Below are 70340 nucleotides of genomic sequence, written 5' to 3' on the forward strand. Positions count from 1 at the left end.
AGGGAGAGAGAGAGAGGGAACAGAGCCAGAGAGAGAGAGAGAGAGGGAACAGAGCCAGAGAGAGAGAGAGAGAGGGAGGGAACAGAGCCAGAGAGAGAGAGAGAGAGGAGGGAACGGAGCCAGGGAGAGACGGAGAGAGAGAGGGAACAGAGCCAGAGAGAGAGGGAACAGAGCCAGAGAGAGAGAGAGAGAGAGAGAACGGAGCCAGAGAGAGAGAGAGGGAACAGAGCCAGAGAGAGAGAGAGAGAGGGAGGGAACAGAGCCAGAGAGAGAGAGAGAGAGGGAACAGAGCCAGGGAGAGAGAGAGAGGGAGGGAACAGAGCCAGAGAGAGAGAGAGAGAGAGAGGGGGGGGGAACAGAGCCAGAGAGAGAAAGAGAGAGAGGGAGGGAACAGAGCCAGAGAGAGAGCCAGAGAGAGAGGGAACAGAGCCAGAGAGAGAGGGAACGGAGCCAGAGAGAGAGTGAGAGGGAACAGAGCCAGAGAGTGAGTGAGAGGGAACAGAGCCAGAGAGTGAGTGAGAGGGAACAGAGCCAGAGAGAGAGAGAGAGAACGGAGCCAGAGAGAGAAAGAGAGAGAGAGAGAGGGAACAGAGCCAGAGAGAGAGAGAGAGAACGGAGCCAGAGAGAGAGAGAGAGAGAACGGAGCCAGAGAGAGAGAGAGAGAACGGAGCCAGAGAGAGAGAGAGAGAACGGAGCCAGAGAGAGAGAGAGAGAGGGAACAGAGCCAGAGAGAGAGAGAGAGAGGGAACAGAGCCAGAGAGAGATGAGAGAGAGAGAGGGAACAGAGCCAGAGAGAAATAAAGGGAGGGAACAGAGCCAGAGAGGAGAGAGAGAGAGAGGGAACAGAGCCAGAGAGAGAGAGAGAGAGAGAGAGAGAGGGAACAGAGCCAGAGAGAGAGAGAGAGAGGGAACAGAGCCAGAGAGAGAGAAAGGGAGGGAACAGAGCCAGAGAGAGAGAGAGAGAGAGAGAGAGCAGGAACGGAGCCAGAGAGAGAGAGAGAGGGGGAGGGAACGGAGCCAGGGAGAGAGAGAGAGGGGGAGGGAACGGAGCCAGGGAGAGAGAGAGGGAGGGAACGGAGCCACGCAGAGAGAGAGAGAGAGAGGGGGAGGGAACGGAGCCAGAGAGAGAGAGAGGGAGGGAATAGAGCCAGAGAGAGAGGGAGGGAACAGAACCAGAGAGAGAGAGAGAGAGGGAGGGAACAGAGCCAGAGAGAGAGAGGGAGGGAACAGAGAGAGAGAGAGGGAGGGAACAGAGCCAGAGAGAGAGAGAGGGAACGGAGCCAGAGAGAGAGAGAGAGAGGGAACAGAGCCAGAGAGAGAGAGAGAGAGAGGGAACAGAGCCAGAGAGAGAGAGAGAGAGAGAACGGAGCCAGAGAGAGAGAGGGAGAGAGAGAGGGAACAGAGCCAGAGAGAGAGAGAGAGAGAGAGGGAACAGAGCCAGAGAGAGAGAGACAACGGAGCCAGAGAGAGAGAGAGAGAGAGAGAGAGGGAACAGAGCCAGAGAGAGAGAGGGAGGGAACAGAGCCAGAGAGAGAGAGAGAGAGGGAACAGAGCCAGAGAGAGGGAGGGAGGGAGGGAACGGAGGCAGGGAGAGAGAGAGAGAGGGAAGGAACAGAGCCAGAGAGAGAGAGAGAGAGGGAACGGAGCCAGAGAGAGAGAGAGAGAGGGAGGGAACGGAGCCAGAGAGAGAGAGAGGGAGGGAACAGAGTCAGAGAGAGAGAGAGAGAACGGAGCCAGAGAGAGAGAGAGAGGGAGGGAACAGAGCCAGAGAGAGAGAGAACGGAGCCAGAGAGAGAGAGAGAGGGAGGGAACAGAGCCAGAGAGAGAGGGGAACAGAGCCAGAGAGAGAGAGAACGGAGCCAGAGAGAGAGAGAGAGAGGGAACAGAGCCAGAGAGAGAGAGAGAGAGAGAGAGGGAGGGAACAGAGCCAGAGAGAGAGAGAGAGAGAGGGAGGGAACGGAGCCAGGGAGAGAGGGAGAGAGAGAGGGAACAGAGCCAGAGAGAGAGAGAGAGAGGGAACAGAGCCAGAGAGAGAGAGAGAGGGAACAGAGCCAGAGAGAGAGAGAGAGGGAACAGAGCCAGAGAGAGAGAGAGAGAGAGAGGGAGGGAACAGAGCCAGAGAGAGAGAGAGAGAGGGAACAGAGCCAGGGAGAGAGAGAGAGGGAGGGAACAGAGCCAGAGAGAGAGAGAGAGAGGGGGGGAACAGAGCCAGAGAGAGAGAGAGAGAGAGAGGGGGGGAACAGAGCCAGAGAGAGAGAGAGAGAGGGAGGGAACAGAGCCAGAGAGAGAGGGAACGGAGCCAGAGAGAGAGTGAGAGGGAACAGAGCCAGAGAGTGAGTGAGAGGGAACAGAGCCAGAGAGTGAGTGAGAGGGAACAGAGCCAGAGAGAGAGAGAGAGAGAACGGAGCCAGAGAGAGAAAGAGAGAGAGAGAGAGGGAACAGAGCCAGAGAGAGAGAGAGAGAGAACGGAGCCAGAGAGAGAGAGAGAGAGAACGGAGCCAGAGAGAGAGAGAGAGAACGGAGCCAGAGAGAGAGAGAGAGGGAACAGAGCCAGAGAGAGAGAGAGAGAGGGAACAGAGCCAGAGAGAGAGAGAGAGAGAGAGAGAGGGAACAGAGCCAGAGAGAGAGATAGGGAGGGAACAGAGCCAGAGAGAAATAAAGGGAGGGAACAGAGCCAGAGAGGAGAGAGACAGAGAGGGAACGGAGCCAGAGAGAGAGAGAGAGAGGGAACAGAGCCAGAGAGAGAGAAAGGGAGGGAATAGAGCCAGAGAGAGAGGGAGGGAACAGAACCAGAGAGAGAGAGAGAGGGAGGGAACAGAGCCAGAGAGAGAGAGGGAGGGAACAGAGAGAGAGAGAGGGAGGGAACAGAGCCAGAGAGAGAGAGAGAGAGGGAACGGAGCCAGAGAGAGAGAGAGAGAGAGAGAGAGGGAGAGAGAGAGGGAACAGAGCCAGAGAGAGAGAGAGGGAGGGAACAGAGCCAGAGAGAGAGAGAGGGAACAGAGCCAGAGAGAGGGAGGGAGGGAGGGAACGGAGGCAGGGAGAGAGAGAGAGAGGGAAGGAACAGAGCCAGAGAGAGAGAGAGAGAGAGAGGGAACAGAGCCAGAGAGAGAGAGAGAGAGGGAACGGAGCCAGAGAGAAGAGAGAGGGAGGGAACGGAGCCAGAGAGAGAGAGAGGGAGGGAACAGAGTCAGAGAGAGAGAGAGAGAGAGAACGGAGCCAGAGAGAGAGAGAGGGAGGGAACAGATCCAGAGAGAGAGAGAACGGAGCCAGAGAGAGAGAGAGGGAGGGAACAGAGCCAGAGAGAGAGAGAACGGAGCCAGAGAGAGAGGGAGAGAGAGAGGGAACAGAGCCAGAGAGAGAGAGAGAGAGGGGGGGGGAACAGAGCCAGAGAGAGAGAGAGGGAGGGAACAGAGCCAGAGAGAGAGAGAGAGGGAGGGAGAGAGAGAGGGAACAGAGCCAGGAGAGAGAGAGAGAGAGAGGGAACAGAGCCAGAGAGAGAGAGAGAGAGAGAGAACGGAGCCAGAGAGAGATAGAGAGAGAGAGAGAGGGAGAGAGAGAGGGAACAGAGCCAGAGAGAGAGAGAGAGAGAGAACAGAGCCAGAGAGAGAGAGATAGAGAGAACGGAGCCAGAGAGAGAGAGAGAGGGAGAGAGAGAGGGAACAGAGCCAGAGAGAGAGAGAGAGAGGGAGGGAACAGAGCCAGAGAGAGAGAGAGGGAGGGAACAGAGCCAGAGAGAGAGAGAGAGAGAGAGAACGGAGCCAGAGAGAGAGAGAGAGGGAGAGAGAGACAGAACAGAGCCAGAGAGAGAGAGAGAGAGGGGGAACAGAGCCAGAGAGAGAGAGAGAGAAGGAGGGAACAGAGCCAGAGAGAGAGGGAGGGAACGGAGCCAGGGATAGAGGGAGAGAGAGAGGGAACAGAGCCAGGGAGAGAGAGAGAGAGGAACAGAGCCAGAGAGAGAGAGAGAGAGAGAGAGAGGGAGGGAACAGAGCCAGAGAGAGAGAGAGAGAGGGAGGGAACGGAGCCAGGGAGAGAGGGAGAGAGAGAGGGAACAGAGCCAGAGAGAGAGAGAGAGAGAGAACGGAGCCAGAGAGAACGGAGCCAGAGAGAGAGAGAGGGAGAGAGAGAGGAAACAGAGCCAGAGAGAGAGAGAGAGAGGGAACAGAGCCAGAGAGAGAGAGAGAGAGAGAGAGAACGGAGCCAGAGAGAGAGAGAGAGGGAGAGAGAGAGGGAACAGAGCCAGAGAGAGAGAGGAAACAGAGCCAGAGAGAGAGAACGGAGCCAGAGAGAGAGAGAGAGGGAGAGAGAGAGAGAACAGAGCCAGAGAGAGAGAGAGAAGGGAGGGAACAGAGCCAGAGAGGGAGAGAGGGGGAACAGAGCCAGAGAGAGAGAGAGGGAGGGGGGAACAGAGCCAGAGAGAGAGAGAGAGGGGGAACAGAGCCAGAGAGAGAGAGAGAGAGGGAGGGAACAGAGCCAGAGAGAGAGAGAGAGAGAGGGAGGGAACAGAGCCAGAGGGTGAGAGAGGGAGAGAGAGAGGGAACAGAGCCAGAGAGAGAGAGAGAGAGAGAGAGGGAGGGAACGGAGCCAGGGAGAGAGAGAGAGAAGGAGGGAACAGAGCCAGAGAGGGAGAGGAGAGAGGGAACAGAGCCAGAGAGAGAGAGAGGCAGGGAACAGAGCCAGAGAGAGAGAAAGGGAGGGAACAGAGCCAGAGCCAGAGAGAGAGAGGGAACAGAGCCAGAGAGAGAGGGAACCGAGCCAGAGAGAGAGAGGGAGGGAACAGAGCCAGAGAGAGAGAGAGAGGGAGGGAAAGAGAGAGGGATCAGAGCCAGAGAGAGAGAGAGAGGGAGGGAACGGAGCCAGAGAGAGAGAGAGAGAGAGAGAGGGAACAGAGCCAGAGAGAGAGAGAGAGAGGAAACAGAGCCAGAGAGAGAGAGAGAGAGAGAGAGAACGGAGCCAGAGAGAGGGAGAGAGAGAGGGAACAGAGCCAGAGAGGGAGAGAGAGAGGGAACAGAGCCAGAGAGAGAGAGAGAGGGAGAGAACGGAGCCGGAGAGAGAGAGAGGGAGAGAGAGAGAGAACGGAGCCGGAGAGAGAGAGAGGGAGAGAGAGAGGGAACAGAGCCAGAGAGAGAGAGAGAGAGAGAGGAAACAGAGCCAGAGAGAGAGAGAGAGGGAGGGAACAGAGCCAGAGCCAGAGAGAGAGAGGGGGAACAGAGCCAGAGAGAGAGAGAGGGAGGGAACAGAGCCAGAGAGAGAGAGAGAGGGAGGGAACGGAGCCAGAGAGAGAGAGAGAGAGAGAGGGAACAGAGCCAGAGAGAAGAGAGAGAGAGAGAACGGAGCCAGAGAGAGAGAGAGAGGGAGAGAGAGAGGGAACAGAGCCAGAGAGAGAGAGAGGGAGGAAACAGAGCCAGAGCGAGAGAGAGAGAGAGAACGGAGCCAGAGAGAGGGAGAGAGAGAGGGAACAGAGCCAGAGAGGGAGAGAGAGAGGGAACAGAGCCAGAGAGAGAGAGAGACAGGGAGGGAACAGAGCCAGAGAGAGAGAGAGAGAGGGAACAGAGCCAGAGAGAGAGAGAGAGAGAGAGGGAACAGAGCCAGAGAGAGAGAGAGAGAGAGAGAACGGAGCCAGAGAGAGAGAGAGGGAGAGAGAGAGGGAACAGAGCCAGAGAGAGAGAGAGAGGAAACAGAGCCAGAGAGAGAGAGAGAGAGAGAGAGGGAGGGAACAGAGCCAGATAGAGAGAGAGGGAGAGAGAGAGAGGGGAACAGAGCCAGAGAGGGAGGGAGGGAGGGAACAGAGCCAGGGAGAGAGAGAGAGGGAAGGAACAGAGCCAGAGAGAGAGAGAGAGAGAGAGAGAACGGAGCCAAAGAGAGAGAGAGAGAGAGAGAGGGAGAGAGAGAGGGAACAGAGCCAGAGAGAGAGAGAGAGAGGAAACAGAGCCAGAGAGAGAGAGAGAGAGAGGGAACAGAGCCAGAGAGAGAGAGAGAGAGAGAGAACGGAGCCAGAGAGAGAGAGAGAGAGAGGGAGAGAGAGAGGGAACAGAGCCAGAGAGAGAGAGAGAGAGAACAGAGCCAGAGAGAGAGAGATAGAGAGAACGGAGCCAGAGAGAGAGAGAGAGGGAGAGAGAGAGGGAACAGAGCCAGAGAGAGAGAGAGAGAGGGAGGGAACAGAGCCAGAGAGAGAGAGAGGGAGGGAACAGAGCCAGAGAGAGAGAGAGAGAGAGAGAGAACGGAGCCAGAGAGAGAGAGAGAGGGAGAGAGAGACAGAACAGAGCCAGAGAGAGAGAGAGAGAGGGGGAACAGAGCCAGAGAGAGAGAGAGAGAAGGAGGGAACAGAGCCAGAGAGAGAGGGAGGGAACGGAGCCAGGGAGAGAGGGAGAGAGAGAGGGAACAGAGCCAGGGAGAGAGAGAGAGAGGGAACAGAGCCAGAGAGAGAGAGAGAGAGAGAGGGAGGGAACAGAGCCAGGAGAGAGAGAGAGAGAGAGGGAGGGAACGGAGCCAGGGAGAGAGGGAGAGAGAGAGGGAACAGAGCCAGAGAGAGAGAGAGAGAGAGAACGGAGCCAGAGAGAACGGAGCCAGAGAGAGAGAGAGGGAGAGAGAGAGGGAACAGAGCCAGAGAGAGAGAGAGAGAGGGAACAGAGCCAGAGAGAGAGAGAGAGAGAGAGAGAACGGAGCCAGAGAGAGAGAGAGAGGGAGAGAGAGAGGGAACAGAGCCAGAGAGAGAGAGGAAACAGAGCCAGAGAGAGAGAACGGAGCCAGAGAGAGAGAGAGAGGGAGAGAGAGAGAGAACAGAGCCAGAGAGAGAGAGAGAGGGAGGGAACAGAGCCAGAGAGAGAGAGGGAGAGAGGGGGAACAGAGCCAGAGAGAGAGAGAGGGAGGGGGAACAGAGCCAGAGAGAGAGAGAGAGGGGGAACAGAGCCAGAGAGAGAGAGAGAGAGGGAGGGAACAGAGCCAGAGAGAGAGAGAGAGAGGGAGGGAACAGAGCCAGAGGGTGAGAGAGGGAGAGAGAGAGGGAACAGAGCCAGAGAGAGAGAGAGGGAGGGAACGGAGCCAGGGAGAGAGAGAGAGAAGGAGGGAACAGAGCCAGAGAGAGAGAGAGAGAGAGAGGGAACAGAGCCAGAGAGAGAGAGAGGCAGGGAACAGAGCCAGAGAGAGAGAAAGGGAGGGAACAGAGCCAGAGCCAGAGAGAGAGAGGGAACAGAGCCAGAGAGAGAGGGAACCAAGCCAGAGAGAGAGAGGGAGGGAACAGAGCCAGAGAGAGAGAGAGAGGGAGGGAAAGAGAGAGGGATCAGAGCCAGAGAGAGAGAGAGAGGGAGGGAACGGAGCCAGAGAGAGAGAGAGAGAGAGAGAGAGGGAACAGAGCCAGAGAGAGAGAGAGAGAGGAAACAGAGCCAGAGAGAGAGAGAGAGAGAGAGAGAACGGAGCCAGAGAGAGGGAGAGAGAGAGGGAACAGAGCCAGAGAGGGAGAGAGAGAGGGAACAGAGCCAGAGAGAGAGAGAGAGGGAGAGAACGTAGCCGGAGAGAGAGAGAGGGAGAGGAGAGAGAGAACGGAGCCGGAGAGAGAGAGAGGGAACAGAGCCAGAGAGAGAGAGAGAGAGAGAGAGGAAACAGAGCCAGAGAGAGAGAGAGAGGGAGGGAACAGAGCCAGAGCCAGAGAGAGAGAGGGGGAACAGAGCCAGAGAGAGAGTGGGGGAGGGAACGGAGCGAGAGAGAGAGAGAGAGAGAGAGGGAGGGAACAGAGCCAGAGAGAGAGAGAGAGAGGGAGGGAACAGAGCCAGAGAGAGCGAGAGAGAGAATGGAGCCAGAGAGAGAGGGGGAACAGAGCCAGAGAGAGAGAGAGAGGGAACTGAGCCAGAGAGAGAGACAGAGTGGGAGGGAACAGAGCCAGAGAGAGACAGGGGGAGGGAACGCAGCCAGAGAGAGAGAGGGAGGGAGGGAACAGAGCCAGAGAGAGAGAGAGGGAGGGAACAGAGTCAGAGAGAGAGAGAGGGAGGGAACGGAGCCAGAGAGAGAGAGAGAGGGAGGGAACGGAGCCAGAGAGAGAGGGGGAGGGAGGGAACAGAGCCAGAGAGAGAGATGGAGGGAGGGAACAGAGCCGGAGAGAGGGAGAGAGAGAGAGGGAGGGAACAGAGCCAGAGAGAGAGAGGGAGGGAACAGAGCCAGAGAGAGAGAGGGAGGCAACGGAGCCAGAGAGAGAGGGAGGGAACAGAGCCAGAGAGAGAGAGGGAACAGAGCCAGAGAGAGAGAGAGAGAGAACGGAGCCAGAGAGAGAGAGAGAGAGAGGACGGAGCCAGAGAGAGAGAGCGAGAGAGAGAGGTGGGGGGTGAATAGAGAGAGGGGGGGGGCAATCGGAGCCAGGAAGAAAGAGACCATAAGACCCAGGAGCAGAAGTAAGCCATTAGGCCCATCAAGTCTTGTCTGCCGTTCAATGAGATCATGGCTGCTCTGATAGTCCTCAACTCCACGTTCCTGCCTTTCCCCATAACCCTTGATTCCCTTACTGATTAAAAACCTGTCTGTCTCAGCCTGAATATACTTAATGATCCAGCCTCTACAGCCCTCTGCGGTAAAGAATTCCACAGATTCACTACCTTCAGAGAAGAAATTCCTCCTCATCTCTGTCTTAAATGGGTGACCCCTTACTCTGAGATTATGCCCTCTGGTCCTAGACTCTCCCACAAGGGGAAACAACCTCCCAGCATCTACCCTGTCAAGACCCATAAGAATCTTATATGTTTCAATAAGGTCTCCTCTCATTCTTCTAAACTCCAATGAGTACAGGCCCTACCTACTCAACCTCTCCTCATAAGAAAATCCCTCCATACCCAGGATCAACCTAGTGAACCTTCCTTGGACTGCCTCCAATGTCAGTATATCTTTCCTTAGATAAGGGGACCAAAACTGTTCACAGTATTCTAGGTGTGGTCTAACTAGTGCCTTGTACAGTTTTAGCAAGACTTCCCTATTTTTATACTACATTCCCTTTGAAATAAAGGCCAACATTCCATTTTCCTTCCCTATTACCTGCTGAAGTTGTGTGTTAGCTTTTTGTGTTTCATGCACAAGGACTCCCAAATCCCTCTGTGCTGCAGCTTTCTGCAGTCTTTCTCCATTTAAATAATATTCAGCTCCTCTATTCTTCCTGCCAAAGTACACAACCTCACATTTTCCCACATTATCTTCCATCTGCCAAGTTTTTGCCCACTCACTTAACCTGTCTATATCCCTCTGTAGACTCTCTGTGTCATCCTCACCACTTGCCTTCCCACCTATTTTTGTGTCATCCGCAAACTTGGCGATAGTACATTCACTTCCCTCATCCAAGTCATTGATATATATTGTAAATAATTGTGGCCCCAGCACTGATCCCTGTGGCACTCCACTAGTTACAGGTTGCCATCCTGAAGTTGCCACCCTTATCCCAGCTCTGTCTTCTATTAGCCAATCCTCTATCCAAGCTAATATACTACCTCCAACACCACGGGCTCTTATCTTATTAAGTAGCCTTATGTGTGGCACCCTATCGAACGCCTTTTGGAAATCCAAATATATTACATCTACTGGTTCCCCTTTACCTATCCTTCTTGTTACCTCCTCAAAGAATTCTAATAAATTTGTCAGGCATGATTTCCCCTTCATGTAGCCATGCTGACTCTGCCTGATTATATTACGTATTTCTAAATGCTCTGCTATTACATCCTTTATAATAGACTCTAACATTTTCCCAGTGACAGATGTTAAGCTAACTGGCCTATAGTTACCTGTTCTTTGTCTCCCTCCCTTTTTGAGTAAGGGTGTTATATTGGGAACAGAGCCAGGGGGAAAGGGAGGCGGTGGGGGAGGGGGAACAAACGGAGCCGGGGTTGGGGGGGTAATGAATGGAGCCGAGTCGAGGGTGGGGTGGAAAGCAAACAGAGCCAGGGTGAGGTGGGGGTGGGGGCGGTGGTGATGTTAAACGAACGAAGCCAGGATGAGGTGGGGGACGAATGGAGCCAGGGTGAGGGGGAGGTTTAAGTTCATACGGATCCCACAGAGTCAATGATCCCACCAGCCTGCACACACATTTCACGTTTCAAAGCCTACAGAGGCTTGTGAGGAAACACAGTGAATGTATAAAATTCTGACAGGGGTGGACAGACTGGATGCAGGGATGATGTTTTCTCTGGCTGGGGGGGGTTCTAGAACAAGGGATCACAGTGTCAGGATACGGGGTAGACCATTTAAGACTGAGATGAGGAGAAACCTCTTCACTCCGAGGTGGGGAACCTGTGGAATTCTCTACCACAGAGACTGTGGAGGCCAAGCCGCTGAATATATTTAAGAAGGAAATAGTTAGATTTCTAGACTCTAAAGGCGTCAAGGGGTTTGGGGAGAGAGCGGGAGTACGGTGTTAAGATAGAGGATCAGCCATGATCATAATGAATGGTGGAGCAGGCTCGAAGGGCCAAATGGCCTTCTGCTCCTATTTTCAATGTTTCTATATCTAGACCTATTGGAAATATATCCAGACCTACAAATATACATATATATTAAAAACTGTACAGGAAATATAACAAGACCTATATAGGAAATACATCCAGTCCTATAGAAATACATACAGACTTTTAGGTAATACGTATAGAACTATAGGAAATATATATAGAACTATGGAGGAAATATCTCAAGACCTCTGCCTCCCCAAAGCCTGTCCACCATCTACAAGGCACAAGTCAGGGGTGTGATGGAATATTCCCCACTTGCCTGGATGAGTGCAGCTCCAACAACACTCAAGAAACTTGACACTGCCCAGGACAAAGCAGACCGCTTGATTAATACCCCATCCACAAACATTCACTCCCTCCACCACCGACGCACAGTGGCAACAGTGTGTACATTTACAAGATGCACTGCAGGAATTCACCAAGGCTCCTTTGACAGCACCTTCCAAACCCACAAACTTTACCACCTAGAAGGACAAGGGCAGCAGATAGATGGGAACACCACCACCTGGAAGTTCTGCTCCAAGCCACTCACCATCCTGACTTGGTGATATAGTGGTATTGTCACTGGACTAGTATGCCAGAGACCCAGGGTAATGCTCTGGGGACCCGTGTTCAAATCCCCCCCGGAGCAGATGGTGAAATTTGAATTCAATAAAAATCTGGAATTAAAAGTCTGATCATGACCATGAAACCATTGCCGATTGTTGTAAAAACCCATCTGGTTCACTGTTGTCGTTTAGGGAAGGAAATCTGCTGTCCTTACCTGGCCTGGCCTACATGTGACTCCAGACCCACAGCAATGTGATTGACTCTTAAATGCCCTCTGAACAAGGGCAATTAGGAATGGGTGATAAATGTTTCCTGGCGATGCCCACATCCCATGAACAAATATTTTTTAAAATTGCTGTTCTTTCACTGTCACTAGGTCAAAATCCTGGAACTCCCTCCCTATCAGCACTGTGGGTGTACCTACACCACATGGACTGCAGCGGTTCAAGAAGGCAGCTCACCACCACCTTCTCAAGGGCAACTGGGGGAATACCTAGCCCATGAACAAATAAATAATATATATCCAGACCTACAGTCTGCAGGAAATAGGTCCAGAACTCTAGGAAGCATATCCAGACCTGCAGAAATTATATCCAGAACTGTAGGAAATATATCCAGACCAATGGGAAATATGTAAGGAACTTTAGGAATTATATACAGAACTATTAGAATTATATATGGACCCAAGAGGAGTTATATACAGAACAAAAAGGAAATATTCCCAGAACTATAGGAGTTATATGTAGATCTGTAGGAATTACATGCAGAACTATAGGAAATAGTCCCAGGAGTTATATGCAGCCTTATATCCAGAACTGTACAGGGAAATATATCCAGAACAATGCAGGAAAAATATCCAGACCTATAGGAATTATATACAGAACAATGCCCAGACCTATAGGGAATATATACAGAACTGTGCAGGAATATATCCAGACCTATAAGAAATATATCCAGAAGTGTGCAGGGAATATATATAGAACTATAGGGAATATACAGGGTTTTGATGGGACCGCATCTGGAATACTGTGTGCAGTTTTGGTCTCCATATTTCGGAAAGCATTGGAGGTGGGAGAGCTAAGGCTCGCTAGATTGGTTCCTTGGATGAGGGGTTTTCTTTATTCTTTCACTGGACATGAGCATCGCTGGCTGGGCCAGCATTTTTATTGCCCATCCCTAGTTGCCCTTGAGAAGGTGGTGGTGAGCTGCCTTCTTGAACTGCTGCAGTCCATGTGGTGTAGGTACACCCACAGTGCTGTTAGGGAGGGAGTTCCAGGATTTTGACCCAGCGACAGTGAAGGAACGGTGATATATTTCCAAGTCAGGATGGTGAGTGACTTGGAGGGGAACTTCCAGGTGGTGGTGTTCCCATCTATCTGCTGCCCTTGTCCTTCTAGATGGTAGTGGTCGTGGGTTTGGAAGGTGCTGTCTGATCAGTCTTGGTGAATTCCTGCAGTGCATCTTGTAGATGGTATACACTGCTGCTACTGTGAGTCGGTGGTGGAGGGAGTGAATGTTGGAGATGGTAGGAAGGGTGCCAATCAAGAAATTTTATGACAATCATTTCATAGCTGCTATTACCGATAATAGCTTTTTTTAATTACAGTTTTATCAACTGAACTTAAATTCTACCAACTGCAATGACTGGATACTAACCCATATCCCCAGAGCATTAGCCTGGGTCTCTGGACTACTCGTCCGGTGACATTATCACTATGTCACCACCTCGCCTAATGAGAGGTGGCATAACTTGGGTCTATATTCCCTGGAGTTTAGAAGAATGAGAGATGATCCCATTGAAACCTATAAAACTCCGAGAGGTTCGATAGGACGGACACTGAGAAATCGTTTCCACTGGTCGGGGAATCTAAAACACGGGGGCACAGTCTCAGGGTAAGGGGCTGATCATTTAGGACTGAAATGAGGAGGAATTTCTTCATCCAAAGGGCTGTGAATCTTTGGAATTCTCTACCCCAGGGGGTGGTGGATGCTCCATCGTTGAATATATTTCGGGCTGGGATAGAGAGATTTTTGGTGTCTCAGGGAATTAAGGGATATGGGGAGCGGGTGCGAAAATGGGAGTTGAAGCCCAAAACCAGCCATGATCGTGTTGAATGGGGGAAGCAGGCTCGATGGGCCGTGTGGTCTACTCCTCTCATTTCTCATGTTGTTACATATAGGAAATATATACAGCGCGATGTATGAAATACAAGAAGATGAGGGGCTGAGAGAGATTGCAGTTGGAAAAGATTAGTCCTGCATTGCGCTGGGTCAGTAGGGTGAACAGCCCCTTCCTGTGCTGTTGCTGTGGTTGTGGATCCACAGCTGGGATATCCACCTTCCCCCTTTGCTCTTTCCAGACCAGACCGGTTGCGTCTTCGCTTTTTCTACCAGGACTGATTCATTTTTTGCTTTTTCTTGCTTCCAAGGGGAAAGGACTCTTTGCCAGTAAGGATGTAAGGAAAGGAGAGACCATCTTTGTGGAGCAGCCCATTGTTTCAGCACAGTTCCTCTGGAATGCCTTGTACAAGTACAAAGGTAAAATGCAGAACATTGACTGCAGCACTCACCGATTCACACCTCACCTTAGCGCACGCCCCTCAGAGACAATTCTCCACCCCCCTCCGTGTCTGGTTGGGCCGCTGCACAGAACCATGTGGCACTGTGCTCAAATTGCACTAGCATTACATAGAATTTACATACACTTACATAGGTTTTGCATAATATTTACAGCACGGAAGCAGCCCATTCAGCCCACGCTGGTGTCTATGCTCCACAAAAGCCTCCCCAACACCCCTTCACCTAACCCCATCAACATAGATGTATCTCGCTGAGCTAGGGAGACCGGCCAAGCCATTCTGCCCACAGGACAGCGAACCTGGAGATGGTGAGTTCAGGTCCCACCACCAAAGCCCAAGGCCTGGAATTAAACCCTGTGGGAAGTTTCGAGCTCTCCGCTAACAGGCTGCTGCACCGTCACAAAAGCCCAGCTGATTCACTCGTACCCGCCGAGGAAGGGAATGCGGTGCAGCCGCTGGTCCTTGTGCAGTCCATCCAGCTGCTCCTCAAGAAGCCTCAACATCAGGACAAGTAGGAAAAAAAGCAGTCAACAACACGCCCAGATATCTCGCCGCTTTTCTCAAATTGTTCACACAAATGTGAAACCAATATTTATTGCCCATCCGTGATTACCCTTTGTGAAGGAGGCGATGGTGAGTCACCTTCTTCAACACAACTGAGTGGCTTGCTAGGCCATTTCAGGGGGCATTTAAGAGTCAACCACATTGCTGTGGGTCTGGACTCACATGTAGACCAGACCAGGTAAGGACAGCAGATTTCCTTCCCTAAAGGACATTAATGAACCAGATGGGTTTTAAAAACAATCGATGATAGTTTTATGCTCACCATTATTGAGACTAGCTTTTATTCCAGATTTATTTCATTAATTGAATTTAAATTCCACTCGCTGCCATGTGAGATTTGAATTCAGGCCTCGGACCATTTGACCAGGTTTCAGGATTACTGAAGTACCAGCATTCTTCCGTACCCATCGTCACCCTCAACCCGTGGTCACTCGTCCTGTGGGGCTCAAGTAGGGAAGCTGATTAGTGTCTTCAGTTTGGGAGAGTTGCAACAGTTCTCCATAGGCACACCTTCCAGAAGCTTCACTGGATAGTAAGCAGAAGCAGTGTAGAGGGAGCTTTACTCTGTATCTAACCCTGTGTTGTACCTGTCCTGGGAGTGTTTGATGCGGGCAGTGTAGAGGGAGCTTTACTCTGTATCTAACTGCGTGATGTACCTGTCCTGGGAGTGTTTGATGGGGACAGTGTAGAGGGAGCTTTACTCTGTATCTAACCCCATGCTGTACCTGTCCTGGGAGTGTTTGATGGGGACAGTGTAGAGGGAGCTTTACTCTGTATCTAACCCCGTGCTGTACCTGTCCTGGGAGTGTTTGATGGGGACAGTGTAGAGGGAGTTTGACTCTGTATCTAACCCTGTGCTGTATCTGTCTTGGGAGTGTTTGATGGGGACAGTGTAGAGGTAGCTTTACTCTGTATCTAACCCCGTGCTGTTCCTGCCCTGGGAGTGTTTGATGGGGACAGTGTAGAGGGGGCTTTACACTGTATCTAACCCCGTGCTGTTCCTGCCCTGGGAGTGTTTGATGGGGACAGTGTAGAGGAAGCTTTACTCTGTATCTAACCCCGTGCTGTACCTGTCCTGGGAGTGTTTGATGGGGACAGTGTAGAGGGAGCTTTACTCTGTATCTAACCCTGTGATGTACCTGTCCTGGGAGCGTTTGATAGGGACAGTGTAGAGGGAGCTTTACTCTGTATCTAACCCCGTGCTGTTCCTGACCTAGGAGTGTTTGATGGGACAGTGTAGAGGGAGATTTACTCTGTATCTAACCCTGTGCTGTACCTGTCCTGGGAGTGTTTGATGGGGACAGTGTAGAGGGAGCTTTACTCTGTATCTAACCCCGTGTTGTACCTGTCCTGGGAGTGTTTGATGGGGACAGTGTAGAGGGAGCTTTACTCTGTATCTAACCCCGTGCTGTACCTGTCCTGGGAGTGTTTGATGGGGACAGTGTAGAGGGAGCTTTACTCTGTATCTAACCCCGTGCTGTACCTGTCCTGGGAGTGTTTGATTGGATAGTGTGGAGTGTAGCTGTGCAATGGATACAATGCCCTCATTTTGTTGAATTTCTCTCCAGCCTGTGATTACTGTATGAAGTCCCTGGAAACAGCTGAGGAAAACAGCCGCAGACTGTCGGGAAACCCCAACCTGATTCTTCCACACCCAGAGCAGTGCGGTGTCCGAAAGGAGCTCCTGGATTCCTGTCCGGCGTGCCAGGTAATGGACCCTGCCACCACAGAACAAGAGAGCCAGGGTTCAGTGCCGTCAGTGTATCCTTCTTGGACTGACCCATGTTCACAGCGAGGATCACGTGGAGGACGTGGTGGGGTGGGCAAGGGGGGGGTCAGCGCTAATGCTGCTGGGAGAGCAGTACCTGGACAGGTGGTGACCCTCCAACACCAGGAAGATCCAGCGTGGAACTGAACAGCTGGGAGAATGCGCTGCCGGAACATGAACAGAAAACGCTGGGAAAAACTCAGCCGGTCTGACAGCGTCTGTGGAGAGAGAAACAGAGTTGACGGTTCGAGTCCGTGTGACTCTTCAGAGCTACAGAGAAGTGGAAATGTGATGAAATTTATATAGTTTAAGGGAGGTGGAGCAGGTGAAGCTGGATAGAAGGTCAGTGATAAACGGGGACTAAGGAGAGTGACAAAGATGTCATGGACACAAGAACAGAGGGAGTGGTAATGGGAAGGGCTAAAAAAGGTGCTGATAGTGGCCTAAAGTTAAGAAAACAAGGTGACAATAGCAGGACAAGGGTAAGCACCCTGAAAACAACAACATGAACAAGTAACAGGTGACCCTTGTGGGGGTGGGTTGAGGGGGGAGAAGGGGCGGTGATGGGAATAAAAGGAATTGAAAATGGGATGAAAAGGGGAGATGAAACAATGAATAAAAATAAAAATGAATACAAATAAAAATAAGCAGATAAAAAATAAAAATGAATTTTGAAAAAAAGGGTTGATGATAGAAGAGAGAGTTCACGATCGGAAATCGTTGAATTCAATATTCAGTCCGGAAGGCTGTAAAGTGCCTAGTCGGAAGATGAGGTGCTGTTCCTCCAGTTTGCGTTGAGCTTCACTGGAACAATGCAGCAGGCCAAGGACGGACATGTGGGCATGAGAGCAGGGTGCCATTGCCCTGCCTTTTCCCCTTTCCCCTGCACATTATTTCTATTCAAGTAATCATCTAATACCCTCTTGAATGCCTCGATTGAATGGCACTAGGACAAAATGATCATTTGGAGAGCCGGTGCAGACACGATGGGCCGAATGGCCTCCTTCTGCGCCGATAAGATTCTGTCCAAGGGCCCAAACACTCCTTTCAAGTGAAGCAGCATTTCACTTGCACTTCCCTCAATTTAGTCTACTGCATTCGCTGCTCCCAATGCGGTTTCCTCTACATTGGAGAGACCAAACGCAGACTGGGTGACCGCTTTGCGGAACACCTTCCGTCTGTCCGCGAGCACGACCCAGACCTCCCTGTCGCTTGCCATTTTAACACTCCACCCTGCTCTCATGCCCACATGTCCGTCCTTGGCCTGCTGCATTGTTCCAGTGAAGCTCAACGCAAACTGGAGGAACAGCATCTCATCTTCCGACTAGGCACTTTACAGCCTTCCGGACTGAATATTGAATTCAACGATTTCAGATCGTGTGCCTCCACCACATTTCCAGGCAGTGCATTCCAAACCAGAACCATTCGTCGTGTGAAAAAGTTTGCTTCTTTTGCAAATCACTTTAAATCTGTGCCCTCTCGTTCTTGATCCTTTTATGAGCGGGAGCAGCTTCTCCCTATCTACTCTGTCCAGCCCCACCATGATTTTGAAAACTTCTATCAAGCCTCCTCTCAACTTTCTTCTCTCCAAGGAGAACAATCCCAACCTCTCCAGTCTATCCTCATAGCTGAAGTTTCTCATCCCTGGAACCATTCTTGTAAACCTCTTTTGCACTCTCTCCAATGTGTTCACATCCTTCCTATAATGTGGTGCCCAGAACTGTACAGAATACTCCAGCTGAGGTCTAACCAGTATTACCTGGAAAAACTCAGCAGGTCTGGCAGCATCGGTGGAGAAGAAAAGAGTCGACGTTTCGAGTCCACATGACAACCACCCCACCCTCAACTTCTCTCCCCCCGCCCCCCCACCTTAAACCAGCTTATATTTCACCCCTCTCCTAACTATACTCAGTTCTGTTGAAGGGTCATGTGGACTCGAAACGTTGATTCTTTTCTTCTCCACCGATGCTGCCAGACCTGCTGAGTTTTTCCAGGTAATTCTGTTTTTGTTTTGGATATAATGTGGTGCCTAGAATGTACACAATATTCCAGCTGAGGTCTAATGAGTGTCTTTTATAAATTCAACATAACCTCCCTGCTCTTGTACTCTATGCCCCTGTAAATAAAGCCCAGGATACTATATGCTTTATTAACTGCTCTCTCCACCTGTCCTGCCATCTTCAATGATTTATGCACATATACACCCAGGTCTTTCTGCTCCTGCACCCCCTTCAAAATTTCACCCCTTATTTTATACTGTCTCTCCATGTTCTTCCTACCAAAATGCATCACCTCACACTTCTCTGCATTGAACTTCATCTGCCACCTATCTGCCCACTCCACCAACTTGTCCATGTCCTCTTGAAGTTCCACACCATCCTCCTCGCAGTTCACAACACTCCCAAGCTTCGTATCATCCGTAAACTTTGAAATTGTCCCCTGCACACCAAGATCTAGATCGTTAATATATATCGGGAAAAATAAGGGTCCCAATACTGACCCCTTGGGGAACTCCACTACAAACCTTCCTCCAGCCCGAAAAATATCCATTGTCCATTACTCTCTGCTTCCTGTTTTTCAGCCAATTTTGTATCCACGTTGCTACTGTCCCTTTTATTCCATGAGCAATAACTTTTCTCACAAGTCGGTTGTGTGGCACTCTATCAAATGTCTTTTGAAAGTCCATGTACACCACATCCACAGCATTACCCTCATCAACCTTTTCTGTTATCTCTTCAAAAAAAAAACTCCAGCAAGTTAGTTAAACACGATTTCCCCTTTAGAAATCCATGCTGGCTCTTCCTTATCAACCCATATCTTTCCATGTGGCTACTAATTCTATCCCGAATAATTGTTTCTAGAATCTTCTAGAAACCACTGAAGTTAAACTGACTGGTCTGTAATTGCTGGGCTTATCCTTACAACCCTTTTTGAACAAGGGCGAAATGTTTGCAATTCTCCAGTCCTCTGTCACCACCCCTGAGTCTAGGGAAGACTGAAAGATTATGGCCAGTGCTCCTGCAATTTCTACACTCACTTCCTTTAATATCCTTGGATGCATCTAATCCGGTCCTGGTGTCTTGTCAACTTTAAGCACCGACAGTCTATTCAACACTTCCTCCTTAGCAATTTTGAACCCCCCTAGTGACAGAGTTTCCTCATCTGTCACCATGGTCTGGGTAGCATCTACCTCCTTGGTAAAGACAGATACAAAGTATTCATTTAATACCACAGCGTCCATGTGTAAATTCCCTTTTAGGTCCCTAATTGGCCCTATTCCTCCTTTTACCACCCTTTTACTATTTATATGCCTATAGAAGACTTTGGGATTCCCCTTTATGTTGGCGGCCTGTCTTTTCTCATAATCCCTCTTCGCTTTTCTAATGTTTTTTCACCTCTCCTCTGAACCTTCTGCATTCCTCTTGGTTCTCAATTGTATTTTCTACCTGACACCTGTCATAAGCACACTTCTTCTTTATCTTAATTTCTATCTCCTTTTACATCCAGGGAGCTCTGGATTTGTTTGCCCTACCTTTCCTTTTCGATGGAATATATCTTGACTGCCCCAACCAGCCCTTTTTTGGAGGTAGCCCATTGTTCAGCTACAGTTCTTCCTGCCAACCTTTCACTCCAGTCTATCCGGCCCAGCTCCGTTCTTGCTCCATCGAAGTCAGCTCTTGACCAGTTAATTATTTTTACTCTGGATTGCCTATCGTCCTTTTCTATCATCATCCTAAAACATACAATACAACGATCACTGTCTCCTAAATGTTCCCTCACTGACACTTGATCTACTTGGCCCACCTCATTTCCAAGAACCAGGTCCAACAGTGCGTCTTTTCCTGTTGGATTGGACACAAACTGCTGTAGAAAATTCTCCTGAACACAATCTAGGAACTTATGCTCCTCTCCACCCTTTACACTACCACTGTCCCAGTTTACATTCAGGTAATTAAAGTCCCCCATTATAACTACTCTAATGCTTGCATCTCTCTGTAATTTTCCTGCAGTTTTGTTCTTCTACGTCCTTCTCACTAGTTGGGGGTCTATAGACTACCCCGAGCAATGTAATTGCACCCTTTTTGTTCCTTAGCTCCAGCCAAATTGATTCTGTCCTTGAACCCTCTGGGACATCCTCTTTCTCCAGCACTGCAATGCTCCCCTTAACCAATATCGCCACCCCTCTTCCTTTCCTATCCCTTCTGAACACCTTGTACCCGGGAATATTTAACATCCAGTTCTGCCCTTCCTTGAGCCAGGTCTCTGTTATCACCACAACATCACATTTCCACATGGCAATCTGTGCCTGTAACTCCCCAATCTTATTTACTATACTCCGTGCATTCACATACACGCATAGTAACCCTGATTTAGATTTTGTTACTTTCTCCCTCACCCCGACTTTACCTATTAACTTACTATTCTCTATACGTCCGTCCCAGTATTTTGTGCACCCTGGTATTCCCCTCTCATATTTTCTTGGTTCCCACATCCCTGCCAAGTTAGTTTAAAGCCCTCCCAACAGCTCTAGCAAAACGCCCCGCAAGGAACTCAGTCCCGGCTCTGTTCAGGTGCAACCCGTCCAGCTTGTACAGGTGCCATCTCCCCCAGAGACAGTCCCAGTGTCCCAGGAATCTAAATCCCTCCCTCCTGCACCATCTTTCCAGTCACGCATTCATCTGCCTTATCCTCCTATTTCCATACTCATTGGCACATGGCACTGGGAGCTATCTGGAGATTACTACATTAGAGGTCCTGCTTGCTAATTTTCTACCTACCTCCCTAAATTCTGATTGCAGGACCACATCCCCCTTCCTACCTAAGTCATCGATACCGATGTGGACCATGACCTGTGGCTGATCACCCTCCCCCAGAAGAATGTCCTGCAGCCGCTCTGTGACATCCTTGACCCTGGCACCAGGGAAGCAACAACCATCCTGGAGTCACGTCTACGGCCACAGAAACGCCTGTCTGTTCCCCTAACCAATGAATCCCTTATCACTATTGCTCTTCCTTTCTTCTTCCTCCCCTCCTGTACAGCCGAGCCGCTCGTGGTGCCACAAACTTGGCTCTGACTGCACTCCTCTGAGGAACCAGCGCCTTCACCAGCTTCCAAAATGGAAAACCGATTTGTGAGCGGGATCCCAGGGGACCCCTGCACTACCTGCCTCCTCCTCTTTGACAGCCTGGTGGTCACCCATTCCCTCTCTGTCTCCAGGCCCTTAAGCTGCAGTGTGACCACCTCTCTGAACATGCTATCCACGTAGCTCTCAGCCTCACAGATGCGCCACAGTGACTCCAGCCACCACTCGAGCTCTGAAACCTGGAGCTTAGGTTTCTGCAGCTGGCAGCACTTCCTGCACATGTGGTCGTCTAGGACACCGGTCGTGTCCATGACTTTCCACATATTACAGGACACGCATTCCACTCGACTGAGCTGCCCTGCCAAGTCTTAACTCTACTTCCCTTACGTTAACTTTATTGTACTTTGGATTATTTATAGCACTTCACTATATTGGCCCTAGATTTCCCTTATTCCTAACGCTTCACAGTTAAGACCAAGTATAGGAACTTTAAAAATATGACACTTCTAATTTATTCACCAGTTCCTACTTACCCAGGCCTCAGCTCTTCCTTCTGAGAAAAGGTAGAAAAAAAAGGAGCACCTCCTCCCCGAATTCCCTCAGTCACCAAACTCCAACTGAAGCAGCCTACGGCAGCCAAACACAGCACTCCAACGCAGACAAAGTCAGCACTATAAGATAGCCTACTTTTATACTCTCTGAACCTAGCCTCTGGAAACCTGATTAAGCGAGTTATCTAATTAACTAGTCGCAGTTGCAAGTGGAGCCTGTGTGAACCCTGTTTTAAGGCTGGACTAAAACTCACCTTCCAATCCGAACAGCAACTTTTAGTTAATTGCTAAATTAAATAAAGACTAGACTTTAGATAGAATTTAACCCTTAAACTCCCTCAGTCACCAAGCTCCAACTGAAGCTCTCTACTACAGCCAAATGCAGCACTCCAATGCAGACAGTGAGGAGGGAGGAGGTAAAGGGGCAGGTGTTGCACTATCTGCGATTGCATGGGAAGGTGCCGTGGGAACGGGATGAGGTGTTGGGGGTGATGGAGGAGAGGACCAGGGTGTCCCTACAGAATGCTGATGGGGGGGAGGGGTGAGGTGAAGATATGTTTGGTGGTGGCATCATGCTGGAGTTGGCGGAAATGGCGTAGGATGATCCTTTGAATGCGGAGGCTGGTGGGGTGAAAAGTGAGGACAAGGGGGACCCTATCATGGTTCTGGGAGGGAGAGGAAGGTGTGAGGGCAGAGGCGCGGGAGATGGGTCGGGTACGGTTGAGGGCCCTGTCGACCACAGTGTGTGGGAAACCTCGGTTAAGGAAGAAGGAAGACATGTCAGAAGCCTCGTTTTGGAAAGTGGCATCATCGGAACAGATGCGACGGAGGAGAAGGAACTGAGAGAATGGGATGGAGTCCTTACAGGAAGCGGGGTGTGAGGAGCTGTAGTTGAAGTAGCTGTGGGAGTCGGTGGGCTTGTAAAGAATATTGGTGGACAGTCTATCGCCAAAAATGGAGACAGGTCAAGGATGGGAAGGGAAGTGTCAGAGATAGACCATGTGAAGGTGATGGAGGGGTGGAAATTGGAAGCAAAATTGATAAATTTTTCTAGGTCCAGGCGAGTGCATGAAATGGCACTGAAACAGTCATCGATGTACCGAAAAAAAGAGTTGTGAGAGGGGGCCGGAGTAGGACTGGAACAAGGAATGTTCCACATACCCCTTAAAGATAACTGGGGCCATGCTGTAGGATGGTGTGTGGATCCTCTAACAGTGGGTGGTGGTGTTAGCGCCAGCGCAGACCCTCTAACAGTGGGTGCAAGTAGTGTCAGAGGCAATGTGGACCCTCTAACAGTGGGAGAGATGGTCAGAGGCAGTGTGGACCCTCTAACAGTGGGAGAGGTGGTCACAGGCAGTGTGGACCCTCTAACAGTGGGAGAGGTGGTCAGAGGCAGTGTGGACCCTCTAACAGTGGGAGAGGTGGTCACAGGCAGTGTGAACCCTCTAACAGTGGGAGAGGTGGTCACAGGCACTGTGGACCCTCTAACAGTGGGAGAGGTGGTCAGAGGCAGTGTGGACCCTCTAACAGTGGGAGAGGTGGTCATAGGCAGTGTGGACCCTCTAACAGTGGGAGAGGTGGTCAGAGGCAGTGTGGACCCTCTAACAGTGGGAGAGGTGGTCATAGGCAGTGTGGACCCTCTAACAGTGGGAGAGGTGGTCAGAGGCAGTGTGGACCCTCTAACAGTGGGAGAGGTGGTCATAGGCAGTGTGGACCCTCTAACAGTGGAAGAGGTGATCAGAGGATATGTGGACCCTCTAAAATTGGGGAGGTGGTGTCGGAGGTAGGGTGGACCCTCTAACATTTGGAGAGATGGTCAGGCAGTGCGGACCCTGTAACACTGTGAGAAGCGGTGTTGGAGAAGTATTGACCCTCTTAACAGTGTGAGAGGCGGGGTTGGAGGCTGTGTGCCTGTAACAGCGGGTGAAGGTGGTCAGAAAGCAGTATATCATTAAATGGAGAAAGATTGCGAAACTGAAGCACACAGAGACCTGGGTGCTCGGTACATGAATCATAAACCGTTAGTAGCAAGTGATTACAAAGGCAAATGGCATATTGTCGTTTATTGCAAGGGGAATGGAATAGAAAAATAGGGATATTTTTCTATAGTTGTACAGGGCATTGGTGAGACCACACATGGAGTAGTGTGTACAACTTTGATCTCCTTACTTGAGAAGGGATATAATAGCATTTAGAAGCAGTTCAGAGAAGGTTAATTCGACTGGCTCCTCAGAACATGAGGAAAGGTTGGACAGGCTGGGTCTGTATCCATTGGAGTTTAGAAGATTGAGTTGATCTTACTGAAACATATAAGATCCTGAGGGGACTTGACGGGTTGGATGCTGAAAGGATGTTTCCCCTTGTGGGGGAGCCTAGAACTCGGGGTCACAGTTTAGAGATAAGAGGTCTCCCATTTAAGACGGAGATGAGGAGAATTTTTTTCTCCTGGAGGGTATTCACTCTTTGGAACTTTCTTCCTCAAAAGGCGGTGGAAGCAGAGTCTTTGAATATTTTTAAGGCCGAGGTAGATAGATTCTCGATAAGCAAGGGGGTGAAAGGTTATCAGCGGTAGGTGGGAACGAGGAGTTGAGTTGGATCAGCCATGATCTTATTGAACGGGGGAGCAGGCTGGAGGGGCCGAATGGCCTACTGCTCCTAATTCGTATGTTCGAGGCAAATTTTTTTCTCTGAGGGTCGTTAGTCCGTAGAATTTTCTTCCCCAGGGAGCGTTGGAGGCAGGTGTCATTGAATATTTTTGAGGCTGAATTAGATAGATTCTTGATTGACAAGGAAGTTAAAAGGTATAGGGGGTTAGACAGGAAAGTGAAGTTGAGGCCACAATCAGATCAGCCTTGACCTTAATGAATGGCAGAGAAGGCTCGAGCGGCCGAATGGCTGACTCCTGCTCCTAATTTGTACGTTTGTAGGTATGTGTGCATGTTCTAACAGTGGGAAAGGTGATGTCCGAGGCCCTCTAACTGGTAATATGTTTTTCTTTAGGAGTTGTACTGTAGTGTTGAGTGCCGGCAGGCTGCATTGAAGCAGTACCACCAGGCTCTGTGCCTTGGACCCTCGAAAGACGACCCTCAGCACCCCCTGAACAAGCTGCAGGAAGGATGGCGGTGAGTATCTGAGAGAGCCGGACTTGTTAGGACTCTGGACTTATTTCCTGGGAGCATGAGGTTAAATTGCAGAGATAAGCACTCTCACTGTAGGCCAGCGAGCGGGAGGTGCAGCGAGTGGGGTGGGGTGTCGGGAGTGGGAGGAATTGGGGAGTTGGGGTGGGGGGGGGGGGGGGCGGGGAATCCACAAGCCGGAGCGGAAGGGTCTGTGAGAGGGAGGATGGGCTAATGGGAGAGTAAGCAGGCAGGTGAGTTCATGAGTGAGCGCAGGGGAGTCTCTGAGAGGGAGGTTGGGCTAGTGAGTGAGGCGGCAAACAGGAGGGTCGGCAAGTGGGAGCGGCGGTGAGGGGGGGTGAGTCTGGGAGTGGGAGGGACAGTGAGCAGGCGAGTCCGGGAGTTGTGGCGGGTCAGGGGTTGGGGGATGGTGGGCTAGTGGGAGAGGCAGCAAGCGGACGATGCGGCGAGTGGGAGGGGCGCTGAGCGGGAGAGGCAGTGAGCAAGATAAGGAGAAGGAGCTAACATATTCCTTTTGTATTTTTAAATTTATTTTATTTTAGAAGTTATTTGATTTATGAATAAGTCCGACAGAATGTCAACTGCAGCTTTTACGTCGGTTGTAATGGGAAAATCTGATTTGTTTGAAGTTGATTCATTTAAAGAGCACTTTTCAGGAATGTAGCTACAACATTAAGTGAGGAATTACTGTAATGTCCTTTAGGGAAGGAAATCTGCTGGTTGTACCTGGACTGATCTCCAGAAGTCTCCAGATGTACAGCAATGTGGTTGACTCTTAAACTGCTCTCTGAAATGATTTCACAAGCCACTCAGTTGTATTCAAGAAGGTGGCTCATCGCAACCTTCTCAAGGACAGCTAGAGGTGAACAACAGGTGCTGGCTTTGTCCGTGATGCCCACATCCCATGAATGAATAAAAAATATGGGCACAAGCCACTTGAGTGACGTATTGTTAAGCCTGTCATCTTGCAATACTGTCATCTCTCAGGAGAGAAGCACACCAGCATTTATCCATAAAGGTTTGTTTTGTTGTGTGGTTGGGGTCTACATGGGTGTTTTGGGAATTTGTCTCTTCTCCCAAAGTGTGCAGCTCAAGTCTGTAATTTCTCAAAACCACAACTCTTTATTTACACATTTAGACCTCTGCACAAGGTTGGAGCTTGGATTCTTGTTGATATTGGGTTTGAGTTTTTGTTCTAGAGATGGAAGCTGTGTTCTCAATCTCCTACCCATTAGTAACTCTGATGGTGAGAAACAATATTGTGGTGGTGAGGTTCGATAACTCATTGCCTGTCTACCGTCAGATCTTTGTGTGTATTTTCCCAATCCACCATCGCCAACTTGCCCCTCATACCTTCATAATTGCCTTTCTTTAGACTTAAGACCCTAGTTTCAGAAAGAACTATATTGCCTTCAAGCTTAATGCAAAATTCTGAAATATTATGGTCACTATTTCCTAAAGGCTCCCTTACAGCAAAGTTATTAATTAGTCCTTCCTCATTACAAATAACACGGAATCCAAAATAGCCTGATTCCTAATTGATTCCTCAATGTACTGCTCCAGAAGCCCATCTCTACACACTGCAGGAATTCCTCCTCCAGAGCATTAGTGCTGATTTGGTTAACCCAATCTATGTGTAAATTGAAGTCGCCCGCTATTACTGTATTACCCACATTACATGCACCTCTAACTTCCTGATTTATACCATGCCCAACATTAGCACTGCAGTTTGGTGGCCCACCAACATTTGCTGCCCCTTGCTGTTTCTTAGCTCCACCCAAACTGATCCTACTCCTTGATCCTTCAACCTAAGATCCTACTTTACTAACGTACTGATCTCATCCCTTATTAACAGTGCTACCCCACCTCCTTTTCCTTTATGCCTATCCCTCCTAAATTCCAAATATCCTTGGATATTCAGTTCCCAATCTTGGCCACCCTATAGCCACGTCTCCGTAATGACAATTAAATCATACCCGTTGTCTTCAATTTATGCATTCGAATCATTAACATTTTTATGAATGCTACGTGCATTCAAATAGAGTGCCTTTAATTCTTGCTTTTTTAACATTATTGTCTATTCTGATCCTATTTGATGTTTGCCTCTGCTTTGTCTGTCTTCTATTTTTGCTTGCTACTCTCCTATTTCCTCTTACCAGTTTTGCTTCCCTTGAATCTGAGCTCCCTCTCAGGTTCCCATCCCCCTGCCAATCTAGTTTTCCCCAACAGCACTAGTGAATCTCCCTGCGAGGATGATACTCTTGGTCCTGCTAAGGTGCAGCCGTCTATATTGTACAGGTCCCGCCTGCCCCAGAACCAGTCCCAATGCCTTAGAAATCTGATGCACTCCCTCCTACACCAGTCCTCCAGCCACGTGTTCAACCGCTCAATTCCCCTACTTCTATGCTCACTAACAAGTGGGTCCTGCTTTTCAATCTCATTCCTAGCTCTCTAAAATCTGTTTTCAGGACCTTGCCCTCAGTTCCTACCTATACCAATGTGGACCACAATCTCTGGCTGTTCACCCTCCCCCAGAAGAATGTCCTGCAGCCATTCCATGACATCCCTGACCCTGGCACCAGGGAGGCAACATACCATCCCGGAGTTACGTCTACGGTCAGAAATACTTGTCTGTTCCTCTAACTAATGAATCCCCTATCACCACTTCTCTTCCACTCTTCTTCCTCCCCTCCTTTACAGCAGAGCTATCCTTTGTGCCATGAACTTGGCTCTGACTGCTCTCTTCCGAAAAACCAACGCTCTCACCAGTAACCAAATTGGAAAACTGATTAGTGAGCAGGACCTCAGGGGACTCCTGCACTATCTCTTGAACTGTCTGAAGGTCACTCATTCCCTTTCTGCCTCCATGCTCCTCGCCTGACCACCACTCTGAACGTGCTATCCATGTAGCTGTCAGCCTTGTAGATGCGTCACAGTGACTCCAGCTGCCCCTCGAGCTCCGAAACCCGCAGCTCGGGTTTCTGCAACTGGTGATACTTACTGCACATGTGGTCATCTAGGTCACCGGTAGTGTCCATGGCTTCCCACATACTACAGGATGTGCATTCCATGCGACCGAGCTGCCTTGCCGTGCCTTAACTTACGTTAACTTTATTTCACTTTGTTTTACTTATATTAACTTTATTAAGTGATGGTTAAGGAAAATAAACCTTACAGCTGTTGATAAACCTTACTAGTACTGACAAATCTGACTAATACTTAACACACTTTACTAGTTGCAATAAACCTTATTTAAAGCACTGAGTTCCCACATGAACCTAACTCGCTACTCACTCGGCCTCCGTCTGACTCAGGTGTAGTCCCCTGACCATGTGCTCCTTACTGACCTGAATGGAGACTGAATCATGACTTCTCACCCTAGTAGATTAGCCCTCATCCTCCAGCCCTGCTTCTTCCAAAGATGTGGCTTTGCTATTCCACGTGCAGTGCCATGGGACATTGAGCACTAAAAATAAAATACTCCTTTTTGTTACAGGAACATGCATTATCCCCCGGAAACGGCCAGCATTATGTTGATGGCTAGGATGGTTGCCATGGTGAAGCAGGTAAATAAGGAGATTCCCAGACTATTGTAGCTGAGTTGATGGATAATGGGTTTCCTTTCCCTAACAAGAAACAGAAAATGGTGTTGATTTAAGTTGAGAAAGTCAGGTTGGTTATCCTATATCTGTGCTGAATTAGCTGGCCTCAGCTACAATAAAAACTTCCATTTACATAGCCCCTTCGATGTAAAAAATAATCCCACGCTCTCAGCCGAGGCTCTCGAAAATTCAGCTCTCGAGTCAGCCCCACTGCAGAGGAGTGAGCGCTTAACCCAGGCTGGCATCCCAAATGCAGCGCTGAGGGAGTGCGACGCTGCCACCAACGCTGCCTTTCAGACGAGAAGTTAAACCAAAAACCCCATCTGTAACAGATCCTATGGCGCTATTTCAAAGCAGAGCAGGAGAGTTCTACCCTGTGGCCTTTCACAATATTTAACCGTCAGCCAACATCACCAAAAACAAGGCTGGCTGGATCAGCCGTGTCCTGACTCAATGATTGCTGTGTTTTCTCATATAACATCTGCGACTGTATTTTTTTTTAATAGTTCATTCTGTGAACACTGTGCAGAACAGGGTCCTGTAGGAGGTTGTGGAAGCAACTAGTATCAATTCATTCAAATGTGAATTGGACAGATTTACTGCAGAACATAACATTTTGGGACACATTAATTTGAGACATGATGTGTGTAGAGTATAACCTGCTGGGGAGGAACAGGTGACTTTGGACCTAGGTTCCAGTAGCTCTTCACAACCTCACCTCGTGTCTGAGACTGTTGTAGACTCATTAATGGAGATTGATTCACGTGATTAATCAGCAACTCCATCATAATCAGTCACTTGGTAACTTGGAATTTGAATATTGCTGAAAAGAGAGACACGTTGCTGAAGATTTTCATCTCACACTCATCAGGACAAACACAAGAATTCCAAATTTCAAACAATCACAACCATTTATACATCAGGAGAAAAAGATGCTGATTGGCAGGCAATGGAGAGAGCAATGGACAGCAATTTTTAAAATTACCCGGGGGTTGGGGAGCCTATAGATCCCTGTTGCTTTCTCCATGGCAATGCCTTGGCCAATCAGGGTCAACTTGCCAACCAATCAGGGTCAACTTGCCAACCAATCAGGGTCAACTTGCCAACCAATCTGTGTCCTTTTCTCCTGTAGTATAAATGGTTTGAAATTTGGCATTCTTGTGTTCGACCTGATGAGTTTAAGACGAAAAGCTTTGGCAACATGTCTCTCTCTTTTTAGCAACATTCAACTCCATTATTGTTGCATTGTGTGACTACCAGGATGATACAAGGTGAACTAGATGGACCCTGGGCTTTAATCAATCAAGAATTTCTATGTTGCCCAGTAGTTTGGGGCACTGCACTAAATATTATGAATCTGTTTGATGTTGGTGCTGTCTTGGCCGATGAGTAAAGATCCTTTCTCTCAATTTCTCAGTTACACCATCTTTTTTACGATGTCCAGACGTGGGAGCTGGCCTGTGGCTAGGGCCCATTTACTTCTCCTGCCAACCATGTCTGACAATTGGAGGGGTGCTATCAAATGCCAGAGTTCGGGTTTAACTTCCTCATTTCTGCATCTCTTTCTATCCAAAGGCTAAAGACAAGGGTCGCTGGATGAAGCTCTTCTCCCAGTTCTGCAGCCGGACAGCCAACGAGGAGGAGGAGATAGTTCACAAACTGATTGGAGACAAATTCCAGGTGCGAGTTGCCCACCAGCCTGTCCTTGTTTTCCATCTTGTCATCGTGTGTCCGGCAGAGGTCAGGAAAATCAAACCCAACCTACCAGACCAATGACAGGGCCACCAAATAACCTAATTGATGAGGTCAATAAATAACCTAACGTAATGGGTGCTGTTGGATTAATGAGTCCTACTGTTGTCCTTGGCACCCACCTCCAGCACTTCCATGCCTTCTTGGGTTGAGGGCAGTGCTTGGTGGTTTATTGCCCATTCCCAGTTGCCCCTGAGAAGATGGTGTTGGCCTCCTCCTTCAGCCATTCAGCATTTTCTCTACAGACAACTAAGAGTCAACCACATTACTGTGGGTCTGGAGACACAGATAAAGCCCAGGCTGGGTAAGGATGGCAGATTTCCTTTGCTAAGGGTCATTAATGAACTAGTTGGGATTTTAGCTTTTTCGTTTACAGGTTTATTCATAGAAACATAGGAAACAGAAGCAGGAGTAGGCCATTCGGCCCTTTGAGCCTGCTCTGCCATTCAATATGATCACGGCTAATCCTCTAATTCAACGCCATGCTCCCGCTCTCTCCCCGTACCCCTTGACGTCTTTAGAGTCTAGAAATCTAGCTATTTCCTTCTTAAATATATTCAGTGACTTGGCCTCCACAGCCTCTGCAGTAGAGAATTCCACAGGTTCCCCATCGTCTGAGTGAAGAAGTTTCTCCTCCTCTCAGTCCTAAATGGTCTACCCCGTATCCTGAGACTGTGACCCTATCAGAATTCTACACGTTTCAATGAGATGATCTCTCATTCCTCTAAACTCCAGGGAATACAGGCCTAGTCGACCCAACCTCTCCTCATACGCCAATCCTGCCATCCCAGGTGTCAGACTGTGAACCTTCACTGCACTCCCTCTATGGCAAGTAAGGAGACCAAAACTGCACACAATACTCCAGGTGTGGTCTCACCAAGACCCTGTACAGCTGCTGTAAGAGATCCTTGCTCCTGTACTCAAGTCCTCTCACAATGAAGGTCAACATACCATTTGGCTTCTTAACTGTTTGCTGCACCTGCATGCTTGCTTTCAGTGATTGGTGTACAAGGACACCCAGATCCCTTTGTACATCAACATTTCCCAATCTATCACCATTTAAATAATACTACGCCATTCTGTAATATGTGTGAAGTCATGGACGCTGCCAGTGTCCTAGACGACCACATGTGCAGGAAGTGCTGCCAGCTGCAGAAACTTGGGCTCCGGGTTTCAGAGCTCGAGCGGTGGCTGGAGTCACTGTGGCACATCCGTGAGGCTGAGAGCTATGTGGATAGCACGTTCAGAGAGGTGGTCACACTGCAGCTTGAGGGCCTGGAGACAGAGAGGGAATGGGTGACCACCAGGCTGTCAAAGAGAAGTAGGCAGGAAGTGCAGGGGTCCCCTGGGGTCCCGCTCACAAATCAGTTTTCTGTTTTGGAAGCTGGTGAGGGCGCTGGTTCCTCAGAGGAGTGCAGTCAGAACCAGGTTTGTGGCACCACAAGCGGCTCAGCTGTACAGGAGGGGAGGAAGGGGAAAGGAAGAGCAATAGTGATAAGGGATTCATTGGTTAGGGGAGCAGACAGGCGTTTCTGTAGCTGTAGACGTGACTCCAGGATGGCTGTTGCCTCCCTGGTGCCAGGCTCAAGGGTGTCACAGAGTGGCTGCGGGACATTCTTCTGGGGAAGGGTGATCAGCCACAGGTCGTGGTCCACATTGGTACCAATGACTTAGGTAGGAAGGGGGATGTTGTCCTACAATCAGAATTTAGGGAAGTAGGCAGAAAATGAGCAAGCAGGACCTCTAATGTAGTAATCTCCAGATAGCTCCCAGTGCCATGTGCCAGTGAGTACCGAAATAGGAGGATAAGGCAGATGAATGCGCGACTGGAAAGATGGTGCAGGAGGGAGGGCTTTAGATTCCTGGGACACTGGGACTGGCTCTGGGGGAGATGGCACCTGTACAAGCCGGACAGGTTGCACCTGAACAGAGCCGGGACTGAGTTCCTTGCAGAGCGTTTTTCTAGTGCTGTTGGGAGGGCTTTAAACTAACTCAGTAGGGGTGTGGGAACCAGGAGAGAATATTAGAGAGGAATACCAAGGTGCACAAAATACTGGGAGGGACAGATAGCACTATTGTAGAGAATAGTAAGTTAACAGATGAAGTAGTGGTGAGGGAGAAAGTAACAAAATCTAAATCAGGGTTACTATGCATGTATGTGAATGCAGAGAGTATAGTAAATAAGATTGGGGAGTTACAGGCGCAGATTGCCATGTGGAAATATGATGTTCTGGCGATAACAGAGACCTGGCTCAAGGAAGGGCAGAACTGGGTGTTAAATATTCCCGGGTACAAGGTATTCAGAAGAGATAGGAAAGGAAGGAAAGGAGGAGTAGTGGCGGTATTGGTTAAGGGGAGCATTACAGTGCTGGAGAAAGAGGATGTCCCAGAGGGTTCAAAGAAGGAATCAATTTGGCTAGAGCTAAGGAACAAAAGGGGCAATTACATTGCTCAGTGTGGACTATAGACCACCAACTAGTGAGAAAGAGGTAGAAGAATAAATTGCAGACAGATGCAAGCATTATAGAGTAGTTATAATGGGGGACTTTAATTACCTGAATGTAGACTGGGACAGTGGTAGTGTAAAGGGTGGAGAGGGTCATAAGGTCCTACATTGTGTTCAGGAGAATTTTCTACAGCAGTGTGTGTCCAATCCAACAAGGAAAGACGCTCTGTTGGACCTGGTTCTTGGAAATGAGGTGGGCCAAGTAGATCAAGTGTCAGTGAGGGAACATTTAGAAGACAGTGATCGTTGTATTGTACGTTTTAGGATGATGATAGAAAAGGACAATAGGCAATCCAGAGTAAAAATAATTAACTGGACAGGAACCAACTGCGATGGAGCAAGAACGGACCTGGGCCGGATAGACTGGAACAAAAGATTGGCAGGAAAAACTGTGGCTGAACAATGGGCTACCTCCAAAAAAGAATTGGTTGGGCACAGTCAAGTTTTATCGAAAAGGAAAGGTAGGGCAAACAAATCCAGAGCTCCCCGGATGAAAAAAGGAGATTGAAATTAAGAGAAAAAAGAAGTGTGCTTATGACAGGTGTCAGGTAGAAAATACAATTGAGAACCAAGAGGAATGCAGAAGGTTCAGAGGGGAGGTGAAAAAACATATTAGAAAAGCGAAGAGGGATTATGAGAAAAGACTGGCAGCCAACATAAAGGGGAATCCCAGTCTTCAGTAGGCATATAAATAGTAAAAGGGTGGTAAAAGGAGGAATAGGGCCAATTAAGGACCTGAAAGGCAATTTAGAGATGGACGAAGGGGCCATGGCTGAGGTATTAAATCAATACTTTGCATCCGTCTTTACCAAGGAGGTAGATGCTACCCAGGCCATGGTGACAGACGAGGAAACTTGGTCACTAGAAGGGCTCACAATTGGTAAGGAGGAAATAGACTGTCGGTGCTTAAAGTTGACAAGGCACTGGAACCGGACGAGATGCATCCAAGAATATTGAAGAAAGTGAGAGTGAAAATTGCAGGGGCACTGGCCATAATCTTTCAGTCTTCCCTAGACTCAGGGGAGGTGCCAGAGGACTGGAGAATTGCAAACATTACGCCTTGTTCAAAAAAGGTTGTAAGGATTAGCCCAGCAATTACAGACCAGTCAGTTTAACTTCAGTGATGGGCAAGATTCTAGAAACAATTATTCGGGATAGAATTAGTAGTCACATGGAAAAATATGAGTTGATAAGGAAGAGCCAGCATGGATTTCTAAAGGGGAAATCGTGTTTAACTAACTTGCTGGAGGCTTTTGAAGAGGTAACAGAAAAGGTTGATGTGGTGTACATGGACTTTGAAAGGGTATTTAATACAGTGCCACACAACAGACTAGTGAGAAAAGCTATTGTTATTGACTTAAGGTAAGGGGCAGGAGGTTTAGAGGGGAGTTGAGGAAAGGTTTTTTCACCCAGAAGGTCGGGGGTATCTGGAACTCACTGCCTGAGGGGGTGGTAGACACAGGAACCCTCACAACATTTAAGAAGTATTTAGATGAACACTTGAAACACCATAGCATACAGGGCTACGGGCCAAGTGCTGGAAAATGGGATTAGAGTAGAAGGTGCTTGATGACTGGCACGGACACGATGGGCCGAAGGGCCTCTTTCCATGCTGTACAACTCTTATGACTCTATGACCCTTGGAATAAAAGGACAATAGCAACATTGGCTGAAAAATAGGAAGCAGAGAGTGAAGGTCAGTGGATATTTTTCAGACTGGAGGAAGGTTTGTAGTGGTGTTTCCCAGGGGTCGGTATTGGGGCCCTTGCTTTTTCTGATATATATAAATGATCTAGATCTTGGTGTGCAGGGGGCAATTTCAAAGTTTGTGGATGAAACGAAGCTTGGGAGTGTTGTGAACTGCGAGGAGGACGGTGTGGAACTTCAAGAGGGCATAGACAAGTTGGTGGAGTGGGCAGATAGGTGGCAGATGAAGTTCAATGTGGAGAAGTGTGAGGTGATGCATTTAGTAGGAAGAACATGGAGAGACAATATAAAATAAGGGGTGAAATTTTGAAGGGGGTGCAGGAGCAGAAAGACCTGGGTGTATATGTGCATAGATGATTGAAGGTGGCAGGACAGGTGGAGAGAGCAGTTAATAAAGCGTATAGTATCCTGGGCTTTATTAATAGGGGCATAGAGTACAAGAGCAGGGAGGTTATGCTGAATTTAAATAAGACACTGGTTAGGCCTCAGCTGGAATATTGTGTACAGTTCTGGGCACCACATTATAGGAAGGATGTGAACACATTGGAGGGAGTGCAGAAGAGATTTACAAGAATGGTTCCAGGGATGAGAAACTTCAGCTATGAGGATAGATTGGAGAGGCTGGGACTGTTCTCCTTGGAGAGAAGAAATTTGAGAGGAGGCTTGATAGAAGTTTTCAAAATCATGAGGGGGCTGGACAGAGTAGATAGGGAGAAGCTGTTCCTGCTCATAAAAGGATCAAGAACGAGAGGGCACAGATTTAAAGTGATTTGCAAAAGAAGCAAATGTGACGTGAGAAAAAACTTTTCCACACAGCGAGTGGTTCGGGTCTGGAATGCACTGTCTGGAAGTGTGGTGGAGGCAGGTTCAATCGAGGCATTCAAGAGGGTATTGGATGATTATTTGAATAGAAACAATGTGCAGGGGAAAGGGGAAAAGGCAGGGCAATGGCACTAGGTCATAATGCTCATTTGGAGAGCTGGTGCGGACACGATGGGCCGAATGGCCTCCTGTGCCATTAAAATTCTGTGATTCTGTGTTTCCTACCAAAATGGATAACTTCACACTTATCCACATTATACTGCATCTGCCATGTATTTGCCCGCTCACTCACCTTGTCTAAATCACAGAATCACACAGTGTAGAAGAGGTCCTTCGGCCCATCGAGTCTGCACCGACACGTGAGAAACACCTGACCCACCTACCTAATCCCATTTACCAGCACTTGGCCCATAGCCTTGAATGTTATGACGTGCCAAGTGCTCATCCAGGTACTTTTTAAAGGGTGTGAGGCAACCCGCCTCCACCACCCTCCCAGGCGGCGCATTCCAGACCGGCACCACCCTCTGGGTAAAAAAGTTTTTCCTCACATCCCCCCTAAACCTCCTGCCCCTCACCTTGAACTTATGCCCCCTTGTGACTGACCCTTCAACTAAGGGGAACAGCTGCTCCCTATCCACCCTGTCCATGCCCCTCATAATCTTGTACACCTCGATCAGGTCGCCCCTCAGTCTTCTCTGCTCCAACAAAAACAACCCAAGTCTATCCAACCTCTCTTCATAACTTAAATGTTTCATCCCAGGCAACATCCTGGTGAATCTCCTCTGCATCCCCTCCAGTGCAATCACCTTGAAGCCACTTAACATCCTCCTCATTGCTCACATTCCCACCTAGTTTTGTGTCGTATTATTGGAAATATTACTTTTGGTTCCCTCATCCAAATCGGTGAATAGCTGGGGCCCAAGCACAGATCCCAGTGGTACCCCACTAGTCACCACCTCCCATTCCGAAAAAGATCCATTTATACCTACTCTCTGTTTCCTGTCTGCTAACCAATTCTCAATCCATGCCAATATATTACCCCAGTCCCATGTGCTTTAATTTTACACACTAACCTCTTATGTGGGACTTTATCAAAAGCTTTCTGAAAACTCAAATATACCACATCCACTGGTTCTCCCTTATCTATTCCGCTCGTTACATCCTCAAAAAACTCCAGTAGGTTTGTCAAACATGATTTCCCTTTCATAAATCCATGTTGCCTTTGTCTAATCTGGTTGATATTTTCTAAGTGTCCTGTTATCACATCCTTTATAATAGACTTTAGCATTTTCCCTATTATTGATGTTAAGCTAACTGGTCTGTAATTGGTTGTTTTCTCCCTCCTTTTTTAAATGGGGTTACATTTGCCACCCTCCAATCTGCAGGGACTGTTCTTTAATGCTATCCTTCTTTAAACCTTCAACTTCTCAAAGTGCCCTGGTGGGATTTGGACTCGCTTTCTCCCAAGTTCAGATCACTGGATTGCTTGCTAGTCCTTATGCCACAGGATTAATACAGACACGAGTGGCTGTTTCATCCCTATTTCCTCCGATGGGAATCAGAGAATCTTACAGCACGGGGGAGGCCTTTTGGCCCATCGTGCCTGTGCCAGCTCTTGGAAAGTGCTGTCCAATTGATCCCACTCCTAAGTATCCAGAATTTTGTTTTTTTAATCAGCTTATGCCCCCTCCTTCAAAAGATTTCTGTATATGAACCCCGAAGTCTCAATGTTCCTGCAATCCTTTGAATTGTCCCTTTTAGTTTATATTACCTCTCCTCATTCTTCTTTCCAGATCACTGCCAGATAAATCCCTACATTTCTACAATCACACCATCAAATTGTTCATTAACCAGCTAAATTACTGGACCCGGCAACCCACCCAAGGTGTCAATCAGTTCACACATGCCTTTTTCCAGTTTGACCGGGATTGCCTTGTGCCACTGTCACAGGTTACATTCCAGATGAATGTTTCCCATCAGTCACTTGTTGGTGCAGAACTTGAATATTGCTGAAAAATGTTGCTGAAGCTTTTCAGCTTCCACTCATCAGGGCAAAGACAAGAATGCCAAATTTCAAACGATTACAACGGTCTCCACTATAGGTGAAAAAGGATGTTGATTGGTTGACAAGTCAACTCTGATTGGCCAAGGCGTTGCCATGGAGGAAGCAACAGAGAGCTACAGGTGCCCCAAGCGCTCGGGTAATTCAAAAGAGGTGTGAGGCTTGAACATATTCCGTTTGTTTGCAGAGAACAGGGTCCCTGCGTATGAATGTATGCCACTTCCAGCAAGCGTAAATGAGCCACATTACAAGCTTGACCGATTGTCTTAAATTGTTAGTTTAGCTATTGGCGCACTCGGGATTGCTCAGCAAGTGCTGTCCGATCACAGAATCACCTCTAATAGTGGAACGCCAGTCAGTATACATTCTCCAGGAGTTATAAATTGTGATCTTTTGAAATTTGGCATTCTTGCATATGTCCTGAGGAGTGCAAGAAGAGAAGCTTCGGCAACATGTCTCCCATCAGCAATATTTGACATCCTGTTCCTCATTTCGTCCACTCGGACGATTTTTGTTGGAGAATAGCATTAAAGGACATGCAACCAAGGTGAGTAAATTGAGTTCAATTTACGGATTTGCCATGATCTAATTGAATAGCGGGACAGTTTCGAGGGGCTGAATGGCCCATCACCTTTTCCTGCTGTCAGGTCTCTCATCTCCTGGTGGCTGCTTCAGATCTCTCCTGCTCTCTTTCAGGGTCAGTTGGAAACGCTCCGGCAGCTTTTCACCAAAGCTCTCCACGAGGATAGCCTCAACCGGGTAAGCTAGCAATTTTAACCGGGTTAGCACAGCAATGGAACTGCTTTAGCATAACAACGTCATTGGGTGAGTTTAGCGACCTAACCTAACCGGGTAAGCGCAACAAACTAACCGGGTTAACTCACCAGTGCAACTGGGTAAGCTTATCAGCTAAACCAGATTAACACAGCGACTTAATCTTACAGGTAAGCATAGCGAACTAACCGAGTTAACTCAGCGTCCTAACCGGGTAAACACATTAACCTATCTCGCAGATTTACCCCGACCATGTGATTTGACCTCTCTCCTTCTCTCTCTCCCCCCGTTCTCTCTCCCTGCACTCTCCCTCTTCCCCTTTCCCCCTCCCTCTTTTGCCCTCCCTCCCCGCGCCCTTGTTCCCCGTGCCCTCGCCCCTGTGCCCTTGCTCCCTCCCCCCACCCTCCGCCTCCCTTCCCTTTCTCCTCCACCCCTCTCCCCTGCTCCCTACCTCTCACACTCTCTTGCTCTGTCTCTCACTCTCGCTGTGCCTCTCTCTCTTGATCTCACTCGGTCTCTATCCCACCCACTCCCTCGCTCCCTATCACCCGCTTTGTCTCGCTCGCTTTCTCACTTGCTCTCCCTCGCTCTCCTCGCCCTCTCCCTCGCTCTCGCGCCCTCTCTCGCTCTCACGCCCTCTCTCGCCTTCTCTCGTTCATGCGCCCTCTCCCTCGCGCCCTCTCGCTCTCGCATCCTCTCTCACACCTTCTCTCTCTTGTCCTCTCTCGTCCCCCGCGCCTTCCCTCGCTCTCCCTCGCCCGCTCCCTCGCTCTCTCTCACTCGCTCTGTCCTGTTCTCTCTCTCGCACGCTCCTCTCTCGCTCGCGTTCTCGCTCTCTCTCGCTCTCTCTCGCTCTCTCTCTCTCTCTCTCTCTCTTGCACTCGCAGTGGTTCACTCCTGAGGGATTTCGCTCACTCTTCGCTTTGGTCGGAACCAATGGGCAAGGCATCGGGACCAGGTGGGTTGCCTCCCGGTTGGACTGGGCACGAGTGTGCCGGCGGTAATGGTGAATCCCATTCCCCCCGCCGAATACCCTGATCCTTTGCTGTAGTTAATGCTCCATGAGCACTGCTCGACATTATTTAGCTAGTTCCGTGCGTGGGCCCACACAGTGAGTCTTATCCTGCCGTTCACTGCTATGCTCAATCCTGTCCTTGGCTGGCAATGGCAGCTGGGCATGTGTGAGCCGCAACTGATCTTTTCCTGAATCATCTCCCAGCTGAGGTCAGTCATTTCAGCTCATGGTGCACGGACCATCACCTTGCTGTGTGGATTTGGCTATTGAAAAGAAGACTTGCATTTAGAAAGTGCCTTTCCTGACCTCAGATTTCTCCTTCCTGAGGGCAAGTAGGGGTGGGGCAATAAATGCTGCTGTAGCCTGTGAATGAACCAAAGACAGCTTTACAGCCAATGAAGTATTTCTTTTGAAGCATGGTCACTATTGTAATGTTGGAAATGCAGCAACTAGCTTGTGCACAGCAAGATCCCACAGACGACGATGTGATAACGATCATGTCACCTGACCTTTTTTTTTAGTGATGTTGGCCGGGAGATAAATATTGGCCCAGGACACTGGGGAGAACTCTCCTGTTCTCCTTCGAAATAGTGGCCGTGGGATTTTTTTAACAGCCGCCGAAGAGGCCAAGACAGGGCTTTGGTTTAACGTCTCGTCCGAAAGATGGCACCTCCGACAGTTCAGCACTCCCTCACTGCTGCACTGGGAGCGTCAACCGGGGTTATGGGTCCAAGTCACTGGAGCGGGATTGAACCCCCAACCTTATGACTCAGAGGCGCCAGAGTGGTTGGGCGGACATGTCACTAGACTAGCAAGCTGCAGGTTGTGAGTTCTAATCCCCGGGGGGACATATTGTTGAACAAGGAAGACTTTAAAAGCTGGTGTTTAGTGGTAGAAGTCAACCTGATTCACCCGGTCTGGCCTACACGTAACTCCAGTCCCTCACGATCCAGCAGCAATCTAAATCAAGGTGTTTTAGATGATTAAAGGATTTGATGGGGTAGATAGAGAAAGACTATTTCCCCTGGTGAGGGGAGTCCAGAACAAGGGGGCAGAACCTTAAAATTCAGACCAGGCCATTCAGAGAGGATGTCAGGAAGCGTCTCTTTGCATAAGAGGGAGTGGCTATTTGAAATAACTCTCTCCCAAAACAACTGTTGGCGCTTGGGGTCAATTAAAAACGTCAAAACTGAGATTGGTGGGCCATTGTTGGGTAAACGTGTTAAGAGTTACAGAACAAGGTGATAGATGGATGTGACATTACAGATCAGCCATGATCCAATAGAGTTGCAGAACAGGTTCAAGGGGCTGAATGGGCTCCTCCTGTTCTTGTGTAACTGTGGGTGTACCTACACCACATGGACTGCAGCGGTTCAAGAAGGCAGCTCACCACCATCTTCTCAAAAATGGGCAATAATTGCTGGCCCAGCCAGCGACGCCCACACCTCATGAATTAATAAAAAAAAGCTCGAGTGGCTGAATGGCCTCCTCCTGTTCCTGTGTAACAGGCTGGAGGAGCTGAATGGCCTCCTCCTGTTCCTGTGTAACAGGCTCGAAGGGCTGAATGGCCTCCTCCTGTTCTACATCTGATTGTGTTTGATTTCCACACAGCTCCTTGAGTCAGTGGGTACATGGCTGTGATGCACTTCAGCTTCCTGCTCAGGCAAGAGAAGAGCTGGATGGTTTCATTGACCAACTGTACAAAGACATTGAGAAAGGTAGGAATTCTTTGGAAATGTGTCTTTCTGTATATTCTGTGCACGCTTCTATCGAGTGTGATTCTGTTGACTGCGTGCACATGCTTCTGATGAGTGTGTACGTTACTCTAGTTTGTGTGTATATCTGTATGTGTACGTCCAGATAATGTGTGTGTTTCTGTGCCGTGTGTGTGTTTCTGTGCCGTGTGTGTGTGTTTCTGTGCCGTGTGTGTGTTTCTGTGCCGTGTGTGTGTTTCTGTGCCGTGTGTGTGTTTCTGTGCCGTGTGTGTGTGTTTCTGTGCCATGTGTGTTTCTGTGCCATGTGTGTGTTTCTGTGCCGTGTGTGTGTTTCTGTGCCGTGTGTGTGTTTCTGTGCCGTGTGTGTGTGTTTCTGTGCCGTGTGTGTATGTTTCTGTGTCGTGTGTGTGTTTCTGTGCCGTGTGTGTGTGTTTCGGTGCCGTGTGTGTGTGTTTCTGTGCCGTGTGTGTGTGTTTCGGTGCCGTGTGTGTGTGTTTCTGTGCCGTGTGTGTGTGTTTCTGTGCCGTGTGTGTGTTTCTGTGCCGTGTGTGTGTTTCTGTGCCGTGTGTGTGTTTCTGTGCCGTGTGTGTGTTTCTGTGCCGTGTGTGTGTGTTTCTGTGCCATGTGTGTTTCTGTGCCATGTGTGTGTTTCTGTGCCGTGTGTTTCTGTGCCGTGTGTGTGTGTTTCTGTGCCATGTGTGTGTTTCTGTGCCATGTGTGTGTTTCTGTGCCGTGTGTTTCTGTGCCGTGTGTGTGTGTTTCTGTGCCGTGTGTGTGTTTCTGTGCCGTTTGTGTGTGTGTTTCTGTGCCGTGTGTGTGTTTCTGTGCCGTGTGTTTCTGTGCCGTGTGTGTGTGTTTCTGTGCCGTGTGTGTGTGTTTCTGTGCCATGTGTGTGTTTCTGTGCCGTGTGTTTCTGAGCCGTGTGTGTGTGTTTCTGTGCCGTGTGTGTGTTTCTGTGCCATGTGTGTGTTTCTGTGCCGTGTGTTTCTGTGCCGTGTGTGTGTTTCTGTGCCGTGTGTGTCTCTGTGCCGTGTGTGTGTGTTTCTGTGCCGTGTGTGTGTGTTTCTGTGCCGTGTGTGTGTGTTTCTGTGCCGTGTGTGTGTGTGTCTGTGCCGTGTGTGCGTGTTTCTGTGCCGTGTGTGTGTGTTTCTGTGCCGTGTGTGTGTGTTTCTGTGCCGTGTGTGTGTGTTTCTGTGCCGTGTGTGTGTGTTTCTGTGCCGTGTGTGTGTTTCTGTGCCGTGTGTGTGTTTCTGTGCCGTGTGTATGTTTCTGTGCCGTGTGTGCGTGTTTCTGTGCCATGTGTGTATTTCTGTGCCGTGTGCGTGTTTCTGTGCCGTGTGTGTGTTTCTGTGCCGTGTACATGAATTTCCAAATAACATGCATGTGTTTTTATACAGTGTTTGCTGTTCGATGTATCTAAAATCCTGGAACTACCTCCCTAACAGCACTGTGGGTGTACCTACACCACATGGACTGCAGCGGCTCAAGAAGGCAGCTCACCACCACCTTCTCAAGGGCAACTAGGGATGGGCAATAAATGCTGGCCCAGCCGGCGAAGCCCACGTCCTTAGAAATAACTGTATCCAATCTGCCTTTCTCCTTATAAAGGAGCTGAGGCTCTGGGTGTGTAAGATTACATTGAGAAGGGCTGAGCTTGCTTCTGTTGAGCCAGTGCTGCCTCTTTGATAAAGGCTGTTCAATCAGCCCCACTTCCCCTGCTCTTTCCCCATTGCCCTGCAAACCCTTTCCCCTCCCAAGTATTGGCCGAATTTTATCTTGCGAGTTACCATTGAATCTGCTTCCACTGCCCTTTCAGTTAGTGCGTTCCAGATCCCATCGATACACTGCGTAAACACTCCTCATCTCGCTGGTTCACGCTGAATCTCTGCCATCGAGTTACCCACCCTCTTGCCATTGAAAGTTGTTCGTCCTAAATTATTTTATTAATAACCTTCGTAATATTGAACTTCCAAAGAGAACGACTCCAGTTTCTCCAGCCTAGCCTGATACAGTGCAATAGTACAGTGCAGGGGGAGACCGCTCAGCCCCACAAGACTGTACTATCTCTTTTGTAGAGCAGTTCAGTGGGGCCCACTCTCTAGTGCTTCCCCCGTACCCCAGCAATTGTTACCTCGTAACTGAAACCCCTCATCCCCCAGCACCACTTTGTGTGACGGTTCTCAGCTCGGCCAAGCCGAGCAAGCGATGCGTTGTAGGGAGGGGGGAGGAAATCACTGGACTGACAGCTTTGTTAATCCACAGAGAGCGGAGAATTCCTGAACTGCGAGGGATCCGGCCTGTATATCCTGCAAAGCTGCTGTAAGTAACCGGGATCCGGAAAAACATAGTAGGGATACAGATTTACCCTTTACACTTTTACTCTGTATCTAACCCCGTGCTGTACCTGTCCTGGGAGTGTTTGATGGGGACAGTGTAGAGGGAGCTTTACTCTGTATCTAACCCCGTGCTGTACGTGTCCTGGGAGTGTTTGATGGGGACAGTGTAGAGGGAGCTTTACTCTGTATCTAACCCCGTGCTGTACCTGTCCTGGGAGTGTTTGATGGGGACAGTGTAGAGGGAGCTTTACTCTGTATCTAACCCCGTGCTGTACCTGTCCTGGGAGTGTTTGATGGGGACAGTGTAGAGGGAGCTTTACTCTGTGTCTAACCCCGTGCTGTACCTGTCCTGGGAGTGTTTGATGGGGACAGTGTAGAGGGAGCTTTACTCTGTATCTTACCCCGTGCTGTACCTGTCCTGGGAGTGTTTGATGGGGACAGTGTAGAGGGAGCTTTACTCTGTATCTAACCCCGTGCTGTCCCTGTCCTGGGAGTGTTTGATGGGGTCAGTGTAGAGGGAGCTTTACTCTGTATCTAACCCCGTGCTGTACCTGTCCTGGGAGTGTTTGATGGGGTCAGTGTAGAGGGAGCTTTACTCTGTATCTAACCCTGTGCTGTACCTGTCCTGGGAGTGTTTGATGGGGTCAGTGTAGAGGGAGCTTTACTCTGTATCTAACCCTGTGCTGTATCTGTCCTGGGAGTGTTTGATGGGGTCAGTGTAGAGGAAGCTTTATTGAAAGAACTATCTCCTGTTCACTGGCGCAGTTCCTGTTACTGAAGGTGAAAGGTGGGTTTGGGAGGGGCTGTAACCTTTGACCCTTCTCTGTTGTAGGTAACCATAGCTGTGACCCCAACGCTGAGACCTCCTTCCCAGAAAACAACTTCGTCCTCCACCTGACTGCACTCCGAGACATCAAAGCTGGAGAGGTAAGGCCCCAGCGCAGGAACTGCCTGTCTTTTAACGTGTGATGTACACAGCCTCGTGGTTCAAGGTAACTGGACCAAAGTGCCTGGGAATGGTGCTGTGAAGAGTCACACAGACTCGAAACGTTAACTCTGTTTCTCTCTCCGCTGATGCTGCCAGACATACTGAGCTTTTCCAGCATTTTCTGTTTTTATTCCCGGGAATGGTCCGGCTTCTGTATCCGTGCTCTTGTGCTGAAACAGTCTTGGCCAGGGCATGGGGCTGGGAGTTAGAGGCTGAGAGGGAGAGAATAGGGGAGGTCATTAGCGACCCAGTGACCCACTGCTGAAATAGCGTGGAGACCTCTGTTGTTGAATTGCCTGCTGATGCCTCTACTCTCACACAGAATTTTACAGTGCAGAAGGAGGCCATTCGGCCCATTGTGCCTGTGCCGGCTCTTTTTGAAAATGCAATCCAATTAGTCCTGCACTTTCCCCACAGCCCTGTGACATTTCACACAGACACCTCCAGACAGCCCCATCTCCTTTCAAGGTAAAGGTTGTAAAACCTTTACTCATTACTGAGCCCCACCTGACATACGAACATAAGAACAAGGAGCAGGAGGCCATTCAGCCCCTCGAGTCTGCTCCGCCATTTAATAAGATCATGGCTGATTTGATAGTAACCTGAAATCTGCATCCCACCTACCCCCTGATAACCTATCACCCCCTTGCTTACCAAGAATCTATCCACCTCTGCCTTAAAAATAACCAAAGACTCTGCTTCCACCACCTTTTCAGGAAGAGAGTTCCAAAGACTCATGACCCTCTGAGAGAAAAAATTTCACCTCATCTCCATTTTAAATGGACGACCCCTTATTTTTAAACAGTGACCCCCTCGTTCTAGATTCTCCCACAAGAGGAAACATCCTCTCCACATCCACCCTGTCAAGTCCCCTCAGGATCTTATATGTTTCAATCAAGTTGCCTTTTACTCTTCTAAACTCCAGCAGATACAAACCTAGTCTGTCCGACCTTTCCTCATGAGACAACCATAATGACAATCTCTCTCTCTCTCTCTCACTCTCTCTCTCTCTCCGTCTGCTTGGTTCACAGTTTGACTGAGCTCACAGCTACTCTGTACGGGGTAGTGAAGGGGCCAGCAGCCAAGCCCCTGCAATGTGATAACAGCCCGACGATCTGCGTTCAGTGACGTTGGTTGAGGGATAAATATTGACCAGGACATCTTGCCCTTACTCCAGTAGAGGCCATGGTGTGTTTTACATCTACCTGAGAGGGCAGACGGGACCTCGGTTTAACACCTCGCCTGAAAGACAGCACTTCCAACAGTGCAGCACTCTCTCAGTACCGCAGTGGGAGTGTCAGCCTAGATTATGGGCTCAAGTCGCTGGAGCGAGACTCGAACCCATAACCCTCTGACTCCGAGATGAAAGTATGGGAGCGGGACATAGGGTAGCAGTAATGTCACTGGACTAGCAATCCAGAGGCCCAGAACACTAATGTTCTGTGGGCACAGGTTCAAATCCACCCTGGCAGCTGGTCTAATTTAAATTCAATTCATACAAAAAAAAAATTCAATTCCTTCAAAAAAATCTGGAATTGTGAAGCTATTCTCAGTGACGGTGACCATGAAACCCTCATCGACTGTCATAAAAACTCAACTGGTTCACTCACGTCTGCCATCCTTACCTGGTCTGGCCCACATGTGACTTGCAGACTCACAGCAATGTGGTTAAATCTGAACTCCTCTCGAGGGAAGTTAGGGATGGGCAGCAATTGCTGGTCTTACCAGCAACGTCCACACCCCCATGAACGAATAAATAGCCACTGTGCCACAGGATGGATCTTAACCGAATTGGGACCCTACTGAGGGAATGCAGTGCATGTGGGTTAGGTTCCTGCTATCCTCTACCCGCCCATCAGCAGCTGATTCTGCAGGGGTTATCAGCTTGGTTTCTTGGGGTTTATTACCCCCTTTAGTTGATGGATTCTGCTTCCTCACTGCTGGTTAATTCATCTCAAAACTGAGATGGCTGGTGACCTTGCCAGAAACCTAAGGGCTACAGAACCAATGGAGATAAATAGAAGAGGATCTCATTGAACGGCAGAACAGTCTTGAGGGGGCCAAATGGCAATCTCCTGTTCCAATGTAAACAGGCTTGAGGGGCTGAATGGCCTCCCCGTGTTCCTTGGTGTGCGTCAAGGAATGCAGTGGGAGAAAGTGACAGATATGGTATTGATGGCGGACGCATTGTGTGTTGACAGGAGGTGTGCATCACGTACCTGGACTGCTGCCAGCGAGACCGGAGCAAGCACACGCGACACAGGATCCTCAGGTACTGCTCCCCACGTTCTCACTCCTCCCTCTCTCACCCCCACCTTCTCATTCCCCCTTCCCAACTTCTCACGCAACACCCCCCCCTACCCCTCCCTCCCCTCCCCACCCTCACCTTCTCACTCACCCCTCCCCACCCTCTCCTTCTCACTCACCCTCCCCACCCTCTCACTCACCCTCCCCACCCTCTCACTCACCCCTCCACACCATCACCTTCTCACTCACCCCTCCCCACCCTCTCTTTCTCACTCACCCCTCCCCACCCTCTCACTGACCCCTCCCCACCCTCTCCTTCTCACTCACCCCTCCCCACCCTCTCCTTCTCTCACTCACCCCTCCCCACCCTCTCCTTCTCACTCACCCCTCCCCACCCTCACCTTCTCACTCACCCCTCCCCCACACTCCCTTCTTACTCACCCCTCCCACCCTCTCCTTCTCACTCACCCCTCCCCACCCTCTCACTCACCCCTCCCCCTCACTCACCCCTCCCCACCCTCTCCTTCTCACTCACCCCTCCCCACCCTCACCTTCTCACTCACCCCTCCCCACCCTCTCCTTCTTACTCACCCCTCCCCACCCTCTCCTTCTCACTCACCCCTCCCCACCCTCTCACTCACCCCTCCCCACCCTCTCACACACCCCTCCACATCCTCACCTTCTCACTCACCCCTCCCCACCCTCTCCTTCTCACTCACCCCTCCCCACCCTCTCACTCACCCCTCCCCACCCTCTCACTCACCCCTCCCCACCCTCTCCTTCTCACTCACCCCTCCCCACCCTCTCACTCACCCCTCCCCACCCTCACCTTCTCACTCACCCCTCCCCACCCTCTCCTTCTCACTCACCCCTCCCCACCCTCTCCTTCTCACTCACCCCTCCCCACGCTCTCACTCACCCCTCCCCACCCTCACCTTCTCACTCACCCCCTCCCCACCCTCTCCTTCTCACTCACCCCTCCCCACCCTCTCCTTCTCACTCGCCCCTCCCCACCCTCTCCTTCTCACTCACCCCTCCCCACCCTCTCACTCACCCCTCCCCACCCTCTCACTCACCCCTCCCCACCCTCTCCTTCTCACTCACCCCTCCCCACCCTCTCCTTCTTACTCACCCCTCCCCACCCTCTCCTTCTCACTCACCCCTCCCCACCCTCTCACTCACCCCTCCCCACCCTCTCACTCACCCCTCCCCACCCTCAACTTCTCACTCACCCCTCCCCATCCTCTCCTTCTCACTCACCCCTCCCCACCCTCTCACTCACCCCTCCCCACCCTCAACTTCTCACTCACCCCTCCCCATCCTCTCCTTCTCACTCCCCCCTCCCCACCCTCTCCTTCTCACTCCCCCCTCCCCACCCTCTCCTTCTCACTCACCCCTCCCCACCCTCACCTTCTCACTCACCCCTCCCCACCCTCTCACTCACCCCTCCCCACCCTCACCTTCTCACTCACCCCTCCCCACCCTCTCCTTCTCACTCACCCCTCCCCACCCTCTCCTTCTCACTCACCCCTCCCCACCCTCTCCTTCTCACTCACCCCTCCCCACCCTCTCCTTCTCACTCACCCCTCCCCACCCTCTCCTTCTCACTCACCCCTCCCCACCCTCTCCTTCTCACTCCCCCCTCCCCACCCTCTCCTTCTCACTCACCCCTCCCCACCCTCACCTTCTCACTCACCCCTCCCCACCCTCACCTTCTCACTCACCCCTCCCCACCCTCTCCTTCTCACTCACCCCTCCCCACCCTCTCACTCACCCCTCCCCACCCTCACCTTCTCACTCACCCCTCCCCACCCTCTCCTCACTCACCCCTCACCTTCTCACTCACCCCTCCCCACCCTCTCCTTCTCAATCACCCCTCCCCACCCTCTCACTCACCCCTCCCCACCCTCACCTTCTCACTCACCCCTCCCCACCCTCTCCTTCTCACTCACCCCCCTCCACCCTCACCTTCTCACTCACCCCCCTCCACCCTCTCCTTCTCACTCACCCTGCCCCACCCTCCCCTTCTCACTCACCCCTCCCCACCCTCTCCTTCTCACTCACCCCTCCCCACCCTCTCCTTCTCACTCACCCCTCCCCACCCTCTCACTCACCCCTCCCCACCCTCTCACTCACCCCTCCCCACCCTCACCTTCTCACTCACCCCTCCCCACCCTCTCCTTCTCACTCACCCCCTCCACCCTCACCTTCTCACTCACCCCCCTCCACCCTCACCTTCTTACTCAACACAGGGCAGGTTCAGAAACACACTGCTCACAATTAATGGATAATACAGCGGAGGAGGTGACCATTCAGCCCATCTTGCCTGTGCTGACTCATTGAAAGAACTGTTCGAGTAGCCTTTCCCCATTGCCCCGCGATATTCTCTGTGTTCAAATATTTGTCCGATTCACTTTTGAAAGGTATTATTGAATCTACATCCGTCGCCCTTTCAGGCAGCTCATTCCCGATCATCACAACTCAGTATCACAGAATCTTTACAGCGCAGAGGGAGGCCATTCGGCCCATCCAGTCTGCACTGGCTCTCTGAAAGAGCGTTCCACCAAGTCCCACTCCCCTGCCTTATCCCCGTAACCTTGCACATTCTCTCTTTTCAGGTAGCAATCCAATTCCCTTTTGAATACCTCGATCGAACCCGCCTCCACCACCCTCTGAGAGTTTGTTCCAGCCTCCAAACCACCCTCTGGGTGAAAATATTTTTCGTCACGTCACATTTACTCCTTTTGCCAATTATTTTGAATCTGTGCCCTCTAGTTCCTGATGCTCTCTTGAGTGGGAACAGTCTCTCGCTATTTACCCTGTCCATACCCCTCAGGATCTTGAATACCTCTATCAAGTCTCCTCTCAGCCTTCTTTTCTCCAAGGAAAACAGTCCCAACCTCTCCAATCTATCCTCATAGCTACAGTTCTTCATCCCTGGAATCCTTCTTGTGAATCTCCTCTGTACTCTCTCCAATACCTTCACACCGTTCCTCAAGTATGGTGGCCCAGAACTGGACGCTGTACTCCAGATGAGGCCTAACTAGTGTCATAAAGAAGTTCAACATGACCTCCTTACTCTTGTACTCATCGCCCTTATTAATAAAGCCTAAGATACTATATGCTTTATTACCTGCTCTTCAGTGATCTATGTACGTATACACCAAGGTCCCTCTGTTTCTATGCCTCCTTTGGAGTCTCTCCCTTTAGTTTATACTCTCACCATATCTTTCCTGACAAATCACCTCACACTTCTCTGCATTGATCTTCATCTGCCACTTCTCTGCCCAATCCACCAACATGTCTATGTTCTTTTGATGTTCAAGATTATCCCCATCACAGTTGACAACGTTTCCAATCTTCGTATCATCTGCAAATTTTGAAATCATGCCCTGCACTCCAGTCTAGGTCTTTGATATAAATCAGTGGGCGTATAATGAATATCAGTTGATGGCCTATTCCCAGAGATGGGAGACAGAGAAGTCATGGAAGTGGGGAGTCAGCAATGGCTCAGGCGAAGATGACAGAAGGGTGGAAATTTGGAAACAAGGCCAATGAAATTTTCCAGTTCAGGGTGAGAGCAGGAGGCAGCAGTGATATACTCATCGATGTCGCAGAAAAAGAGGTGACTGTACCAATGACTTCATCTCGTTTGTGAGCAGGGCACAGAGAGACTGTTAGGAGCTTTAATTAAATAAGACAGGTTCAGTGAGTGTACAAAAAGGTGGCAGGTGGAGTCATGTGGAATAGTATGAGGTTGTTCACTTTGGAAGGAAGAATAAAGGAACTGAATGTTAAGTGCTGCAAAATTTCTAGCCACACATCTGTGGCATCACAAAGACCACTTATTTCCATGAACAGAACATCACTCAAGTCCACCCTTACTTCAGCTCGGCTGACACACTAGTTCCACTTTGGTGATTTCAAGACTTGACTATTCCGATCTACCATCTTCCATCCGGCAACTACTGGAGATTTACTCTGTTTCTAACCCCGTGCTGTACCTGTCCTGGGAGTGTTTGATGGGGACAGTGTAGAGGGAGCTTTACTCTATATCTAACCCCGTGCTGTACCTGTCCTGGGTGTGTTTGAAGGGGACAGTGTAGAGGGAGCTTTACTCTGTATCTTACCCCGTGCTGACTCTGTTTCTAACCCCGTGCTGTACCTGTCCTGGGAGTGTTTGATGGGGACAGTGTAGAGGGAGCTTTACTCTGTTTCTAACCCCGTGCTGTACCTGTCCTGGGTGTGTTTGAAGGGGACAGTGTAGAGGGAGCTTTACTCTGTATCTAACCCCGTGCTGTACCTGTCCTGGGAGTGTTTGATGGGACAGTGTAGGGGGAGTTTTACTCTGTATCTAACCCCATGCTGTACCTGCCCTGGGAGTGTTTGATGGGGACAGTGTAGAGGGAGCTTTACTCTGTATCTAACCCCGTGCTGTACCTGTCCTGGGAGTGTTTGATGGGGACAGTGTAGAGGGAGCTTTACTCTGTATCTAACCCTGTGCTGTACCTGTCCTGGGAGTGTTTGATGGGGACAGTGTAGAGGGAGTTTTACTCTGTATCTAACCCCATGCTGTACCTGTCCTGGGAGTGTTTGATGGGACAGTGTAGAGGGAGCTTTACTCTGTATCTAACCCCGTGCTGTACCTGTCCTGGGAGAGTTTGATGGGGACAGTGTAGAGGGAGCTTTACTCTGTATCTAACCCCGTGCTGTACCTGTCCTGGGAGTGTTTGATGGGACAGTGTAGGGGGAGTTTTACTCTGTATCTAACCCCATGCTGTACCTGCCCTGGGAGTGTTTGATGGGGACAGTGTAGAGGGAGCTTTACTCTGTATCTAACCCCGTGCTGTACCTGTCCTGGGAATGTTTGATGGGGACAGTGTAGAGGGAGCTTTACTCTGTATCTAACCCTGGACTGTGTCTGAAACCTGTGTTATTTTTGCAGGGAAAATTACCTGTTCATCTGCTCCTGTCCCAAATGCGTGGCTCAGGCTGGAGACCCTGACTTGACCTCAGAGGAAGAAGATGAGATTGAGGCTGACGCGGAGAGCGCTGAACTTGAAGACGAGATGACGGACGTTTAAGGCAGGCGCTGAGTGGGAGGATTCAGCAGGAAGAGGCCTGTTACAGAGCACCTGTGTTCACCAATGCAATAACCACACCTAGGGTCCATTAACAAACACACACACACACACACACACACACACACACAAATCTCTGTACAAAGCACTTAAACTGCAACTCACGGGCAGTCTGGTCAATTAATCACACCAGCTGCTTCGTGTGAGTGAAAAAATAATCGTTGTTTTGGGAAGGGGGTTGTTGGGTGGGGGGAGCAGGACGCTGCACTCCATGAACACTGCCCTCTACCCTCTCCCCACCTTGTCTTGCTAAGGGACTGGCTCCCTTTGCCGATTGTGCTCCTGCCCTCTCCGCGTGGTGAGGGAGGATGAAGGTACTTCGTATCTCCATAGGCCTCCCGCTGATGGCAGCTTTGTGACCTACACAGGCGTAGGAGGTCATGGGCCTGAGTTTGGGTTGGTGGTTGACCATGGATCGAGGCAATGGGCTGGTTGGTGGGTCGGGGATGGGATGTGTGGGGGGGAATTGGGAGATGGATGGGGCAAGGCAGGGGATGGTTGCGGTGGGGGGTGTGCGTGCATAGGGGAGCAGGGAGGTGGAGTTTGAGCTATGGTCAGTCTTTCTATCGTTGTCGAGGGAGGAGTGAATCCACCCAGAAGCTTTGGTTCCTCTGCAGTGCCCCCCCTAGTGGAACAGCCTACCATCAGGGTATCAAACAGGGACTCGCACGTAGAAGAAATGGGGTGAGATTATTATGAGGCATCCAAAACAAGGGATTGGGAGTGAGGATGGAGAGTGTCAACTCACTGAGGATAACAATTGTATTCTATTGTCATGTAATACACAAACTGCTCAGGAGTTTTAAATAGATCAAAAGTGCATTCAGCCCCATTTCAGCTCATGTGAGACACAGAAGCTCTCTTATGTGTCTTGGTGTGTTTCTCTCTGTGCCTGTTTGCTGGTCTCTGTTATCTGTCTCTTTTCCTTGGGGTTTGTGTGTGTATGCTGTCTGTTTGTGTCTCTGTTTTTGTGTGTGTGTGTCTGGGTCTGTGTGTGTGTGTGTGTGTGTGGGGATCTCTGTGTCTATGCATGTCTCGCTGTGTGTATGTTTGTGGGTCCCTATCGGGTCTCTGGGTGTGTGGATGTCTGTGCCCACCTCTGTGTCTGTCCCACTGTCTGCCTTGGGAATGAGGTAGGGACATCCACTGACTGGGTCAAAGGCATGATCTTTTTAATTCTCCATATGTTTGAGAGGCTTCTCCTGAGGTGTGTGTCTGTCAGTCTGCCCTGGGGAGTGCTATCATCTGCATGGTCTGTGGTCCTCAGAGGCCCAGAGCCCGGATCATTCTTTACTTGTTACCATATTCGTGGCCCCTCTATCGCGCCCTCCCCCCCAGGAGGCTATAGAATCAGACGCTGGGTATGAAGAGACAAATCTATTGACATGACTGGTTTACGTAAGGAAATAGGCCATTCAACCCATCTGGTCCGTGCTGGTATTTATGCTCCAGAAGCCTTTTCCCAAGTTCTCTTCATCTCACCCTAATCAGCATAACCCTAAGGTACATGGTTAGTCTGGGATGGATCTGGCTCCTCGGAGGACAAGAGCAAGTGGGAAGCCGTGTCCGGCGTCGTGTTGTTCAAACTGCATGGAGTAGGGGGTGAAGGGTGCGGCACGGTTTGAGCTGCAATTGTGCTCAGGAGCCCTGCAGTGGAGGCCTGGGGGAGAGCAGGAATGGGGGTGGCGGAGGCGGTGTGTTCTGGTCCTGGGGAGAGCAGGAACGGTGGGGCCAGAGGCGCAGTGTGTTCTGGTCCTGGGGAGAGCGGGCGTTTGGACTATTAGGACAGAATCCAGCCAGTTTCCCCCCCCCCCAGGGTCGAATATGCTGCTGGCACCCCGCGTGAGACGAGTGGGAACTTGTGTGGGTAGTGGTGTTGAGGCACCTATACCTCAGCGACCAACATGAGCCTTGTGAAGACGATGGTGGGGAGGGGATTTGGTGGAAATTTTTTATGTTGCGTATAATCTAGAGAGAAACTCTATATAAATACTTAGCTTTAGGATAGGTTGTAGCTTTCAGTCAGACTGTACTTGGGTCAGCGAAACATTAGCTGCCGATTAAATCATTGCAGCCTCTCAAACTCAAAGCACTGAGGTATGATCTACTTGCACGTGTTCAATAAAAGGTTTGGAAAACATGATTAAGTCTGGAGTCTCTCTCTCTCTCGAGTCTTGTCTTCGTTCCGTCTCCTGCTGTTGGCCAGATGTTCAGCGGTGAGTGGAGACACACACAATTCCCACAGCAGCCCGCAGTCCCCCCTCTCTCAATCGCTCATTGGGCGAGTGTTTCATTCACTGTCAGGGGTGTGAGCATCACTGGTAAGGCTGGAGTATACTGTCCATCCCTAGTTACCCCTGGTGAAGGGGAAGTGAGCTGCCTCCTTGAAGTGCCACAGGCTTGATCAAAACCGAGTGGCTTGCTTGGTTGCTACAGAGGGCGGTTAAGCATCGACCACGCTGGGGTGGGCCTGGAGTCAGCGATCAGCCCGGACCAGGTAAGGAGAGCGGATTTCCTTCCCTAAAGGGAGGGGCTTTTTTACTCCTCCTCTGACAAAGGGGGACGTCTTCTCCCACTCACCCCCCACAGGGTTAACTGCCTCAATTTGCAGACATTTAAATTCAATTAATAAATGTGGAATATAAAGCAACTTTCAGTAATAGTGACCATGAAATTGTCATCAAAACCCACCTGGTTCACTAATGTCCTTTAGAGAAGGAAATCTGCCCTGGTCTGATCTCTTGTGACTCCAGACCCACCGCAATGTGGTTGACTCTTAAATGCCCTCTGAAATGGTCCAGTAATCCACTCAGTTCAAGGGCAATTAGGGATGGGCAACAAATGTCAGCCTTGTCAGTGATGCCCACACCCCACGAAAGATGAATCCCAATGAAAAGTGGTCCATGTCCAAATGCAGCAAGACCTAGACAAGTAACATTCACGCCACACAAGTGCCAGACAATGACCATCTCCAACAAAAGACAATCCAACCATTGCCCCTTGATATTCAATGGCATTACCATCACTGAATCGCCCACTATCAACATCCTGGGGTTACCATTGACCAGAAACTGAACTGGACTAGCCATATAAATACTGTGGCTACAAGACCAGGTCAGAGGCTAGGAATCCTGCGACAAGTAACTCACCTCCTGACTCTCCAAAGTCTGTCCACCATCTACAAGGCACAAGTCAGGAGTGTGATGGAATACTCCCCACTTGCCTGGATGAATGCAGCACCAACAACACTCGAGAAGCTTGACACCATCCAGGACAAAGCAGCCCACTTGATTGGCACCACATCCACAATCATTCACTCCCTCTACCACTGACGTGCAGTAGTAGCAGTGTGTACATTTACAAGATGCATTGCAGAAATTCACCAAGTCTCTTTAGACAACACCTTCCAAACCCATGACCACTACCATCTAGAAGGACAAGGGCAGCAGATAGATGGGAACACCACCACTTGGAAGTTCCCCTCCAAGTGACTCACCATCCTGACTTGGAAATATATCGCCGTTCCTTCACTGTCACTGGGTCAAAATCCTGGAACTCCCTCCCTAACAGCACTGTGGGTGTACCTACACCACATGGACTGCAGCGGTTCAAGAAGGCAGCTCACCACCACCTTCTCAAGGGCAATTATGGGCAATAAATGCTGGCCCAGCCAGTGATGCCCACATCCCATGAATGAATAAAAAAAAAGGCAGATGGACTTCAACAGCCTTGGGCTAGCAAGGATGTGTGCCAAGATAATCACAGAGTACAGAAGAGGCCCTTCAGCCCATCAAGTCTGCACCGACACGTGAGAAACACCTGACCTTCCTACCTAATCCCATTTACCAGCACTTGGCCCATAGCCTTGAATGTTATGACGTGCCAAGTGCTCATCCAGGTACTTTTTAAAGGATGTGAGGCAACCCGCCTCCACCACCCTCCCAGGCAGCGCATTCCAGACCGTCACCACCCTCTGGGTAAAAAAGTTTTTCCTCACATCCCCCCTCACCTTGAACTTATGTCCCCTTGTGACTGATCCTTCAACTAAGGGGGAACAGCTGCTCCCTATCCACCCTGTCCATGCCCCTTAATCTTGTACACCTCCATCAGGTCTCCCCTCAGTCTTCTCTGCTCCAACAAAAACAACCCAAGTCTATCCAACCTCTCTTCATAACTGAAATATTTCATCCCAGGCAACATCCTGGTGAATCTCCTCTGCACCCCCTCCAGTGCAGCTGGGGTTCTCTGTCCAGTGGCCCATGCAGGTATCAGGACAGGGTTTGATGATGCTCCTTAAGTAACCACCATCTGGGTTCACTTCCTGAAGAACAGATGAGTACTCGGGAGTGACCGTTCTCATGAACCCGGGTCCCCATAGGAGTGAGAGAAAATCAGGTGTGAAAATGGGTGAGTACTGGAGACCGATTATACTCCCCTGGGGAGTCGGTACCTATGGAGTGAGAGAAATAAAAACTGGGGAGGGGGTTAAAAGTGAACAGCAGATTCATTTATTAAATAAAAGTGTGAAACCACAAACATTACAAATACTTAATTTGATCAGGAGGGGATCTTCCGGGAAACGGGACTAGTGCAAATGGGCAGGTGGAGACCAGGGTCTGTGTTCACCAGAGAGCCCACGGCGGCTGTTTGAGCTGAAACGTCGGGATCCCACTCACGTTCACCGGTATGGAGATCACAGCCCACGGGAGGCCGTGTAACTCCAGCGATCGTCTGATCATGTACCTGCCCGACAGTGGGGAAAGAAAACAGAATCAATGCCCGAGTCACACTGCACAAAAACTGTACTTCCACTCGCGGTTGAAAGGCCGTTTCTATAAATGGGAACACCCAAAACTGCAGCCCAGTGACCTAAGCGACATTTCATCAAAAGACTCATTTTAGGGGTCATAGAACGATGCTGCACAGAAGAAGACCATTTGGCTCATCATGCCTTTGAAAAAAAACTATCCAACTAACCTCACTGCCCTGCTCTCTCTCCCATGGCTGCTCCTGTTTGTAGTGACTCCCACCAGGAGTTCTGCTATGTCGCACTCATGTCCTGTGCCATCCTCACACGTTCGGTGTTGCTTGTCTCTCCCCGTGGCCCTGTAACTTCCCCCTTCGAGTACTCTTGTCAATCTGGTCCAACTATTTCCACGACCCCGCTATTCCCGTCCCTCCAAGTGTTTATCCAACTCCCCTTTTGGATGTTGATTAAAATCTGCTTCCACCAGCCTTTCAGGCCGTGCATTCCAGATCACAGCAACTCGCTGTGTGTATAAAAAATAACATGCTACCTCTCTTTGCTTTTGCCAAAGACCTTAAATTACACCCTGCTATTAAACCAGTTCCTAGCTGGTGGGTTTTTTTTCCCACAACAATCCAACATCTTCATTGATCCCAGTTTTTTTTTTAATTTACAGATTATTTTGTTTCTACTGGATTTTCAAACTAGTTGGGGCGGAGGGGTGTGGGAGGTGTAAATATAGAGTCATAATGGTACGGAAGGAGGCTATTTGGTCCATCAAGTCCATGTCAAGCTCTCTGTAGAGTAATCCAGTCAGTCTCACTCCCCCACTACAGGTTTACTTCCCTCAAATGCCCATCTAAATTCCTTTCAAAATCATTCATTGTCTCTGCTTCCACCACCCTCGTACACAGCAGGATCCAAGTCATTACCAGGCACTGTGTAAAAAAAGGTCTTCCTCTCATCCCCCCTTGCATCTCTTGCCCAAAACCTTGCCCCCCTTAGGCCTTGTACCATCAACTAATGGGAAGAGCTTTGCTTTGTCTATCTTATCCAAACCTGCCATAACCCTGTACACCTCTATTAAATCTCCCCTCAATCCCCTTTGCTCCAAGGAGAACAACCCCAGCTTCTCCAGCCTCACCCTGTAGCTAAAATCCCTCATCCCTGGAACCATTCTAATAAATCTCCTCCACACCCTCTCAAGGATCTTCACATCCTTCCTCAAGTGACAGGGTGACCAGAACTGGATGTAATTCTCTATTTGTGGCCTAGCCAGAGCTTTATAAAGCTTCATCGTAACTCCCCTGCTTGACTTTACATGTTCTGCTTTACTAGTCCAGTTCCACGAGATTTTTTTTCCAAGAAGTTAGTGGAGATGTGAGCCCCAACGTGGATGAAGAAGATCTCACTGCCGGCCCAACTCAAACTCAAACTCACCCATCCTTCCCGAGGAGGAACAGTGCCGGGATGTCGCTGTCTCTGGACGTCCCATCCTGCACCATCTCGATGTATGAGCTGTCGTTGTCGTACATGTTGTCCGAGATGATCACTGCCCGGCCACCGTGCTCCTGAATAACCCGCGCTTTGGACAAGAACGAGCAGGCCCTGTGGGACACAGACACACACAAACACGTTTTGCTACTTCCCAATTGCTCCCCTCCCTTTGCGAAGGGCTGGCTCTCGCCCTGAGTGCAATTTCCCTGGGGTCCCCGAATCCCTTCAAAGCCTCAGGCAAGGGGACCAGGTCTTCATGCACGGCCTGGCCCTTCGACCATCACAACCGAGCCTGCCCCCCGATGTCCGCACGTGCACCCCTCGTGCAGCCGGGGTGACGGCACAGCGATTGGGGGTCTGATTTTCCCTATCTGCTCAGTGTGGCTTAACGTTACGTTAGGCCAAACCAGGCATGAACCCGCTCAGCCACCAGGGAGAGGAGCTGGTCAAAAGTGCTCAGGCACAGCATAACCAAAATCTTTCAAAGAACCAGGCTGAAGACTATTGTCCTGAAATACTGAGAGATTCGAAAACCATCCAATCAACGGAACAAGACTTTTAAATGATCTGATGGAAGTTGATAAAACCCGAACCAGCCAATTCGTTCAAGGTGACCATTAGGATTCCAGGGACACAAGTTAGAGATAAATAAACAAAACAAAAAATTGGAAGCTTTTCATTTGTATAGAGCCTCGACACACTAGGACATTCCAAAGTTCTTTACAATGCATTTCTTTTCCAGAATGGAACACAGCAGCCTATCTATGCACAGGAGGACCACATAAAAAGCAAATAAACAAGCGGCCAGTTAGCCTGTTTTTTTTTTATATAGTTAAGGGAGGAATGTTGGCCAGGAGATCTCATTGCTGTTTGTGGGATCTTACTGTGTGCAAATTGGCTGCCACCCTTGCCGTATTACAACAGTAGGGAGTTGGTTGGCAGTTGGGAGGTGGGAGACGGAGAGTAGGGCGAATGGATATGTACTCCAATTGGCTGGGTGTGACTGGTGATGTCCCCCAAGGAGCTGCACTAGGGCCTCAGCTTTTCACCATATTTCTCATTGAAGAGAGATAGACCCTCGCCTCCAAGTTTGCTGGTGACACCACGTTCACTGGCACTGTAAATAGTGTAGATAGGAGCAGAAAGTTGCAAAGGGATATTGATAAATTAAGTGAGTTGTCAAAAATGTGCCAGATGGAGTTCAATATGGGTGTGTATGACACCATCCACTTTGGGCCTAAGAAAGATGGATCAGAGTATTTTCCACAGGGTTAGAAGCTAACGGCTTTGGAGGATCAGAGAGATTTGAAGGTGCAAGTACAGACATCACTGCAAGTTAGTGGACAAGTACAAAAAATACTTCAAAAGTCTAAAGGGACGTAGGCCTTTAGCTCGAGGCTCCGGAATAGAAAGGAATGGAATCTATGCTACAGAGTTCTGTTGTGACATCAATTGAAGGAATGTATTCGGTTCTGAGTACAGCGCTTCAGGGAGGATGTATTGGCCTTGGAGTGGGTGCAGCACAGACTCACCAGGGTGATACAAGGCTAAAAGAGTTAAATTATAAAGGACAGGCTGCATAGACGAGGCCTGTATTCCATTGGGTATAGAAGATTAAGGGGTGATTTGATTGAAGTGTTTAAGATCATTATAATGAGTAGGTAGGACAGATAAGAAAGAAACTGCTTCCTGGTGGTGGGCAGTCCCGAGCGAGTTTAAAATTCAAGCCAGGCCGTTCAGGGGGTGATGTCGGGAAGCACTTCCTCACACAAAGGGGAGTGGAAATCTGGAACTCTCTCCCTCAGAAAGCAGGTGATGCAGGGGGTCAATCGGAAATTCCTAAACTGAGATGAATAGATTTTTGTTGGGTAGAGGTCCAGAATGAAGGCATGTAGAGTGGAATTAAGATACAGATCAGTCATGATAATGAATGGCGCAGCAGGCTCGAAGGGCCGAATGGCCTACTCCTGCTCCTATATTTTATGTTTCTAGGATCTGTTGGATAGCAGAACAGACTCAAGGGGTGGAATGACCTCCTCCTGTTCCCATGTTTCTAACTGCAACGATGCTTCAAAGTACCTCACTGGTTCTAAAGTGTGTTGGAACACTTGAGTTTGGGAAAGGTGCGTGAAATGCAGGTCTTTACTCTAGACTGGAGCTGACTGAGCTGTTAAAACTTACCCGCGCTCCACCAAGGCAATCTGATCCTGAATGAAAGCTCCGTTGTTTAAGTCACTGCAGGCGTGGGATGGATCAGCAGGAACCAGATAGATCTGCTCATATCTCGTGTGCTGCATAAAGAAATGCAAAGTCAATATTCTAACCAGTTTTCTCAGTCTTCCATGGGGATGTGGGCATTGCTGGCAACACCAACATTTCTTGTCTAATCCCAAATGGCTCAACTTTTCCATAACAGTGTGGTACAGCTGAGCATCTCGCTAGACCACTTCAGAGGGCAGTTAAGAGTCAACCCGTGGGTCTAGAGTGAGGCCAGACTAGGTAAGGACACCAGATTGCCTCCCCTAATCAATGATAGTTCCATGGTTACCATGGAAGTCAGTCTCACCTCACCTCGGGAGTTCAGCTCTTTTGTCCATGTTTGAACCAAGACTGTAATGAGGTCAGGAGCCTGGGTGGCCCTAGCAGAAGCCAAACTGGGCGTCAGTGAGCAGGTTATTGCTAAGCCAAGTGCTGCTTGATAGTACCGTTGATGACCCCTTCCGAATATATTAATGACTTGGGTGAAGGGACCAACTGTATTGTAGCCAAATTTTCTGATGATACAAAGATGGGAAGGAAAGCAAATTTATGAAGGGAATACCAAGGGGCTGCAAAGGAGTACGGATAGGTTAAGTGAGTATGCAAAACGTTGGCAGATGGAATATAATGTGAGGAAATGTGAGGTTGTCCATTTTGGCTGGAAGAATAGAAAAGTAGAGCATTATTTAAAAGGAGAGAGAATGCAGAATGCTGCGGTACAAAGGGACCCAGTGTCTTTGTACATAAATCACAAAAGGTCAGCATGCAGGTACAGCAAGTAATTAGGAAGGCAGCTGGAATGTTGGCCTTTATTGCAAAGGGGTTGGAATGATGAAGATTATCAACATCAAGTGGCACCTACTCAGCAATAACCTGCTCCCTGACACTCAATTTCTGATCAGCCAGGGCAACTCGGCTCCTATCCTCATTACAGCCTTGATCCAAACATGGACAAAAGAGCTGAACTCCAGAAGTGAGGTGAGAGTGAGGAGAGCCCTTGACATCAAGGCAGCATTTGACTGAGTGTGGCATCAAGGAGCCCTAACAAAACTGAAGTCAATGGCAATCAGGGGGAAAACTCTCCACTGGTTCAAGTAATGCCTAGCACAAAGGAAGATGGTTGTGATTCTTGGAGGTCCCAACTTCAGCTTTTTAAAAATTTGATTAATGGGATGTTGGCATCGCTGGCTGGGCCAGCATTTCTTGCCCATCCCTAATTGCCCTTGAGAAGGTGGTGGTGAGCTGTCTTCTTGAACCGCTGCATCAACATGCTGTAGGTACACCCACAGTGCTGTTAGGGAGGGAGTTCCAGGATTTTGACCCAGCAACAGTGAAGGAACGGTGATATATTTCCAAGTCAGCATGGTGAGTGGTTTAGAGGGAAACTTTCAGGTGGTGGTGTTCCCATCTGTCTGCTGCCCTTGTCCTTCTAGGTGGTAGTGGTCGTGGGTTTGGAAGGCGCTGTGTAAGCAGCCTTGGTGAATTCCTGCAGTGCATCTTGTTGATGGTACACACTGCTGCTACTGTGCATCAGTGAGTGGAGTGAGTGGATGTTTGTGGATGTGGTGCCAATCAAGAGGGCTGCTTTTTCCTGGATGGTGTCAAGCTTCTCGAGTGTTGTTGGAGCTGCACTCATCCAGGAAAGTGGGGAGTATTCCATCACACTCCTGACTTGTGCCTTGTAGATGGTGGACAGACTTTAGGGAGTCAGGAGGTGAGTTACTCGCTGCAGAATTCCTAGCCTCTGACCTGGTCTTGTAGCCACAGTATTTATATGGCTAGTCCAGTTCAGTTTCTGGTCAATGGTAACCCCCATGATATTTCATCAATGACCTTCCTTCCATCATAAGGTCAGAAGTGGGGATGTTCACTGATGATTGCACAATGTTCAGTATCATTCATGACTCTTCAGATACTGAAGCAGTCCATGTCCAAATGCAGTAAGACCTGGACAACAATCAGGGTTGGGGTGATAAGTGGCAAGTAACATTCGCACCACACAAGTATCAGGCAATGACCATCTCCAATAAGGAAGAATCTAACCATCTCCCCTTCATTAGAGAAAAAGAACTGAGCAAATTATCGGGATTAAAGGGTGACAAGTCCCCAGGACCTGATGGCTGACATCCCAGAGTCTTAAAGGAAGTGGCAGAACAGAGAGTGGATGCATTGGTAATAATATTCCAAAATTCCCTGGCTTCTGGAAAGGTTCCAAAGGGATGGAAAAATGCTAATATATATCGCCCTTATTCAAAAAGGGGTGGGGGGGGGTTGGCAGAAAGTTGGAAATTATAGGCCAGTTAGTTTACCATCTGTCGTTGGGAAATTGTTGGAATTCATTATTAAGGAAGTAGTAATGGGGCATTTGGAAAGTCAGAATGCAATCCATCAGAGTCAGCATGGTTTTATGAAGAGTAAATCGTGTTTGACTAATTTGCTAGAGTTCATTGAAGATGTGACAAGCAAAGTGGATAATGGGGATCCTGTAGATGTAGTATATGTGGACTTCCAGATGGCCTTTGATAAGGTGCCGCACAAAAGATTAATACACAACATCACATGGAGCTAGGGGTAATATATTAGCTTGGATTGGTTAACCAACAGAAAGCAGAGAGTTGGGTCTTTTTCTGGATGGCAAGCTGTAACTTGTGGGGTGCCACAGGGTTCGGTCCTTGGCCCCCAACTATTTACAATCTATATTAATGACTTGGATTCAGGGGTAGAAGGTACTATAGCTAAATTTGCAGGTGTCACCAAAATAGGTGGGAAAGTAAGTTGCAATGAAGAAATAAGAAATTTACAAATGGGTATGGACAGGTTAGGTGAATGGGCCAAAATTTGGCAGATGGAGTTCAACGTGGATAAGTGTGAGGTTGTCCATTTTGGTTGGAAGAATAAAAAGGCAACTTATTATTTAAATGAAGAGAAACTTCAGAATGCTTCAGTGCAGAGGGATCTGGGTGTCCTCGTGCATGAATCGCTGAAAGCTAGTATGCAGGTACAGCAGATAATAAGGAAGGCAAATGGAATTTTGGCATTTATTGCTAAAGGAATAGAGTATGAAAATAGGGAAGTGTTGTTGCAACCGTACAAGGCATTGGTGAGACTGCACCTGGAGTATCGTGCACAGTTTTGGTCCCCTTACTTGAGGAAGGATGTAGTTGCATTGGAGGTGGTTCAGAGGAGGTTCACTAGATTGATTCCAGAGATCCGGGGCTTGTCTTATGAGGAGAGATTGAGCAGTTTAGGCCTATACTCGCTAGAGTTTAGAAGGATGAGAGGAGATCTAATTGAGATACAGAAGATGCTAAAGGGGATAGACAAAGTAGACGTGGAGCGGATGTTTCCCCTTGTGGGGCATTCTAGAACGAGGCGCCATAGTTTTAGGCTAAGGGGTGGTGGATTTAAATCAGAGATGAGGAGGAATTACTTTTCTCAAAGGGTCGTGAATCTGTGGAATTCACTACCTCAGAGTGCAGTGGATGCCGGGACGCTGAATAAATTTAAGGAGGAGATAGACAGATTTTTAATAAGTAACAGGTTGAAAGATTATGGGGAGAGGATGGGAAATTGGAGTTGAGGCCGAAATGAGCTCAGCCATGATCGTATTGAATGGCGGGGCAGGCTCGATGGACTGAATATCCTACTGCTCCTATTTCTTATCAGCGCAGGAAGAGGAGGGGGGTGGATTCTATTTTTGAACATCCTGCAGAAGCCCACTGCAGCAATGGCCTCCACCTTCATTGGCAGAAAACTGCAGGAACTTCTAGGTTCTGTCTCCAGCTTCCCCATGCTTCTGCCTGAGCTACTGTGCCTGGATGAGGCATAGGTCAAGCTGCCTCATGATTCCCCATTCCCTCAGGGCAAAGCAGCCTGCTTGATTGGAACACCCTCCACAAACATTCACTTCCTCCACAAACATTCATTCCCTCCACAGTAGCAGCAGTGTGCACCATCTACACGATGCACTGCAGGAATTCACCAAGGCTCCTTCGACAGCGCCTTCCAAACCCATGACCGCTCCCATCTAGAAGGACAAGGGCAGCAGATACATGGGAACACCACCGCCTGGAAGTTCCCTTCCAAGTCACTCACCATCCTGACTTGGAAATATTTCACCGTTCCTTCACTGTCGCTGGGTCAAAATCCTGGAACTCCCTCCCTAACAGCACTGTGGGTGTACCTACACCACAGGGATTGCAGTGGTTCAAGAAGATGGCTCACCACCACCTTCTCAAGGGTAATTAGGAATGGGCAATTAATGCCAGCCTAGCCAACCAAAAAAAGTCACATACTCGTTAGGCAGGGGCATGAGAGCACCTTCGGCACAATCTAGCCCCCTCGACAGCCTTACCTCTGCTCAGCATTCTCAACACTCCCTAAAGCAGTGCAACAGGGACCTCACTCTAGGGACCTGAGCACATAATCAAGGCTTACACTACAGGACAGTACTGAAGGAGTACTGCACTGTCGAGTGCTGTCTGTCAGATCGGATGTTGAACTGAGACCCTATTTGCCATGTTGGGTAGATGCAAATGATTCTGTGGCCTCTACTGGAAGGGCAAAGGCGATCTCCCCAATACCCTGACCAATATTTATCCCTCAAGCAACTTCACAAAAAAAATGATCTGGTCATTATCCTATTGCTGTTTGTGGGGTCATGCTTTGTGCAAATTGGCTGCCACATTGCCTACATTACAACAGTGACTATGCTTCAAAAAGTACTTCACTGCCTACGAAGTGCTTTGGGACATCCTGAGGGCTCAAAAGTCGCTACGCAAATGGAAACTGTTTCTTTCCTTCTCTGATGAACTCAAGAAATGAGAAGACCAACATTGTTCACGTGACCTACGCTCCTTGTTACGTTGGAAGGGGCTGAATCAGCAGGGGTCTAGAGAACCACAGCATGATTGAAAAACTAGCTGGTACTTACAAAAATACCACCAAAGTCCTTGGCCAGATTCGTCTGAAAGATGTAGCTTATGTCTCCAGGACTGAGAACTTGGAAATACAAATATTCATTAACTCCTAGACCTGTTTCAAAGGTTTAAAAAGATATACATTAAACATGGGAAAAGGGTATCGATTGCCACAATCCATTGATAAGAGTATTTGAATGTTGCTGAAAAGAGAGACATGTTGCCGAAGATTTTCGTCTTGCACTCATCAGGACAAACACAAGCAACTCTATCCACCGCAACCTTCTCCATGACAACGCCTCAGCTAATCAGAGAAGACTTGCCAACCATTTCTCAGATTCTTGCTATTTGAAAAGTACTTTTTCTTTTAATTTTTGCTGAAAAGAGAGACATGTCGTCGAAGATTTTCATCTTGTACTCATCAGGACAAATGCAAGAATGCCAAATTTCAAACGATCACAACAATTTATACTACAGGAGAAAAAGGTGCTGATTGGTTGGAAAGTCAACTCCGATTGGCCAAGGCATTGCCATGGAAAAGCAATAGGCTCCCCAAGCTCCCGGGTAATTCAAAAAAGATGCAAGGCTTGAGTGTATTCCTTCTGTTTGCAGAGAACAGGTCCCTACATATGAATATAGAGTATTATAATGATATTATATATATTATAATGATACACATATATGTTATATATCAATATATTATATTAATATCATAATGATAGCGTATTCCAGTTTAAATAGATTTGGGTAGGATCAGCGAACAGGAGTTTACAACTATCATGGATACCCCTTGACCCTGCTCCATGGCTAAACCTTCGATATTAATCACAGATAAGGCCGTCTCCGATTACTTCTCTATAGAGATCTCCCTCCGTATTCCCCTTCCACGCCTCAACCCTACCTCCTTCTTGTACCCGCCCCTAGAAAAAAAACTGCACCCAATTCACCTCCAAAATCTCAGTTGTCTAGCCTTTCACCATGATATCTCTGCAGCTACCAATCTGCTCAATCCTCCACCCTCGACATCTTAGTACCCAATAAAACCATTGCTCTCTCACACGGGGGCCATTCCCCATAAGGCCCTCATCTCCACTCCATTGAGTCCAAGGGATGCAGGCTTAAAAGGATACTGTGTTCAAATGATTTAGCCAACCACTGACAGATCTGACCGGACCACATTAAACATTGTCATGTACTACTCTCATCTACTAAAACTGTTCACTAACCCAGGATCATCCTGGGATGCAAAAATAGCCCCTGGTTTCTTTTCTCTACTGCAGTCCGTCTTCTTAAACCCCTGTCCCCACCCCCTCTACCCTTAACTCCAACAATAAGTGTGAGGAGCTCATGGGTTTCTTTGTCACCAAGATTGAGACAATCCGATCGGCTGCCTCTGCCTCATTCCTCCCTTCCATTAGTCCGCCTGGCCAAATTTCCTTTAATTCTTCCCCCTGCCCTAGCCCTGAACTCACATCTTTCTCTAGTTCCTCTCCTATCTCCCCTCATGCCCTCTCCGAGGTCATCTTGTCCATGAGACCCACCTCCTGATCTCTTGATCCTATTCCCATTAAACTGCTGACCACCCAACTTCCCCTCCCAGCTCCCATGTTAGCTGATGATGTTAAATTGTTCTCTCTCCTCAGGTGCTGTCCCTCTTTCCTTCTGCCTTCTCACGTTCCTCAAAACATTTCTTCCAGGTGCAACAGCGGTTTCCACGTACTTATTTCAATTTATTACGCTCTATTCGATAGTCACAACGTGATCAGTTCTACACTGGGCAGACCAAAGGCAGACTGGGTGACCGCTTTGTGGTACACCTCCGTTCAGTTTGCAAACATGACCCCCAAGCCTTCTAATTAATTTTAATACTCCACTTTGCTCTCACACTAGCCTCTCTACCCTTGATCTCCTGCAGTGTTTCAATCAAGCTCATTGCAAACTCGAGGGACATCATCTCAACTTTCTGTTAGGCACTCTACACCCTTCCGGGTTCAACACTGAGTTCAACAATTCAACAGACCGTAACCTCTGCCCCAGTTTTGGTTCCTTTTTCTTTGCAGGTTTTGTTTTTCACCCACTTATGCTTTTGGATGGCAGCTGTTTTATCGTTCTACCATCCTCCCTTCATCTAAACATATCTTTTTAGTTTCTAACTTTTATCAGTTCCGACAAAAGATCACTAACCTGTCATGTTAATTCCAATTTTCCCTTCACAGAAGCTGACTGACCCGCTGAGCACTTAGAGCATTTTCCGTTTTTTTATTTCGCTCCTGAAAAGGTCTGGCTCTGACTTTAGGAACGTGGGACTCTGGAGTAGGAGGAGGCCATTCGGCCCTTCAGCCTGCTCCGCCCATTCAACAAGATCAACTCCTTTGTTGATCAAGAATCTGTCTCACTCAACCTGCAATGACCCAGCCTCCACTGCTCTCTGGGGAAGAGAATTCCATAGGCTAACGACCCTGAGAGAAACGTCTCAAAAGGGAGACCTCTTATTCTTTAAGCCGTGTCCCCTAGATCTAATCTCTCCCCAAGAGATTGCCAGTGGTTTCCATGTACTTCTTTCAATTTATTACACTCTATTCGATATTCACAATGTGATCAGTTCTACACTGAGCAGACCAAAGGCAGACTGGGTGACTGCTTTGTGGTACACCTCTGTTCAGTTTGCAAACATGAACCCCACCCCCACCCCCCCCCAACCCCCACACCCACCCCCCCCCAACCCCCACACCCACCACCCCCCCAACCCCCACACCCACCACCCCCCCAACCCCCACACCACCCCCCCACCCCCCCACACCACCCCCCCACCCCCCCACACCCCTCCAACCCCCTCACTCCCACACCCCCCAACCCCCCCTCACCCTCACCTCCCCCCACCCCCCCACCCTCCCTCACCCCCCCCACACCCCCTCACCCCCCCCCACACCCCCCACCCCACCCTCACCCCCCCACCCCACCCTCACCCCCCCACCCCACCCTCACCCCCCCCACCCCACCCCCCCCACCCCACCCACCCCACCCCCCCCACCCCCCTCACCCCCCCACCCCACCCTCCTCACCCCCCCTCACCCACCCCACCCTCACCCCCCCCACCCCACCCTCACCCCCCCACTCACCCTCACCCCCACCACCCTCACCCCCCCCTCACCCCCTCACACCCCCCCCCCCCCTCTTCAGGGTCTTATCCGGTTCAATAAAAGATTATGGCTTTGTCTGCTAACCCTGCACACCCCCCCCACCCCCCCCACCCCCAGCCAGCAGAAATCCTAGGGATGACCACAGCAACAGGAGGTCATTCAAGCCAGTGGAGCTTGTGCACCAAATGGTGCCACGGATTCCTCTAGATCCACCTGAGAGAGGGGAGAGGCGGCACCTCTGACAGTGCAGCACTCCCTCAGCACTGCACTGGGTGGGGGGTGGGTTTGTGCTGGGAGTGGGACTGGAACCTGCTGCCTCCCTTTGCCTCAGGGTCCAGTGGGGAGGGGGGTGTGGGGGGGGGGGGAGCTGTCAGACTCAGGGCTTTGGCCAGATGGACCTGGCAATGGGTTTCCTCCCCTGCCCCCCAGGCCTCGCCCCCCGCAGGCCTCCCCCCCCCAGGCCCCCCCCGGGCGGGTTTAGCCGGGGTGACCTCTCCAATGCACGAACTCACCTGCAATGACCAGTGTCCGCTGCAGCAGGAGGAGAGACACCCAGCAGCCGGACACCAGCGGCCCCATCCTCCCTCCTGCAGCCGCTGCCCATCAAACCGCCCGGGGGGGGTGGTGTCCGCCGGGGAGAGTGTGTGTGTGTGTGTGTGGGGGGGGCCGGGGGGGGAAAGGCCGCTCCGCATTGGCTCAATCCGCACCGTCCGCCTACTCCCATTGGCCACCACGCCCTGTCAATCAGTCGCCTCACGCGCCAGCCCCACACCTCTCCCCCTCCTCATTGGGCAACCCGGAAGAAAGCTGCTTCTCTATTGGCAGCAGCAACTGTCAATCAGCAGAGCCCCACAGCCGCTTTCCCCCCGCCCCCCCCCCCGCTCTCCAGTGCCGGGCCATGGATTGCATTTCGATTGGTTCCAACACACCAGGACTGCAGCACTCTCTGTTCCTATTGGTTAGTAAAACCGTCAATCACAACGGCGCATTCCTAATGGGCTGCATCGGTTGTCAGTCACATGAGAAGCACCCGCCCCTTCCACTGTCTCCTCCAGTATTCAGGGACTGGCCTTGACCTCCCCACCTCCCCCCCCCCCGACACAGCTCCTACCCCACAACACAGCTCCTACCCCCTAACACTGAGCAAACAGAGGCTGAAACAAAGAACTTGCATTTCTAAATACAAACCAGGAGCTGGCATGGACAAGACGGGCCGAATGGCCTCCTTCTGTGCTGTAACTTTTCTATGGTTCTATGGAGTAAGGCCACTCGGCCCCTCGAGCCTGCTCCGCCCTTCGACAAGATGACCCGATTGTAACCCCATCAACCCCACATTCCTGCCTAACCCCCGATAACCTTTCACCCCCCTTGTTAATGAAGAATCTATCTAGCTCTGCCTTAAAAATATTCAAACTCCCGCCGCCATTTCAGGAAGAGAGTTCCAAAGACTCACTACCCCACTGAGAGAAAGAATTTCTCCTCATCTCTGTCTTAAATGAGTGACCTCTTCTTATTAAACCGTGACCCCTAGTTCGAGATTCTCCCACAAGAGAATCCCACATCTTCCTCGGGTTTTTATATGTTTTAAGCAAGTCACATTTTACTCTTTTAAATTCCACAAGCCTAACCTGTCCAACCTTTCCTCATAAGACCAACCCGCCCATTCCAAGTATTAGCCTTGAAAACCTTCTCTGAACTGCTTCTAACGCATTTACATCCTTCCTTAAATAAGCAGACCAATCCTCTACACGGTGCTCCAGATGTGGTCTCTGAAGAAGGATCATGCAGACTCGAAACGTTAACTTTGTTTTTCTACCTCCACAGAGACTGACAGACCTGCTGAGTTTTTCCAGCATTTTCTGTTTTTGTTTCAGATTTGCAGCATCCGCAGTATTTTGCTCTTATCTGCTGTTGTTGTGGTCTCACCAATGCCTTGTACAATTGAAGCATAATCTAAAATTGAAGCATAACCTCCCTGCTTTGGTATTCAATTCCCCACACAATAAACGATAACATTCTATGTGCTTTCCTAATTACTTGCTGTACCTGAATACTAGCCTTTTGTGATTCATGCACCAGAACACCCAGATCCCTCTGCATCTCAGAGCTCTGAAATCTCTCACCATTTTGATAATATGCTTCTTTTTTATTCTTCCTGACAAGATGGACAATTTCGCATTTCCCCACATTATACTACATTTGCCAGATCTTTGCCCACTCACTTAACCTATCTATATCGCTTTGTAACCTCCTTATGTCCTCTTTGCAACTTCCTTTCCTACCTATCTTTGTGTCATCAGCAAATTTAGCAACCACACTTTCGGTCCATTCATCCAAGTCATTTATATAAATTGTAAAAAGTTGAGGCCCCAGCACTGATCCCTGTGGCATACCACTCGTCACATCCTGC

General features: G+C 49.5%; 2 protein-coding genes and 1 long non-coding RNA gene across 3 annotated transcripts; 2 read left to right on the plus strand and 1 right to left on the minus strand.

Annotated features, from left to right (window-relative positions):
• Positions 1 to 13450: 13450 nt before the first annotated feature.
• On the plus strand, positions 13451 to 51825 carry smyd5 (SMYD family member 5). The gene is made up of 12 exons (XM_078555041.1): positions 13451 to 13556; positions 15730 to 15869; positions 24565 to 24686; positions 28198 to 28267; positions 29879 to 29983; positions 37849 to 37911; positions 38814 to 38884; positions 40553 to 40659; positions 42919 to 42975; positions 43825 to 43919; positions 46182 to 46252; positions 51173 to 51825. The coding sequence occupies exons 2-12, from the start codon at positions 15744 to 15746 to the stop codon at positions 51309 to 51311; spliced, it is 1026 nt and encodes a 341-aa protein (XP_078411167.1). The 5' UTR covers positions 13451 to 13556; positions 15730 to 15743; the 3' UTR covers positions 51312 to 51825.
• A 1138-nt stretch (positions 51826 to 52963) lies between these two features.
• On the plus strand, positions 52964 to 53511 carry LOC144688462 (uncharacterized). Its single transcript, XR_013578419.1, has 2 exons — positions 52964 to 53050; positions 53089 to 53511. It is a non-coding gene; the product is annotated as an uncharacterized LOC144688462 (long non-coding RNA).
• Positions 53512 to 55853: 2342 nt separating this feature from the next.
• On the minus strand, positions 55854 to 68591 carry LOC144692695 (protease-associated domain-containing protein 1-like). Its single transcript, XM_078561815.1, has 5 exons — positions 68443 to 68591; positions 64805 to 64905; positions 59794 to 59903; positions 57556 to 57723; positions 55854 to 56111 (listed from the first exon to the last, which is right to left on the minus strand). The coding sequence occupies exons 1-5, from the start codon at positions 68507 to 68509 to the stop codon at positions 55991 to 55993; spliced, it is 567 nt and encodes a 188-aa protein (XP_078417941.1). The 5' UTR covers positions 68510 to 68591; the 3' UTR covers positions 55854 to 55990.
• Between the last annotated feature and the right edge of the window lie 1749 nt (positions 68592 to 70340).

Source organism: Cetorhinus maximus, chromosome 1 (genome assembly GCF_964194155.1).
Source record: "Cetorhinus maximus chromosome 1, sCetMax3.hap1.1, whole genome shotgun sequence".
Lineage (NCBI taxonomy): Eukaryota > Metazoa > Chordata > Chondrichthyes > Lamniformes > Cetorhinidae > Cetorhinus > Cetorhinus maximus.

Excerpts from the sequence above, each read along its gene's own strand:
- smyd5 (XM_078555041.1), top strand. The coding sequence starts at position 15,744 with ATGAAGTCCCTGGAAACAGCTGAGGAAAACAGCCGCAGACTGTCGGGA. Across the intron at positions 28,268-29,878 it reads TGGTTGCCATGGTGAAGCAG|GCTAAAGACAAGGGTCGCTG; the intron begins GTAAATAAGGAG and ends TTCTATCCAAAG. Across the intron at positions 46,253-51,172 it reads ACGCGACACAGGATCCTCAG|GGAAAATTACCTGTTCATCT; the intron begins GTACTGCTCCCC and ends TTATTTTTGCAG.
- LOC144692695 (XM_078561815.1), bottom strand. The coding sequence starts at position 68,509 with ATGGGGCCGCTGGTGTCCGGCTGCTGGGTGTCTCTCCTCCTGCTGCAG. Across the intron at positions 57,724-59,793 it reads ATTGCCTTGGTGGAGCGCGG|GGCCTGCTCGTTCTTGTCCA; the intron begins GTAAGTTTTAAC and ends TGTGTCCCACAG. Across the intron at positions 56,112-57,555 it reads TTCCTCCTCGGGAAGGATGG|GTACATGATCAGACGATCGC; the intron begins GTGAGTTTGAGT and ends ACTGTCGGGCAG.